Source organism: Euleptes europaea, chromosome 21, assembly GCF_029931775.1.
Source record: "Euleptes europaea isolate rEulEur1 chromosome 21, rEulEur1.hap1, whole genome shotgun sequence".
NCBI classification, from domain to species: domain Eukaryota; kingdom Metazoa; phylum Chordata; class Lepidosauria; order Squamata; family Sphaerodactylidae; genus Euleptes; species Euleptes europaea.
Genome location: NC_079332.1, coordinates 11,214,622 through 11,286,365, shown reverse-complemented (window position 1 = coordinate 11,286,365; position 71,744 = coordinate 11,214,622). Strand labels below are relative to the sequence as shown.

Sequence of the window (71,744 nt, the reverse complement as noted above, 5' to 3'; positions counted from 1 at the left end):
TCTGAGTACTGACCTTGCAGCCTGTAGTACTTTTCAGGGAAGTAATGGCATCTGAAAGGTGGGGACTCTAGAGGGGTGCTGTGGCCGGTTGCGTCCACGAGGTGGCGGTCACGCTCCATGAATGTGAATTCACAGGGTCAGAACAATCGGACGTGAGTTGCCGGCAGCACAGATTATTTATTTCCAAATAATCGGGGTGGGGTGGGGTGGCTGTGAGTGTCTGGCCAGAGCCCCTCTCTTCAGAGGCTGATGCTGGGTCTTTTGTCAGGGTGCAGATTAGTCGAACTGTGACTGGTCTCTGGGCTGCTGAGGTCAGTTGTCCTGGAGAAAACGGCTATTGTGGACAGCGGGCTCTGTCTTCTTCTGAGGTTCCTTCCCTACCGAAATCCCACCCTCCCCAGGCTCCACCCCCAAAATCTCTCGGAATTGTCTTCAACCCAGGGATGGCAACCGTAGAAGGTGCCCTCCCTCTCATGATCTGCCTTTTACAGAATCAGCATTGCTGACAGATGGCCATCTAGCCTCTGCTTTAAAACCTCCAGGGAAGGAGCGCTTACCACCTCCCGAGGAAGCCCGTTCCACTGAGGAACCGCTCTAACTGTTAGAAAATTTTTCCTAATGTCTAGACAGAAACTCTTTTGATTTAATTTAGAGAAGTGTCCCTTTATGTGATCAGGTGAAGTCTAGAAAGTCTTGCAGTCATGTGTGTTTAAGGCACCACAAGCTTCTTTGCTGTTTAAGCGCAGGTGAAGGTAATTGTGGTGGCCAGCGGGGAGCTAATTGATGTCTGCTGGATGGGTGGAAACATTTTGCCTCTAATGGATTTATTATAAAAAAAGCTATAAAAAATTATAAAATGGAAAGGGAATGACTTGGTGGCACTACGGAGAGACACAGACAGAGGAAACAGTAAGATGGGCTGAGACCAGTTATATGGAGCCGTGAGGTAGGGTGACTGAATAGACCCTCCATGTGCAGGGGGTGTTTCCCCCCATGGGACCAGAAGCTATGTGTGCTCATGAGTTTTCAGGTGCATCTTTTGAAAAGAGAAGCGAGGCCTAGACAGACCCTGTAGTGGTCTGGTGGAACAGCTGTTAATAGTGGATCTCTTTGTGCTGTTAGAATTTGAGGCCTGACCAGATCTACAACATGGCGGTGATGCACTGCTACGACAAGAAACTGGAAGCGTCCCGGGCCGATTTCTTCATCCAGGAGCACCAAACCCGGGAGGTTGATTGTGTGATCGCAACAGGTAAACAGCAGACTGGGCCAGTGAGCCAGCGGGGTGCAGTGGTTAAGAGCGGTGGTTTGGAGAGGCGGACTGTAATCTGGAGAACGGGGTTTGATTCCTCACTTCCTCCACATGAGCAGCAGAGGCTCATCTGGCGAACTGGGTTGGTTTCCCCTCTCCTCCACATGAAGCCAGCTGGGTGACCTTGGGCTAGTCACAGCTCTTCGAGCTCTCTCGGCCCCACCTATCTCACAGGGTGTCTGCTGTGGGGAGGGGAGGGAAAGGTGATTGTAAGCCGGTTTGAGTCTTCCTTAAGTGGTGGAGAAAGTCACCATATAAAAACCAACTCTTCTTCTCCTGGAGGGAAGGACGGGGGCAGGCCCCTCAGTCGCTTTCCTGCAAGCGCCCCCTTCACCAGGAGTGGCATGGGAGCTGCTAGAAGCAGTCGGCAGGACCACCTTATCCGGCAGAAAGCGGGAGGCCGTCGCTCTTCCCAGCATGGCTGTGTCCTTGGGAAGGTACCAAATGAGTGACTGTCTTCCTCCTCCTCACTCACCCGGGCTTCTCCCCAGCTGTTTGTGGTTGGGAAGGCCAAGAAACTGGGTGCTCATATGGAGGCCCATAGGCTTAGAGCAGTTGTCGGTGCTTGCGTCTGGTTGATGCACATGAGGGCCAGAGAGGAGGGGGCTCTCTGAGGAACCCAGAGGATGCAAGAGAGGATGATGGAGGGAGGATCTGTTGTCACAGGGGCTGTTAGGGAAAGCCCCAGATGATGGCCAGGCAGTCCTGTCCCTCTTGTGGTCTTCCTCGTGGCCATTTGAGAGCCAACGTGGTGTAATGGTTAAGAGTGGTGGAGTCTGATCTGGAGAACCAAGGTTGATTCCCCACTCCTCCACATGAGCGGCGGACGCTAATCTGGAGAACCGGGTTGGTTTCCCCACTCCTACACATGAAGCTAGCTGGGTGACCTTGGGCTAGTCACAGCTTTCTCAGCCCACCGACTTTACAGGGTATCTGTTGTGGGGAGGGGAAGGGAAGGTGATTGTCAGCCAGTTTGATTCTCCCTTAAGTGGGAGAGAAAGTCGGTATATAAAAACCAACTCTTCTTCTTTGGGGGGGGCTAGATGTGGGGGTTCTATTTTAAATCGGTTGCATCTGTTCTCTGCACTTAGGAGAAGGTGGTGAAGCTGCTGGACTAAGAAGACGTTTCCCTTGTTGATGTGGAGCCTGCACCTCTGGATGGGATGTAAGTGTCCTCTGCTCAGGCACTGTGTTCGAATCCCCTCACGCCATCATCACATTCTGAAGGCTGTGGCCCTGGACACAAGCCGCCTCTTGCTTCAGGCTTCGAGGGCAGCATTCAAGTGGGTGGGAAGCCGGGCAGCGGAAGCACCATGTCTCCAGAGTGTTGTGAACCTGCACATACTCATATAGGACCAGCGTGAGGGTTGATCACCGAGCTTGATGCAGTGGATGAACAAGATGGTTCCTCTCCCTGCGGAATGAGTGCAGTGACACCTGAACCCATGAACACCTGAAGCTGCCTTCTACTGAATCAGACCCTCGGTCCATCCAAGTCAGTATTGTTTACTCAGACCAGCAGCGGCTCTCCAGGGTCTCAGGCAGGGGTCTTTTGCATCACCACCTCGTCTAGTCCCTTTAACTGGAGATGCCGGGGATTGAACCTGGGAACCTTCTGCATGCCAAGCAGATGCTCTACCACTGAGACATGGCCCCTCCGCAAACCCTGGCTTGCTGGTACTCCCCAGCAGTGGCGGGAAGAGGAATGCTGCCCCTGTACATGGGAGCTCTATGTAGCTCTGCTGGATGGGCTGCAGTGCAACGGAATGTTGGGCCCCTCCTCTTTTCAAGGGTGTGCAAGGGACAAAGGCGTGGCGTCGAGAGCGGCTGCCTTTCGCCTCTCATGAGTCTCATGCCAGCAGTCCGGAAGGAGGGGCAGAGAGAGGCAGTGAACGGCCAAGAGAGGGGGCCCCTCTCCCAACTCAGGGCAAGTGGCAGGGTAGTCCTTCCAAGGGTAGAGAGCATGGCTGGAAGGGACCACCAGGGTCATCTAGTCCAACCCCCTGCACAATGCAGGAAATTCACAACTACCTCCACCCCAACACCACCTTCCCTTCCTCTCCCCGCAACAGACACCTTGTGAGATAGGTGGGTCTGAGTGAGCTCTAAGGGAGCTGTGACTAGCCTGAGGTCACTCAGCTGGCTTCATGTGGAGGAGCGGGAAAACCAACCCAGCTCACCAAATTAAAGTGTTCATGTTTTCATGAAGAAGAAGAAGTCTGGTACCTCAGTGGTAGTTGTGGCTTGTAAAGGCAAAGACCATGACCATGGGGTCATGGGGAGGGAGACTGGGCCTGGCTGGGTGGATGCCTTTTGATGTAGGCACTTATTGGCCTTCCTGGGGCGTCTCTGCCTTCGCAGGGTGTTTGAACGGAGGAGGGCAGCTCAGAGCAGATGGCGAAGCCAGCAAAGGTCTGCTGCATCTGGTGGAGAGACTGTACAACTTGGCAGAGGCAGAGAAGCCGGAGACGAACCAGGACGTGAGGGTGGCCTGTGAAGAATGGCTGGGTGGGCCTGAATCGGAGCAGGTGCGGCAAGCCCTTCGCACCCAGCGCCACCCAGTGGAGAAGGCAAATGCCGCTTCTGTGAACATTAAGCGGTGATTGGAGGGGGTGTGTGCCAGCGCTCAGGCCCCGGTCGAAGCTCCCTTGGGGTGACTTCTCCAGTGGAATGAGAAGTGATCTGGGATTGGGCTGTGAGCTGGAATAAGCAGGAGATAGAATCATAGAGTTGGAAGGGACCACCAGGGCCATCAAGTTCAACCCATTGCACAATGCAGGATAATTATAACTACCTCCCCACCCCCAGTGACCAGAAGATGGCCAAGATGCCCTCCCTCTCATCATCTGCCTAAGGTCACAGAATCAGCATTGCTGACAGATGGCCATCTAACCTCTTCTTAAAAACCTCCAGGGAAGAAGAGCTTACCACCTCCCGAGGAAGCCTGTTCCACTGAGGAACCGCTCTAACTGTTAGAAAATTCTAACATCTGCCCAACCATCTCAGCCAGGCCCAGATCCTTCCTCTCGCAGAGCAATTTGGGTATGGATATGTGAAGTGTGGCGTTTGTGTCTGGCTGGAGCTGCGAGGCTGACCCTGTTTGGAATCCTCTGTCCGAGGCCTCGGGTTGTGTGTGTGGCAGGGCAGCAGTGGGCAACTGCCAAGCATCCCCTGTGGAGAGGGAATGTGAGGGGTCCCCCTGGCGGGCTCCGCCCCATCTTGTATGGAAGTGGTTGCTGGGGGCCATTGCACTGCGGGGCAGGAAAAGCCCATTTTCCCCAGCAGCAGTGGGTCAGAGTCCCCACTCCAAGGGCACCAGGGCTTTGCTGATGGGTCCAGAGTCCTCCTGGGGGACTGAATCCCCGGTGAAGGGTGAGGTGCATTTTGTTCCCAGCAGAGAAAATCTGCCCCTCTCACATTGTGAAATGAGGTTTTTTCAGTAGATGGAACTGGGTAAGGACAGAGTCTGAACAGGTGAGCTGATGTTCCTCTGCCTAAGAGCAGTATCTGAGGCATCTGTCCGTACCAGACGCAGGCAGCTTCCAGTGTCTCTCACAGTGTTCTGTTGGACAAGGGGATCAGAAGTGTGTCTGTGAACATTAGTCGCTTTCTGACATGGTTATATTGTGGTGTTGTTGAACTGTCTGAAGACATGACAGCAGAAGCGTGTGTTTGTGTGTGTGTGTGTGTATATAAGGGGGGGGGGAATAGTGACCTGAAGGTATTCTTTTCTGTAATTTTATTTAGTTCATATGGCGCCCTCCCCAGCAAAAAGGCAGGCCCTAATTGTCAGATGTCATGGCAAAAGCCACCCAATATGAAATACTTCAGTGTGGTGTAAATGGGGTGTAGCTGAAAGTATCACATCACTCTGAGCAGACTGTCTGAAGTTGTGTCTTCATCCCAGTGTATCTCCCGTGGTCATGTTATGTGACATGGTAAAGCATAATGATGTGCTCCCCTTGGCAGTGGCCAGAGATACAAACTGGCAACAGTGCAGCCCGAAACAAAGTCCCATCCTTCAACGCTCATTGAAGTTGATGGGGCTGTAAGGGTGTAACTGTCGAGGATGGCCCTGTAAGTTGGAAAGTGGTCTGCAGAGAGGTAACACAGGGCCTCCGGCCAGGGTTGCCAGCTCTGGGTTGAGTAATACCTGGAGATTTTGGGGGTGGAGCCTGAGGAGGGCAGGGTTTGGGGAAAGGAGGGACTTCAATGCCATAGAGTCCAATGGCCAAAGTGGCCGTTTTCTCCAGGTGAACTGATTTCAGTCAGCTGGAGATCAGTTGCAATAGCAGGAGATCTCCAGCCGCTACCTGGAGGTTGGCAACCCTACCTCCGGAGGGTGTGTGTGTGTGTGTGTACACAACATGGTGTGTAGGTGCAGTTGTCGATAAGTGTTATCCGCGTGATTGTCCTTGGTGGCAAAAATAAAGAGATGAAGCCTTGACAGTATGTGTAAGGGTCCTCTGTCGTATTAGTGTTTGCTGCGTTCTTCCTCCAAAGGCTCCATAGGGCTGCACCAAAGGAGGTGTCCCCAGCTACGGGCATTCTGCCCTCAATATGGAGGTCAGTCCACTCAGATGCCACCTCAGGAGAAGCTGACAGGAGAGGCAAGACATCATTGTCAGATATTGGTAACTATTGACCACGAAGAAGGGACGTATCCCAGTGTGGGCCTCGTCTAAAGAACAAGGAGAACGCCTGCGGCCTTCCCCCCCCTCACTCTGTGGCGGAGACCGGAAGTGCAGGTTGCGGCCACTTTCCGTGCCTCTTTGGCCCAGGGTTTCCCCCGGGGAGCCCTTAGGGGCGGTGCCGGTTTTCGGCCCTTTTTTTCCGGGTCGTAAATGTTATATGAAATTGTTGTCCCTGTTCTGTAGTCTTTTTCCATCTCGGCTTGGTGTCCAGAAGTGTAACAACACGGGGCCGGGGAAGACTACAGAACTAGGAACGAAATCTGTATACTTCCGGTCACGGTCTACGGGGGACCGTATCGGCTGTAACACTTCCGGTCACGGTCTACGGGGAACCGTATCGGCTGTAACACTTCCGGTCACGGTCTACGGGGAACCATATCGGGTGTAACACTTCCGGTCACGGTCTACGGGGAACCATATCCGGTGTAACACTTCCGGTCACAGAGCGGTTGGGAACTACAGAATGGGGCAACGATTCCGTGTTACGCTTCCGGTCCAGATGACAAATGGGACTGCATTGACTGTAACACTCGACTTCCGGTCTCCGTCGACAAGGCCGCTGAAGAATCACAGGGGACGTTTTAGGCCAAAGAGGCAACGGGATAAAGGGTGCAACCTCGACTTCCGGTCTCCGTCGACAAGGCCGCTAAAGAATCACAGGGGACGTTTTAGGCCAAAGGGGCAACGGGATAAAGGCTGCAACCTCGACTTCCGGTCTCCGTCGACGGCAACATTACCTCTTTGGCCTAAAACGTCCCCTGGGCCGTGCCGCCGCCGCCGGAGACCGGAAGTCGAGGTTGCAACCTTTATCCCGTTGCCTCTTTGGCCTAAAACGTCCCCTGGGCGCCTTCAGCGGCCTTGTCGACGGAGACCGGAAGTCGAGGTTGCAACCTTTATCCCGTTGCCTCTTTGGCCTAAAACGTCCCCTGCGCGCCTTCAGCGGCTTTGTCGACGGAGACCGGAAGTCGAGGTTGCAACCTTTATCCCATTGCCTCTTTGGCCTAAAACGTCCCCTGGGAACCGCGTCGACGGAGACCGGAAGTCGAGGTTGCAACCTTTATCCCGTTGCCCCTTTGGCCTAAAACGTCCCCTGTGATTCTTTAGCGGCCTTGTCGACGGAGACCGGAAGTCGAGGTTGCAACCTTTATCCCGTTGCCCCTTTGGCCTAAAACGTCCCCTGGGAACCGCGTCGGCGGAGACCGGAAGTCGAGGTTGCAACCTTTATCCCGTTGCCCCTTTGGCCTAAAACGTCCCCTGTGATTCTTTAGCGGCCTTGTCGACGGAGACCGGAAGTCGAGGTTGCAGCCTTTATCCCGTTGCCCCTTTGGCCTAAAACGTCCCCTGTGATTCTTTAGCGGCCTTGTCGGCGGAGACCGGAAGTCGAGGTTGCAGCCTTTATCCCGTTGCCTCTTTGGCCTAAAACGTCCCCTGTGATTCTTTAGCGGCCTTGTCGACGGAGACCGGAAGTCGAGGTTGCAACCTTTATCCCGTTGCCCCTTTGGCCTAAAACGTCCCCTGGGCGCCTTCAGCGGCCGTGCCGCCGCCGGTGGAAACCTAAGTGGCACCCTGGGAAAGGAGATGCCGCCGTTTGGCGGTGAAATGAAGAACCTGCGCGGCTAAGACGGGAGACGCAGCAGTTTTTGCGGGTAGAGCCAACTTCCAGACAGGCAGTGAAGTCTAGCAGCCCCTGTCTGAAAAACAAGAGTCCTGGGGCACTTTATAAACTGGCATTGGTGTTTGTCATCCCGAGGGCATTCTCGGGGGGGGGGAGGGTTTGCTCCCGAGCATGGGGGGGGGAGAGGGAGGTCTCTCCCCACATGCTCCATGCTCCCCACCACCAAAGGCTCTTCCCTGTTTGTCTCCCCAAAGAGTTCCCCAGAGTTTCAAAGAGGGAGGGCATCGCTCCAGGAAATGGGATCCCTAGGGTTGCCAACTTCCAGGTAGTAGCTGGAGGTCTCCTGCTATTACAACTGATCTCCAGCTGACAGATCAGTTCACCTGAAGAAAATGGCAACTTTGGCAATTGGACTCTATGGCATTGAAATCCCTCCCCAAACCCTGCCCTCCTCAGGCTCCGCCCCTAAAACCTCCTGCTGGTGGCGAAGAGGGACCTGGCAACCCTAGGGATCCCCAGTGATTCCCCCCTTGGGGTCCCCAGTGCAGCCAATGGTTGCAAAGTCTTGCTAAGGGTGGCCCAGGCCTGACAGTGGGTGCTGGGCAGGCAGTGCCCATCATTGGGGTACAGAAGCTGTCCGAATAACATAACCCAAACAACATCCCACCCATCCCAGGGTTCCTTTAGGAAGAGAAGACGCCAAAAAGAAGTCTGCAGCAGAGGTTCTTCATGGAGAGCAGCCTTTTTCTGGAGGAAATCTTGCTTAAAGTTAAATGACAGACCCAGACTGAAGTGCAAGAGGCGTTTATTGAGAACAGAGGTCTTGTTCAACCGGCTCCCAATATTTCAGGTTGCCATCCACCACAACCCTTGCGGGGGTGGGTATAACCTTCTCCTTTCAACATTTCACAGATATGGTCTCTCCTCCCGCCCTGGCCAGGTTCACAGGGCTACCTATGCAGAGTGCAGGACTTATGGCAAGATTCTGGCTTATATCCTGTCAAATGCCGGGGGGGGGGGGTTACTGGAAACCTTCCCCCCACCTTGGGGAATTCTGAACCTCTTTCCCTGCAGTGCTGTTTCCTACAGGTCAGACATGACCGTCTCCTGCTTGTACTCCCAGTCTTATGCAGGTAGCCCCCCCCCCCCAACCTCTTCCTTTAAGAGGACCTCAAAGGGCCAATCCACCCCTTTTTCCTTGAAAGGCCATACCAAGCCAGCACCTGCTCTCAACCCAAGACAAAATGGCAACGGCATTGGGACGCCATTGGTACTTGCACACGACTCACATGCATGGGGCTGGGGGGCCCAGGCTCCAACCCTTTCCTGTAGCCTTCTTAGTTTCCCTGAGGGAGGTCTGGGGGTCACAGCAGGAGGAGGCGAGGCCAAACCCCAAGCCTCCTCATCCCGGGCTTCTTTGGGAGGGGGCCCACCAATGTTTTAAGGCCCACCCCAAAACCCTCAAGCCACTTCGCCTGAGCTCATCTCTTTTATAGTGATTATATACATAACGTTTTAGGTACATGAATTCACTCTTTGGGCACTTGGAAGCAGTCTTTCTCTTTCCGGATTACTCCCATTGTCCGGATGGGGTCCATTTCCCGGGCGTGCTGCTGCACTGTTGCCTCTCTGGAAGGAAGGGAAGGGAAAACAAAGACTGATCACATGGGTCACTAAAACTCAAGCAGTGAGGGTGACTGCATTCTGATTGCTTTCCATAATCATGTCTCTGGAGAAGGTTGTCCCAGAGACGAAGCATGCTTGTGCACCCACCCAACCACCCCCCAAAATTTACTTATATATATATATACACACACACACACACACCATTAAGACTACTGCATACTACAAGCAAGCACGGTGAAGACAGATGACGATTCACCACCATAAAATTCGTTAGGGCTTGTTGTCTCACTGCCTTTGTAATTGCAAAAGTTTGTGGAAGGGGAGATGTCTGTCAATGGCTGCTACAGATGTCTCTTTGTGCAGAGGCTTGGGGTGGGGGGAGCACCTCTTTGTTGGCTTTCCAGAAGCATCTGCCCAGCTGCAGTGGGAAATGACCGTTCTGGGTTATCTAGACCTTGCCTCTGGCTCAGCAAGACTTTTCTTTCCACTGTCACGATGCTTACTGGCTTCCGATAAGCACCAAAATGTAGGCCCGTGGTGATGCTGGACATAGTGATAAAAGAATGCCTGAGCATGTGCAAAGTGTACCTTTAAGAACATAAGTAAAACCATGCTGGATCAGACCAAGGCCCATCAAGTCCAGCAGTCTGTTCACACAGTGGCCAACCAGGTGCCTCCAGGAAGCCCACAGACAAGACGACTGCAGCAGCATTGTCCTGCCTGTGTTCCACAGCACCTAATATATTAGGCATGCTCCTCTGATCCTGGAGAGAACAGGTATGCATCATGACTAGTAACCATTTTTACTAATAGCCATAAATAGCCCTCTCCTCCATGAACATGTTCACTCCCCTCTTAAAGCCTTCCAAGGCAGTTATCACCACATCCTGGGGCAGGGAGTTCCACAATTTAACACATTTGCTTCATCATCAAGTCCGCACCTCTCGGATAAGGACCTTCGAGCTTGGAACAGTACAGAAGACCTTGTTTTCTTAAAAACCACCCTTTAAAAGTGATTTCAGTTATCCTTCAGTAGAACCTAGCTCCACGTTAGGATCTCTCTTTATATATATACTGAAAGTGGAGCTAGGTTCTACTGAACACAGTTCATCACACCTTTCTTCCAGGGAGCTCAGAACCTGGTTCTCCTTTCATATTTTATCCTCCAGGCCACCCTGTGAGGTAGGCAAAGGAAGAGAGACTGCGACTGGGCCAAGGTCTCTCAGAAAGCTCTGATGGTCGACGGGGTTCGACTGAGCGTCTCTCCGCGTCTCGTCCAATAACCTAACCGCTAGGCGACGGTGGCTGGAAAGGGGCTGGGATCCTCCAGGGATATCCCGAGCCTTTTCTCCCTTTCAGACAACCGGTCGACACTCAAGACACCCCAAAAGCCGAAGCCCCTCACCCAACCATCCCCTTCGCCATCCGGAGCTCCCCGCTAGAAAGAAGACACCAGTCACCTCACCACACGGGTTGTAGGTGAAGTGACTGGTTGACGGGATGGTGGGCTGGTGGGCTCACCACTATTCGTACTTGGCCTAGGGAATTGACAAAAGCAGAGTTCAAAAGGGGTCTTCCACAGCCCCCTGCGCACATGGAAAGGCATCCACAGTTCCAGGAATAATTTTGCCTTCAACTTCTGGCTCATGAGAAAATTATCCTGAAGTGTATGTGGGGAGGTGCTCTACACCTTTTGCTCTGCCTCTTTGGCTCAGAAACACTGGGGGATGAGGTGATGCCATCTGGTGGTGCAATGGAGAAACTGCACAGCTAAGGCAGGGTCCGGCGGTCATAATAATAAACTGCAACTGAGGACCCATAAAAAGTTCGACGTACCTTGCCCTGGCCTGGATGGCCCAGCCTAACCTGATCTCATCAGATCTCAAAAGCAAAGCATGGTCAAGGGCCCTCATGGGGCATCTTTGAGGGGAGGTTCTCACATCTACAAATAAGCATGAGAAATTTCCTGATGGTCGCCCTGCAGAGCCACAAAGCCAATCTGTACGAACGCACAGAGATCGCAATGTGTTTGCACATATAATACTTAGGACCTCCTTTCTTCTACAGGGCATAGTACGTGACCTTTTGGGTTCACCTCCTCCCACAAGAATCCTTTTCTACTTACCACACACATGCTAGAGAAACTCATGCCAATGTTGGCTGAGGGATTGTTCCGAAGTTTTCTGGAAGGGAGTTTTTTAAAACTCTGTCTCCCCCTCCTGGCTGGTCTTATCACGGACGCAAAACAATGAAGGACTTTACGCAGAGGAGGCGATGGGCCAGGTAAAGCCCTTGGCATTTCAAAATGAATATTAGTACATTTCAAGATTATTGCTCTTTTCTTCCTTTGTACGTACGTTCCTCCCCCACAACCTTTACAAATTTGATTCTGTTCCAGGGACAATTTCATCACTCTTAGCTTCCTTACTAGGGAGGTGGTGGAAGTTACGGAGGGCTGATGCATGCAGTGATCCAAGTTATTATTAAAGCACAGGGAAGGGGCCTGAGGGGTGTGCATGCATGCATGTGCACACACCCTAGACACAGATTCCCTGTCCTTCTCCTGTTTACCTTGTGGCTTACCAAAGGGTAGTGTGCAATAATCCCAGTCCCTGAACTGTGAGTAAGGGATTGGGAATGGAGCAGAAGAGTGCGCATGCGCACGTATATCCCAGACACCCCCTCCCCACCCTTCACTGCTTACTTTGGGGTTATGGCCTTCAGTACCACCAATCGTAACAGTGGTACAGGCTAAGTGGGGTTGCTCATAACCAAGATTTTGAAACCTCTTGCAAATCACAGGCCACATTCAGACATCACAATAAACCCTGGTTTGATCAGATTCCGGTTAGTGGTGAGGTCGGAACATGGGCGATTCAACGAGCTTGAGTTTCTTTGTTGTTTTCAAAACTTGGGATTTCAAGCTTGGGTTTATAGCTGGCTTTTTAACTGCAGTTTGTACTAACTATGGTTTTTATGACGGCGTCCGCATTCTCAAGGTGCAGTTTTGGCAGCACCACCCCTTGCAGCCCCCCAACCTCTGGCTACGAGGTTGGTTTCCAAGTTGGGAAGTGGAGACGGGAGGAAGGGACTGGGGAATTTTCCTGGAGGGTGGTGCATGGCATTTATTCTCTGTATAGCTCCTTCTCCCTTTTCCTCCCCTCCCCTTTCCTGCTCTTGTATTTGTTCTGCTTCCAAAAACAGCACCTCATATCATTTGAGAGTTTTAGAAGGCAGCTGCGTTGATTGGTAGTAAAAGAGCCAGATTCGAGTCTAGTAGCACTAACAAGATTTTCAGGGTATAAGCTGTCGAGAGTCAAAGCTCCTTCCGATGGGTATTTTGAAAGCTATTACCCCCACAATCTTGTTGGTCTCTAAGGCGCAATTGGACATCTAGCCGTTGTGTTGTTTGAACACCGATTATTCCCTCTCCCCGTTAATCTGTACAATACACACTCCTTAATTAACTGCCACATGCCTACAAACGCAATTATAGCTCGTCCGGGTGTTTACCCTTTGCACCTGCAGATTCAGCACCATCTTTCCCCTGAATATTGACACTCGTGTTAACTAACTGGACAAATGCTTCCCGCCAGTTCTGGCATCCTTGAAAGGAATATTAATATCCTCGCCAAAAAGGGGGAAAAAATAAAATAAACCCCGCACATCTATTTTCCTTACCACGGTATTACAAACGCAAGGCCAAACAAAGGGTGAGTTGATATTTGCCCAAGGAAAGTATACGCTCTTCAAGAGTACGCTCTGTGCCATTTGTTGAGTGTCGACTGCGTTGCCAAATACCCAACAACTTTGTCTTCAAGAAACACACGGACATTGTTACAAACCAGGTAAGATGATCCTCCTTTTGCGGTCCTCTCGCCCGTGAGAACAAGTCAACGTTTTCCCTCGGCCGCTGTCAAAAGGAGAGAGAGCATTTGGAGATTACTTCAGACCAGTGAGCTTTTGAACCAGAAATGAACTCGCTTCATCTTGAGATGACAGAGCAAGACAGTTCATTTTCCACAAGTGGAGAGCTGAGACAGAAGGAAATACCAAAGGGGGTTGACCTTTGTGGAATTAATTGTCAGAGGAGGCTGGAAATTTCACTTTAGCTTTCTGGAGTCCTGTTTCTTAGAGGTTGACATTCCTACGGACAGGATTGCCAGGTGGTTTCATCAAAAATACTGGACACACTTGATAAAAAATTATCAACCCCTCCCTTCTTCTGGGCATGAAGTATGGGTCACTGGGTGTGTGTGGGGGAGGTAGTTCAGAATTTCCTGCATTGTGCAGGGGGTTGGACTAGATGACCCTGTGGTCCCTTCCAACTCTATGATTCTATGATTCTCCCCCCTCACACATGCTCTTTCTTCTCGGTTGGCCCTGGTTAGGACTTGGATGGGAAACCACCAAGGAGGTCTCAGGTTGCTACGCAGAGGAAGCCAACAGAAAACCAACTCTGAACATCTCTTGCCTCGAAAACCCTATGGGGTTGCTATAAGTCGGCTGTGACTTGAAAGCACTGTCCGCCACCCATCGTTCCTAACTGTGATTGCGAAGTACACCTTTCAAGTTTAGGGGCAGCAGGAGAGAATATGCATGCTGGGAACAGGAGGAGACGGTGGTCTTTCCTGCTCGGGAGATCCAACTGCTGCTCACAGAATACTAGTTTGGATGGACCCCTTGGTCTGACGCAGCCGGCCTCGCGTTAGCTTTTCCTGCACCAGACAGGGAGGGGCAGGGATCTTCCCCTGCCTCTATGCCACCTTCTCACAGCACCTAATACAATAGGCATGTTCCTCCGATCCTGGAGATAATAGGTCTGCAGCATGACTAGTATCCATTTTGACTAGTAACCATGGATAGCCCTGTCCTCCGTGAACATGTCCACTCCCTTCATCAAGCCTTCCAAGATGGTAGCCATCACCACATAAGAACGTAAGAAAAGCCCTGCTGGATCAGACCAAAGCCCAACAAGTCCAGCAGTCTGTTCATACAGCCAACCAGGTGCCTGTAGGAAGCCCACAAACAAGACAACTGCAGCAGCATTGTCCTGCCTGTGTTCCAAAGCACTGAATATAACAGGCATGCTCCTCTGATCCTGGAGAGAATAGGTATACATCATGACTAGTAGCCATTTCTACCAGTAACCATGAGTTTAGGATCAAGGTGTGAATGAGGTTGCTATTCCATTGACCAGCTGCTACTGAGCAATCCTGATCAGGGGTCCCCAACCTTTTTGAGCCAGTGAGCACTTTGGAAATCTGACACAGGGCAGTGGGCACAGCCACAAAATGGCTGTCGCAGAAGGCAAAGCCAACCACAAAATTTCAAAGACAGAGGTTATGCATCACTCTGATTCTAGCTCTTCTGCATTTCGGGCAGAAGCTCTGTTTAACAGGACGCTTTTTAATATGAACATAGTGTTTTAAAATATAAGAGCATAAGAAAGGCCCTGCTGGATCAGACCAAGGCCCATCCATTCCAGTAGTCTGTTCACACAGTGGCCCAACTAGGTGCCTCTAGGCAGCCCACAAACAAGACGACTGCAGCAGCATTGTCCTGCCTGTGTCCCAAAGCACCTAAGATAACAGGCATGCTAATCTGATCCTGGAGAGAATAAATTTTCTGTAGTTGCATACACGCTACTATACATATTGAACTATCTCCAAAACACTCATCTGGCAGATCTCCAACGGCCTATCAGAAGCTCTACTGGGCAAAAGCCCATCTGGTCCCATCCACTTTCTATAAATGCTTGGCAGGCACCGGGAAAGGTGTTGGGCACCATTGTGCCCATGGGCCCAATGTTGGGGATCCCTAGTCTAGATAACCTGGACCAAACGCGCCGAATGTACTAACAGGAATACGCAGCCAGCGAGCACCTATATTGAAGCCAGTGAACACATATGCCTACAGCAGAGAGGATTTAAAACGCCCACACAAACAATCCTCGAAACAAACAGCTGGTGATGATCCCAATCTCACTGTAAGCATCAGAACGGGACGATCCATTCTCGTTCCCCTGATTTCAATGGGGTGTGATGGTGCCTCGCTCATCTTACATTGTGCCTGCGACTGGACGGGCTATTCAAAGGCCGCTGCAATACAATCCAGGGTTCGCTTATGTGCGTGAAAATCGCTGCGACATGGAGCAAAGGCGATCAAACGCTTGGAGGGAGACCAAGTTCTCTGCAAAGCCTATCAAACCACTTTTTTTAAAATGCCAGCAGTGAGGGTGGCATTGTTCATGTTCGTTATGTGGTTAATAACCTTTATCCTGTTCTTCCTAAATGATGCAAATGATTTGACTTTCTACCAAGGGTTCATCGGCTGCCAACCCCTTGCAAGTAAACAGCGGTGACCTTTCTAAGTGGCTCTTCTTCTTTTCTCTCTGCCGTGGCACCTGCGCTGGCAGAGTTGTTCTTAGGCAAGTTCCCCAAAAGAGAGTTTGGAGCAAAACTGGCTTCAGGAAGCCAGAGGGGCTTTGAACGTTTTTGGTGTCCAGAGACCCTCCATGCCCAGTTTAAATGTGGTTACAATAGGGCACAACATAGCCAGCATGGTGTAGTGGTTAAGAATGACGGACTCTAATCTGGAGAACCGTGTTTGATTCCCAGCTCCTCCGCATGCAGCCTGCTGGGTGATCTTGGGCTAGTCACAGCTCTCTTAGAGCTCTCTCAGCCCCACCTGCCTCACAAGATGTCTGTTGTGGGGAGGGGAAGGTGATTGTAAGCTGCTTTGAAACTCCTTAAAGGTAGAGAAAAGTGGGGTATGGAAACCAACTCTTCTTCTGCATCCAGATAAATGATTGAGAACCCACTGTACATGTAATTTGAACAGTGGTTGACAGTTCCCTGTATGAGCAGAGGCAGTCAACACCAAGTTAATTTGGAGCAGTAAAGGGTGGAGGTGGGGATAATGTGATTTTTTACATTGGTTTATTCAGGTCACACGGTGATGTCCCACGTGGCACTTAATGGGTATTTCTGCCACTCACGTCCTCCTTCCCCAAAGCAAAGAGCCAATTCTGGCATTTCACTGCTTTGTAAATAAGTCCTTAACAGGCTGGCTTCCATTGTGTCCACATGACGTTTGGGAACAATATCCATTTTTTTTAAGCTCACCCTGCTTTTTGAATAAAACCATAAATGAAGAGCCACATTTGGTCACTCTTGTGTATCTCCGTTTGTTTCACAAAATCTATGCAGAAAAGTATGTCACAGAAACTGTAAAAAACACTCTTAAAATAATTCCAGTTTATGAAGCATTATTTCTTGTGTCCGCAGATTAGTTATATCAGATTTCACTGTACCTTTCCATTAGTTGAATCATTTGTTTCCATATATTAATATTTCTTCAACATTTCAACATTTAAATTGCAATAAAAGGGCTAGTCTTCTGAAGTCAGTATTTAAACTCTTCTAACATGTGCTGTTACTGCCTCCAAAATGTGTCTCTCCTTCCATCCTAAGGGCAAAGAATACACCAGACATGTGGCTGTGTCAGAACACCGTACAAATGAGGAATTATTCTCGTGGGGCTGATTCAAGGAGGTTATGAGCCTATGAGACAGAAAAGAAAGAATAAAAGCACAAGAAGAGAGAATTAGAAAAAAAGAATAAAGAACAAAAGAATGCAGAAGGGTAAAATGACCAAGCCCCCCTTCCCCCCCCCCCAAAAGCGCATCTGGTCTTTTCTTGTTCTTTTATTAAGTCTTCTTTTTTTCCTGCGTGTTTTACTTTTTTTACCAGACAGAAAAAGGAGAGGAAATGATAGAAAAGAGAGAGAGAGAGAAATAAGAGAATGAAAAAACAAGAAGCATGCCAAGGGTCTTCCTAAACGAATGGAGGATAATTTTCTTCCGAATAAACAGCAGGAAAGAAAAAACAAGGCCTGACCAGAGCCCTTCACCAGTAGAGTTGCGAGATGGAGGCTGGGGAGGGAGGGGTTTGGGATGGGGACCTCAGTGGGATCTAATGTCCAATCTCCAAAGCAGACATGCTATCCAGGGGACATGATCTCTGTCATCCGGAGATCAGTTGTAATTCTGGGAGATCTGCAGGCCCCACCAGGAAGTTGGCAACACTATTCATTCGCAGCTTGCTCAACTCCAATTTATGCCAAGCTAGGAGTAAAATCTGGTCTAAAATTGCTCCAGACTCTGGTCTTCTTGACTTACAATAGTACAGAATAACTTTCTGAATATTGACATCTCTAAAGCCACTGCAAAGGCCTCAAAGGCAGTAGCAGTTTGGGGGGCAGAAGCTGAGATTCACTTCTGGAACTAGGGAGGCCAACTTCCAGGTGGTACCAGGAGAGCCCCTGGAATGACACCTCATCTCCAGACTACGGAGATCAGTTCCCATGGAGGAAACGGGTGCTTTGGAGGGTGGCCTCTATGGCACTGTACCCCCATTGAGGTCCCCGTCCTCCCCAGGCTCCATCCCCAAATCTCCAGGAGTTACCCAACCTGGATCCAGAACCTCTGTCTGAATCCCATCTACGATGTTCAGGGCAACTACCTGAGTCTGCTTTTTCTTTTCTTTAAACTGCAGGGGACCCTGACTGCAGACCTGAGCATGAGACACCTCATTTTGTACCTGGCTCCGGTGAAAGCGACAGCGTGACTGTCAAGCTTTGCAAAAAAAAAAAAAAAGCACCGTGTTACTGTTAGGAAAAATGCATGCAAACATCTCTTCCATGACAAAAAAAAAAGTGCCCATAGAAGCCTCTTCCATTAAAACAGTGCTGCATGTTAGCTTTAAAGGGTCTGTTAAAGGCTGCACCAAGACATCCGACACGGAAGCGCCCATTTCAGCTACAGTTGCCAGGTCCCCCCTGGCCACTGGTGGGGGATTGGGTTGTAGGGTTGCCAGATCTAGGTTGGGAAACTCCTGGAGATTTGGGGATGGAGTCTGGGGAGGAGAAGGGATCTCAGTGGGGTACAATGCCATAGAGTCCACCCTCCCAAACATCCATTTTCTCCAGGGGATCTGATCTCTGCAGTCTGGAGATCAACTGTAATTCCGGGGGGATCCCCTGGTCCCACCTGGAGGCATGAATCCCTAGTTTAAGCCGCCGCCTCTGCAGCTATCCCCTTCCAAGACTTCCCTTGCACCTTTGCTTTCCGAACGTCACAACAAAGCCCTTCTCTGTCTCCCTTCCAAAGGAGCCAGGGCTTGTTTGCTTTGCCATTAGAGCGCTCCAAAGTGGTTCAGCCTGTTGTTTATTTTCCGGCAGGTGCTGCTGGCCCTTCTCTACCGGCACCTCTCCCCCCACCCCCAGCCACGCACAATCTAGTGCCTTCTGCCCCCACACCCACGTTTTCTGCGACGGCTGGAAAGGTTCGCCAAAAAAAGCCTCTGGTACGTGGATATCAAACTATCAGAAGGTTCTGATCGATCGTTTTCAAGCTTTCTGCATCGCAGGGAATTAGTTTCACACTGACCCATCAGCCCAGAACACACACACACCCATGCACTGCCACCGATTTGCCCTGATGGAACATCCATGCTTGCGAGCAGTCTACCTCTGAATGCCGTTTCCTGAGGTCAACAAGGGAAGGCTTTGAGCTCCAGGTTCTGTGCTTGCAAGCTTTCTCAGGGCAACTGGTTGTTCACTGTGGGAAACAGAATTCTCAGCTATTTATTTAGTTCATCTTCACCCTGCCCTTTCATTTAAGGAACTCTGGACAGGGGACGTTCTTGCAACAGCCCTGTAAGGCTGAATGTGTGTGCACTGGGCCCAAGGTCAACCAGCAACCCTCACTGGCCATGAGTCTCTCATATCCCAGGTCCAACACTACGCCACAGCTGGTTTTTATTTTATTAAGTCCCTGGGAAATTTCCACTGCCGCATCTGTAAGCCAGGCCTGTTTAAGAGCCGTCAGGTGATTAAAAAAAACAACCCAAAACAATTATTGGGTGCCTGTTCAGTTTATCAGTTTGAATTCAGTTGTATACCAATAAATACTAGAAAAAAGGGGGGGACACACACGTATTTTACTAGTTTGAAGATGATCACACGCATCATACAACAAGCCCCGTGATAGAAGAGGTATTCCCTCGAGGGTGAAAGAGAGAAGGGAAAATGCCTCTTTCTAAAACCATTATGACACAAAAATAACAACCTATGCTGACACATACAGATATAGCTGAAAGACAAATAACAGCACGTAGGCTCACTAATAATCTATCTAGAAATTTAAGTTATATTCATATGAACCCCAGAAGGAGTATATATCTTTTTTACTCAATGAACAAGTTCTCAGGCATTAACGGCAGGCTTGTTATACAACCCAAGAAATAACCAAGAAAAAAACATAACCACACATCTATACCATCATGAAATGGTTCACTCAGAACCAAACCAATATTAGTCAAAGGTCCAGTCTATGTTGTACGGTTATGTTTTTTTCTTGGGTATTTCTTGGGTTGTATAACAGGCATGCCGTTAATGCCTGAGAACTTGTACCTTGAGTAAAAAAGATATATACTCCTTCTGGGGTTCATATAACTTAAATTTCTAGATAGATTATTAGTGAGCCTACGTGCTATTTGTCTTTCAGCTCTTTCTAAAATGAGGCATATCATTAACTCAGGGATCCCCAACGGCATGGTACCTGCCCACACCTTTTCTGATGCCTGCCAAGTGTTTTTAGAAAATGGGTGGAGCCAGATGGGGCTTCTGTCCAGCAGGGCTTCTGAGTGGCCACCAGAGATTTGATTGGCTGTGTCGATTTTTTATAAACCTTGCTTTGGCAGCAGCTGTCACCACAGCATGAGGATCTTCATGGTGTGACTGAGGGCAAGCTGGGGCAGCCAGCTTGGGGCTGCACCCACTACGCTATGTCAGGATTTCAAAGGTGCTCACAGCCTCAAAAAGGTTGGGGAATCTCTCTTCAGCTTATAGCTGAGTGTTACTTTCTCACCATGAAAGAATGCTCGGCGGAGTGTGGATGAGCAAATCCACATTTGAGGGGCAAATGCAGACAATGTTAAATTGTCTTAGTTAAATTGTGGGACTCCCTGCCCCAGGATGTGGTGATGGCTGCCAACTTGGAAGGCTTGAAGAGGGGAGTGGACATGTTCATGGAGAAGAAGGCTATCCATGGATACTAGTTCGATCCTAATAGTCATGATGCATACCTATCCTCTCCAGGATCAGAGGAGCATGCCTATTATATTAGGTGCATTGGAACACAATGCTGCTACAGTTGTCTTGTTTGTGGGCTTCCTAGAGGCACCTGGTTGGCCCCTGTGTGAACAGACTGCTGGACTTGATGGGCCTTGGTCTGATCAGGCATGGCCTTTCTTATGTTCTTACAATGTTGGGCAGTGGGTACTGGGTTCAAATCCACCCTCTATTAAACTGCCTGCATGGCTGTGGGCAGGGCAGGGACTTCAACAGGCTGGACTACCTGACAGGGCTGTTGTGAAGCTGTGTTACTTGGTACTCCCCCTCCCTTTTCTTTAGTACGAAAAAACTGGTAGGATTTCAGATAAAACAAATGATGGGACATAAACAATACCTTCTTCCTAATGCTCCTATTGAGGCACTTGAATTCTTGTGATATCTGCCAAAGGATGTATCTGGGAGACTGAGAAGTCAGGAATACAAGAAATACTGGCATGCAACGTGTCCATTTCGAAGACAAAAAACAAACCAAGAACTGTAGAATCGTCATTTTCTTTCCTTTAACAGCAGCTTTAATTTTTTAAATTATATTTCACAATATATTATAAGTTGATTTCCCCACCCCCAAGAATTCCATATTGGCCAAGAATTGTTAACCAACTGGGCTTTGATTACAACAAAAAGAAATTAGGAATACATCTCCCCCCCCCCCGCTTATTTATTTTCAGATTGAAGGACCTACAAGATATATATATATTAGTTAGCATTTTTATTATTTACAGCTTATAACGAAACGCCACCAGCACTTTCAAGACTCCGTTGTGCTAAGTGCAGTATAGTGATAAATATTTTAAAAATCCTTTCACGCATCACAAATTCAGCCTCAAATCTGACGAACAGGCCAGTGTTCAAGTCTTGAATGTTAGCTCCAGCGTGGTGTAGTGGTTAAGAGCGGCGGACTCTAATCTGGAGAACTGGGTTTGGTTCCCCACTCCTCCAAATGAGTGGCGGACTCTAATCTGGAGAACCGGATTGGTTTCCCCACTCCTACTCATGAAGTAGGAGTGGGGAACTTTCTGCTAGTCTCAGCTCTCTAAGAGCATCTTTGCATGCTGAAGGCCCCAGGTTCCATCCCTGGCATCTCCAGTTTTAAAAAAATCAGGAAATGGGGGTGTGAAAGACTCCACCAGAGAACCTGACCTTGACCGACCAATGCTCCGAATGAGCAGAAGAAAACTCTGTGTGTTCACATGGAGCTGCCTTAGCGCCGAGTCTTTCTAGTTCAGCATTGTCTACACGCCAGTGCTAGAGCTTCAGGCAGAGGAAGGTTTTCCCCAACACCTCCAAGTCAAAAACTAGGTGATAGAAAAGGGGGAAAAGGTACAAGTAGTCCATTGTGCAAGCACCGGGTCATTCCTGACCCTGGGGTGACATCACATCCCGACATTTACTAGGCAAACTCTGTTCACAGGGTGGTTTCCCATTGCCTTCCCCGGTCATCTACACTTTACTCCCAGCAAGCTGGGTAGTCATTTGACCAGCCTCGGAAGGGTGGAAGGCTGAGTCAACCTTGAGCCGGCTACCTGAAACCGACTTCCATCAGGATCGAATTCAGATAAACACCAAAGGGTGAGATGCATTTCTAAAACAGCATTTACCCCAATCCCAGTCAAATCCAGCCATCATTCTAGCACCTTCCCTGTAAGTGTGTGTGTGTTAAGTGCCATCAAGTCACTTCCGACTCATGGCGACCCTGTGAATCAATATCCTCCAAAACATCCTATCCTTAACAGCCTTGCTCAGGTCTTGCAAACTGAGGGCCCTGGCTTCCTTTATTGAGTCCATCCATCACATGTTGGGTCTTCCTCTCTTCCTGCTGCCTTCAACTTTTCCTAGCTTTATTGTCTTTTCCAGTGAGTCTTCTCTTCTCGAAATGTGAACAAAGTACAATAGCCTCAGTTTAGTGACTGTTATTGTAATGTTGGGAAACAGGTAGATGGATGGATGGATGAATAGCAGAGACATCAAGTTCTGGATGTGTCTGGCTTTTAACAAAATCCATCATAATAATTAGATGAAATCACTGGACCTTTTCTAGTGGGGTCCCAATAACATCACTTGTTAGCAAGAGGAGGAAGGGGGAAATTACACCGAGTTGCTTGACTACTCCAGAACTTCTCCAGGAATCAAAACTCGAACTAGGACTGGCATCTGGCTTTAGCTGCCTTGCCGGAAGCTGTGGATCTGGGTCGAGTACTTCTGAAACTGCTCAGTCGACTCCTCCTCCCCGCACTGCTGCTGATAATGTTCATAGAGTTTGGATCGGCTGCCAGAACTGGACCCGTCGACTGCAGGAGGGAGGTGCCCGTTTGACATCCTGAGAATCGTCGAGGTGAGAGATTTGATGTAGTTTTTGGCCAAGGTGAGGGTCTCAATTTTGGACAGCTTGTTCTCCGCCCGGACGTGCGGGATAACTTCCCGCAAGGCCTGGAAAGCGTTGTTGAGGTTGTGCATGCGCTGGCGCTCTCGCTCGTTGCTCTCTAGGCGTCGCAGCCGCCTGTCTTTACTGCTCCAGGGAAGCTTTGTGGACCGCGCGGCACTCTTGGCGCTCTCTTTGTTCCTCTTCTCCCGGCGCCGCGAACATTTCAGAAGCTCGTCTCTCTTCTGGGCTGGCTCTTGGCAAGCAGCATCCTCCTGGACCGCGTGCCGGCGTTTGGCTCCTTTGCTTTTGGCCTTCATTGTTGGCGTGAAACAAGGCGATGAGAGACCGCTTTTATTTCTTATCGAAACGAGATCCCGGCTCTAACCAGAGGCTTGTTTTAAAGACAGGACCATCGATAGGTTGCTGATTGAGGCAGAATTCCAGCCTCGACAGAAGTCACACGACCAGGAACACAGAGCAGTAACATTGGGGGGAAATAGTCCTCCTCCTGCAGTAGATAAAGAGTCTTTGTACACAGAACACTGAAACAGACAACGTATTACCGTTTAGTATGTGGCATTTAAAGATGATTAATTCATTAATTACCATGAATGCCAGTTCTGGAGACAGGCAAACAGGTTTCCTCTGAAGTGCTGTAAACCACTGCCCTAAAAGGTCCCAGGGCTAGAGTTTCTGATCTTTTGATTTAGTGCTACATTTACTGCTCAGTAAAGAGCCCCGTGGCGCAGAGTGGTAAGTACTGCAGTCCAAGCTCTGCTCACGACCTGAGTTTGATCCCAACGGAAGTCGGTTTCAGGTAGCCGGGTCAAGGTAAACTCAGCCTTCCATTTTTCCGAGGTTGGTAAAATGAGTACCCAGCCTGCTGAGGGTAAAGGGAAGATGACTGGGGAAGGCACTGGCAAACCACCCCATAAACAAAGTCTGCCTAGGAAATGTCAGGATGTGACGTCACCCGATGGGTCAGGAAAGACCCAGTGCTTGCACAGGGGACCTTTACCTTTTTAAAAGAATTTCCCGCCCTGACCTGGATGGCCCAGGTCAGCCCGATCTGTTCAGATATCAGAAGATAAGCAGGGTCGGCCTTGGTTAGTACTTGGATGTGAGACCAGCAACGAAGACGAGGGTCGCTACGCAGAGGCAGACAATGGCAAACAACCTCTGTTCGTCTCTTGCCTTGAAAACCGTACAGGGTCGCCATGAATTGGCTGCGATTTGACGGCACTTTCCACCACCAAAGAATTTCCCAGCCTTAGGATGGAAAGAGTGGGTCATAACGCACACAGCTCCCTAGGCAATATCTTCCTTGGGCTGTGTCCTGCCAATAATGGAAAACGGACTAGTGCGAACAACAAGCCCTCTCTTGATCCGGTCCTGAATTACTTGGGTATGCGTAAGGCATGTTTGAACTACAGCCAAATCACACTTCAAAAACTAGGAAAAACTAGGAACTAGGAAAGGCATTCTCATTTTTAAAAACAAAGTGTGGCACTTTTGAAATTTAGCCTTGAGCATAGCTTTAAAAAAACCCTACCCTTAAATCTTACATAATGATGATCAGTTCAAAGATAAACATTAAGGAGCAACTCGTTGGATTTGATCCCTTCCCCCCACCATCACCCATGCATCAACGAGCACACCCCAGCTCAACTATACTGTCGGGGTTTCATCAGACCTCTGACAATAGAGCTCTGTGTGAAAACATGGTGAAAAGGAAGATATTGGCAAATGTCCAGGGCCGGTTCTCCATCTAAGCTACCCAGATGATGGCTTGGGGCTGCCTATGGAGAAGGGCTCTGATCCTCCGCTCATGCCCTGCCATAGCAGCATGGGAGGTGGTCGGCATTTGCCTCCTAGGCCTGCTAAGCTTTGGAGCTGGCTGGCGGTACCATGGGCTCAGGCGGAGACATATAATTTTGCCTGGGGAATTGAAAGACCTTGAACCAGCTCTGAAAGGGGTGTCGTTTTCAAGCCCCCTGGGTGGGTGAATTGTCAACAGAGGTGGTAAGGAGGCCCAGACTATCAGTCAAACAGCCTGGGGGGGCAGATTTCTTCCCCTTGCAATTGTGTGCATACTCTACACTTCCTTCCTGGGCCTAGCTCTTAGGGCCATTTCACACATTAGGCCTTTAAATGCAATTTCTGAAGGCCAACAACTGCATTTGCCCAACACATTTCAGTACTGCCACCAGGGAGCTCGAACTGGCTCAGCCTCCCACCGTATAGTTTATAGAGATTAAATCCATATTTGCGCAGTGTGGACACGGCCCTCGGTTACTTCTAATTCCCTTCTCCCCAGTTGCTACTTCCTCTTTCAACTCCTCCGGGAGGAGAAGCTGCACACCAACTTTACTTTAAAATGAAGTAACTTTGCAAAGCCGGCAAAAGAATGGTTAGAATTCCGGGCCAGGACTGTTTGAAGAAGCAGAATGCTAGAAAAGGACAATGCTTTAAAAGGCACAGATCCAGAAACATTTTCTTCTAATGGTCCTCTGTGGATGATGTGCTACATTCAAGTCCAGTAGCACCTTAGAGGCCAACAAGATTTCAGGGTGTAAGCTTATACCCCGAAAATCAAATGACAGTGAGCTTTGACTCTCAAATGCTCATACCCCAGAAATCTTGTTGGTCTGTCGGCAGCTGCTGGACTCAAATCTTGATGTTCTACTGCAGACCAACATAGCTACCCCTCTGAAACTATCTCTGTGAATGACCCATCGCTCTCACACACCACTGTTTTTGCCAACAGCCATTTCCTATGGTCCGTTTAACAGATTCAAGGCGAAAACCGAGTTGGGTGTCCTTACCTGGTGACGGAGCAACTGCCAGCAGCATCTCTACCTGAGCTGGGCTGGCATGGGCAGCGGAAAGACACAACCTCACAGCGAGAGCCAGGGACTGTCATCCAGGACAGCACGTTATGTTGATTTCCCTGTTCTCTTGCAGATTGCTATACTGGGGCTAGGACACGTCACTTTAATGCACGAGCAAGGGAGAGGGGTGGAGTTTGGCTTATAGAAGGCTTTTGCAAATAAGCCAAGGGTGTGTGTGTGTGTGTGTGTGTGTGTTTGTTTGTGTGTGTGTGTGTGTGTGTGGCAATCGCAAGTTTATGACAGAGGGAACTATGCTCTGCCATGTGGCTGGTGCTTTGCACAGGTTATACAGAAGACAGATCCTGGCGCTGCCCCTAAGTTACGCAAGAAGAGAAGCTCGTGATCTTACGGCTACTCGGTGTGTTATTGTTTCCACTGGTCAGGGCACACGAAGCGTGCGCACACAAAGGATTGCCAGAGAAGCGAAGTCTGCAGACTGCGACATTCACCGACAAGTTTCAGAGGGCAGCCATGTTGGTCTGTGATAGAACAACTAAAAAGTCCAGTTGCACGTTAGAGACCCACAAGATTTCCAGGATCTACGCTTTCGAGAGTCAAGGGACGAAGGGAGCTTTGACCGTCAAAAGCTCCCACCCCAAAAACCTTGTTGGTCTGTCAGGTGGCACTGGACTCGAATCTAGCTCTGGGTTTCTCATAGTCATTGCAACGATCACGGCTCACAAAAGGCTGTCTGTGAAATCGAGCTATGTACTCCTGGATGGGAAACGTCTCTAAATCAGATTACATTCCCATGCTAGGGAACACTAGCAGCATTCTTAGACGGAAAGTATGGGAATGCTCCACGGACTGACCACCGCCGCCTATACAGAAAAGATGAAGATCAGGCATGCTTACTCTGTTTCACTCCCCTGCCACATAGAGAACCAAGAGCCAAAAAATGGCGGTTTTACAGCCAAAATCACAAGGCTTTAGCGAGGCTCAGAAAATGTGTTTCCTTCTTACAGAGATGCGTAGGCAACATTATCGGGCACAAGTTTGCAAAAGTTGCAGGGGATCCTGGAGCTAAGAGGGGGCAGACAGTCGCTCCTTTGTTTGGGGGGGGGTATCAAGGCATCTTAGTCCTCTTAAACTGTCTTTACCTCTGTGTTCATGGCATCGACTTGTGACTGATGCAATGGAACTCGGAGTGAAAGCCTGCGAAACCCGTGCCAACAATAACATTCTTTTGTTTGAGCCTGGAGAATGAAACCCGATCCCCGAAGCGCAGCCTCAGAAGTGAGCAACCTCGGAAGGTGAGGCCTGGCCGACAGTGTTCTTCACGCATGTTCTTCGCCTGACCTAAATAGGAAGAATGTCAACAAATCCAAGAGAAAATACACAGGAAAAGAGGAGGAGGAGAGGGGGTGAAAATAATCATCAATGCATTCTACTTGGTCCACAACTAAGTCTCAAAACCTGTTTCTCTAGTTGTATCTTTTGTGGCTGCGTAGCCCTCTTCCCAACCAATCTTCCTTGACACAAGAAAAGCCATTTTTCTCATCTTCACCACACTGGCCCACTAAAGCTGGGTTAACAATATTTTAAACCACCATCAAAGTACAAATGCATGGGACGCGTCAAGGGGATTGCCACAACCATACGGGTGCCTTCTCGCAAAACTGGGCGTTATTGCTAATAGCACTGCAAAAGGTCCACAGGAGCAGGCAACAGAATTAATGGATAAAAATACTGGATTTATAAATATATACCTTGATTTTATTTTGAATATTAAATAAGGGTTTTTTTTAAATTACAAGCAGTCTTGAATCACAATATGCATGATCAATGTACAGTAGAAATATTACAATTATTTTTAAATGTACACAATTTTAAAGACAATTCAACCTGAAATTTTCCTTAACTACGATATTGCCATAAACCTCATACCGGTATTAAATTCCAATAGGAAAACCTCTCCCTTGTGGTTGTTACGTAAATTTCCTCATTTACAAATAAGAGTAAAACCTTGTATATACACATACAACGGTACTATTTACCATTAGGTTACACCTTACCACTGTGCAAGATCAGACAATCTTAATAAATGGAACTAGATGTCTTAAATTCATTCAAGTTTCATTTGGAAAATAAAAAACAGGCTGGTGGCATTGAGAACTTAGCATATTTCTATGCTCGGTCTTAACTTCTCTATAATTTCCCCTTTAGCGAAGATTTGATCCCCCCCCCCAAAAAAGGATTTTTTTTCAACTTAAAGCTGAAGTTAATTTATTTTGTACACTCCATTCTTATTTTTAAGGCTATTTCTTATAAGGCTATTATTTTTCCAATCCTACATTCCAACCCAAATAGCCATTTCCCCACCGACGACATTTTAGACCGTTAATCGTTTTCTCTCCCGAAACGTCCTTACTGCTCTTCGTTCTTTCTCTCTTTAAAATGAAAATCAAAACAAAACTGCATCTGTGAATCACAATCTAAAATACTGATTTCTTCTTCTTTTTTTAAATCTCCAATGGCTCTCATTAGTGCTCCCACAAGGAATAAAAGAGAATCTGTCCATTTCTCGGGCTGTGGCGGCTTTCCGCTTCTCGCTGAAACTATATAAAAAAGGGCTCAGAAAACGTTTCGGCAAGTTAAAAAAAATCCGTGTTGGCTTCTCGTTACAGAACGTCAACGCCTTGCTTCACCCAGCTCTCTTTTAAAAAGCAGTGAACCTCCATCTTCCTTGCCTGATCCTAAGGATCTCTCAGCTTCCAAGCGCCAAACAGGGGCAGGTTAAAACATCCTCCTGTGCCAAGCACATCAGTTCTGCTCTGCTTGCTCAAAGACCCCACCCCTTCTCTGCTGGGGAACTGAGGCAGCGGTGGGCTGCTGTTCCTGGCTCTGGGGGTCCAAACTTAGCAGCATGATCTAATGCAAAGGGGCACACCTAACCCCCTCCTCCTTTTCCCAGGTACCCTCCCCGTCCCTGTGCCCTGCATGCGACAGCTGCACTATAAAAGACAACCTATGCTGCAGCACAACTCCTTGCACTGAATTTCTGCCTGTGGTGCAACTGTTAAAAGCAGAGAGAGAGAGAAGCCACAAGCCTAGCTTACGTCACGGCAGCAATGGAAGGGATGAGATTCCGTTAAGCTGACCCTGGGATTTGCACACCTGGAGCTGTGGCCTTGGTTAAAAACACAGCACACATGCACAAAGAGAGAACCCCCTTACCAACTACAGAATATTACCTGCTCAAACCCTCCTTTTCTTTCTTTTCACAGACATACACACACACAGAGCTGTGCGCGTGCCATCAGAGCAGATACAGTGCAAATGGACAGACCCGCCAGCATGTGAATCGCGTGATGAGATGCATCTCAATTCAGATTAAAAAAAAAAAAGGAGCTGAAAACTCGCCTTCAAGTAACCCCTAAAGAATCCGGATTTGTGAATTAAAGAGCTAGCGAAAACATACAAAGGTCTGGACTATGAATGGTTTGAGGGCTCATCTTTCCCTACCTGCCGGGGGAGGGGGCTCATCCACACTGTGGCAGGTGGCAAGCTGGAACCCATTCTCACCAGAAGGGCATCATCTCGCATGCTGGGCTTTCCAGGTGCTCCTTGGGACACCCAAGTCTCAAAAGACCGAGCTCAACTTTGAAATAAGGGCCAATTGCCCGTTAGAATCCACCACAATACGGGGGAGACTTGGGGGGTGGGGGGGAAACACCTCATGCCTGCTTAAGTCACACAAACCTTTGGCAAGAAGTATTATGTGTGCGCAACACTCCAGTGCCACTTTGTTACACCTTTCCACCAGCCATCTTCAAAGTCACGTTACATCAAAGCAGATGTTTGATCATCTTTTAGGGGGGCAACCAGGGTCTTGATATGATTTTGGGCCTGGGATAAAGGAACTGAAATTCCCTTCTGTGGCATGAGATATTCAGCACTGTTTTTTTTTTAAATTTGCGGGGGAGAGGAAATACCCATGCCTGGAAGAAATCCCAAAGTGCAGAAAGTACACACCTAAAAGTTTTCACAGCTTAACTCACCTCACCTAACCCCAGAAGAAAACTACATCTAAAATCACAACCTACAAAGTTCAGGACCTGCCCAACAACTCCACATGCTGTTTTGCAAGCTTTCTGTTCTCCGTTTTGTATTCTGCTCTTAATATTGATCACGTTGTGAACAAGCAGGGAGAGAGAGAGATAGACTGGCCTTCTGCGCAAGGCCTCAAAGCCGCTGAAAAGCTGAGCAAAGATTTCAAGAGGCCCGAAGCAAACAGAGAATTTACTGCCAGGGGCCTTTGCGCTTCCGAAAACAACCATGGCAGGAAAGGATGAACCAAGCGCATCATGTCCACGTATGCTGGCAAGCGAGGGCACATTTCACTCTGGAAGATGCCATTTTTACAGGGTCTGAGCTCCTTGTAGCTTAACATCACTACTTTTGGCAATTTGAATGCACTTGATTTCAGGCCTCGACATGGTCTCCGTAGGGGAAGTTGATGGGAAGAGGGCGGGGGTGGGGAGAATACATAATACAGTTAAAAACTTTTTATGCCTACCGACGGCCATGCCGGTCTCAGAAGCTCAGTTCGACCCAAAGCAAAAGGCTGTGCAAAGTCAGCTGGGTAGGTTTAAACAATCAAACAAACAAACAAAAACCGGGCCACAGTTTTAAAAATCTTTCACCTGTCAAAGCTGAGGATACACAACCAGTTTTGTAGCTCAAACGCTTTGTTTTCAAACATTTTACTGAGAGATGTACCTGCATATACATAGCGTGCCACCAAAGAGACTGTGCCGTGTGGACCCTTTCCTATTCCACCAAAAAAAGCAACGTGGCGCTTTACAAAAGGTCTTTTTTTAAAAAAGCATGATAGAAGAGCAGGGTTTAACAAACCAGGCACCGCCCACTAGCCCTTAAAGTTGCCTCTCACATCCTTAAGATAGCTGATTCGAAGAACGTTCTTCTGACCAGCAGCCACCGGGAAATCTCCTGGGCATGAGAAACCCTGGTGGCAACTGCTGTGAGCTGAACTGGTAAGGGAGAGAGACATTGAGATCCACTACTGAGCTTCTTGATCTCTCAAAGTCAGGTATTTGTCAAGGAGAAACAACCGCGAGCCAGTTCAACCCCCCCACTCCCAATTACGTGGCCTAAGTAGAAATGCTGATAGATCCCAGAAGACGGGAGAAGCGATACAAGGGGTTAGCTGGGTCAGGTGGAGTGAAGCCGACGCGCCTGAAAGGATCTCAGAGACCCAGACTTTTTTTGAAAAACACCATCGTGTTTTCTCCTTTTGCCAAGGACAACCATGGCCAACAAGCCAGCCACCAGACTGCAAAATGGGAATATATCGCAAAAAACAAAACAAAATCCAAGGACAGCAACCTGCCCCCAAAGAAAACAGTATCATCACATAAAAAGTCCAGAAAATTATATATATATAAAAAAAGGAGGACTCAAGCTCCGAACGTTCTGATGAGTGCGCAGCCCAGAAAAGGAACAGAACGGGGATCAAAGAGAGCTGGTTCAACGGGCCGAAGCAACCAAGAAGCAAAACGAATGGCTTTGTACAATACAGAAGGATCTGCGAAGGACTGCCGGTAGGGAATCTGTAGTGAAGTCATGGGTGGATTCTCAGAAATATGGCTTGCTATACAACGACGGTCAGTCACACATTTTGGGTGACAGCAGCCACCTGCTGCCGAACTATGTACAATTTTACACATTCATACAGATAATACATGGATATAAAAGGGTATGATACAATCCTATATATAAACCAGAACATAAACCATTTTACAGAATTCATTACAAATTTTTTTTCCCATGTAGAATACTTCAAGTACTGGGAGTGGACTGGGGTCAGGGGTCAGCACAGAGTATTTTTTTTTTAAGGAAATGCAAAATGCACCAGTGTCGAAAACAATACATGACAAGAATACCATACAACTTCGAAAGTTCAGGTCCTGACCCGCCTTCAGCGTTTGCCGAAGTTTGGCCACCGAGCGCCTGGCGGACCCCGATTCATTTTTGGATGCCCGCATTTTTAAAGTCAGCTATCGGGCTGCTGCCCGTCCCCCTAGATGTCCTCGCAGGCATGAGTGCGGGCATGCGGCTGTCTAGTCTCTCTCGCCATCTTCGCTACTTCCTGTGGAAAAGGAACAAAACAGTCAGACATGTAAACCGCTTGGACGTTTTACCTCCTGAAGGAGCCCCCAAGACTAAAGTTTTTTTTTCTTTGGGCCTACTTCTCAGGAAGGTTTTCTGTGCAAGTTCCATAGAAATGAGGAAAAGAAAGGGTTGCTCCTTGGGGGACGACAACTCCCATTTACCCTCTATAGCTGCATTCAGACATCAAAGTAAACCATGGTGTGACCAAATCCCAGTGTCAGTTGCGACATCTGGCAGCAGATGATCCAACAAGCCGGGGTCAAATCAGAATCTTGAATTAGGGCTTGTTAGCGATAGGCGTTTGCTGCCACGTCTGAATTCCCAAACCCTGGTTTGTTGAGCAGCACGGAGGCCCTGCAGTTACCTCATCCCAGTGGTATTGAGAAGATTCTAATTCTATCATTTAAAACACTAATTCTATCATTTAAAACACTGGTGTGGGGTAGTTGTAAATTTCCTGCATTGTGCAGGGGGTTGGACTAGATGACCCTGGTGGTCCCTTCCAACTCTATGATTCCATGATTCTCCCTGCTGAATGCAGACCAGGATTTCTTACTTCCAGTGCAATCCTAAACACAGTTCTGCCCCAGCAAGTCCACTGAAGCCAAGGGGACTAGAAGAGTGTAACTGGGCCAGCTTGCTGAAAATCCATGGTTTATTTAACAAACCATCTCATGATGCCTACATGCAGCCAAGGTAGATTGTGCTATAACAGGTTCCCGAAGGGTTGGACTCTTGGACTTATTTTTCCCTCCCTCAAAAAAGACCCTGATGTTTTTAAAGCACAATAACAAGTCTCCTATGACGAAACACACACACCCTCCTCCAAGGGACACACCTGGAAATCTCCCAGGCACAACTGTCCAAATCGCACACTTCAATGTCACTGTTCAGGACACGGAGAAAGCGATGCCTTATCTGAAACACTGGCCTTTCTTCATAAAAACCAAGCAAAGAATATTATCTAATCAGCACTTCTAATACAAGTGCAAACAACATCCCAAAATGAACGCCTGTACCCACACACCAAGGATCACGGCTGCTGCAGGCGCTCAAAACAGATCCATGTTCTATCATTAAAAAAAAAAAAAAAGGCTGCTGATGAACTTGCTTCCTTGGCACGCAGGCTTTGGGAATTCTTTCCGACAAACAGGGGCAGCTCAGAAGATTACAAAACGCCAAGATCGGTGTCACGAGGAAGACCGTTGATCCGTCTAGGCTCAACACGGCCTCCTCGGAACAACAGCAGCTCTTTGGTGTTTCCGGCAGAGAGACACCAGGAAGCAAAGACCTGCCTGGTTCCCACTCTGTAGTCCTTAGCAGTACCTTAATTCTATCGCACACACACACACACACCCCAACCTTGATTGGCCCACCTCTGTCAGGAAGAAGCAGTGCACTGAAATACATTGGGTAGATGTGAGCTGAACGGAGAGGGGAAATTCAAGGAAACCCATAAGAAAGAGAGAGAGAGAGAGACAGACAGACAGACAGAGAAAGAGATAACCAAATTGGACCACGGAAGCTCCAACAGTTGAGCTTCATCCACGCCACCACTTAAACATTTGGCAACAGCCCCAAGTTGAACTCAGGGTAATACTTCCCTCTTTACCTGTACGTAATTGTAAAAATTTCCTGCAATCCTGGGGCAAGGGACAAGCTACTGCTCAAAGAACAAAAATACTTGCCTCCCTGTTCGATATCGGAATCTGTAAGGTGAGTGAGAGAAAAGCTGGCGATGTTTGCCGGCGAGATGGAGAACCTCGAGTAAGGTAACGAACGCGACCAGTCTTGTTCGAGGCTTCGAGGCGGTGGGGAAAAGTACTTTGAAGTCTGAAGAGAAGGCTTGGGATTAATGAGAGTGTTTGCTGCCTTGGAGATGAAAGAGGGCTCTGGAGAAGAGAAGTCGTCGTCCCATTCAAAGCCTCCACCTAAAACACAGACATGAATATCTGAGCAAGATGAAGAAACGGAAAAGCCGCAACCTTCAAGGAACAGACCCCCAATGATTTTCAGAAGGGACGACCATCTCTGCTTTACGGTCAGAATCACAGGCAAAAGCAGCAGGCGCGGCTAGCAGGAATGGCCCTAGTGTTGTGTGCACAAAATGTAAGAGATACAACCTGGCGACTATATACAACTCAACATGCTAAACTTCTGTAGTTTGCCTTTGTTGAAAGCAGATTTTGGAATGCTTTTGTTAGCCACGTTGGCCAGAGAAAGAAGTGACTGGGAACAGTTGGGCAGGGAACAGGTCTAAAAGCTGTTTGTACCAAAGTAGAGAACTTGCTTCTGTACCAGAAGAAACCAATTGTGTCCAACGTGAAGATATCTTGAGTTGGCCTGTATCCTGCAGCCGCCCCCCCCCCCCATATTTTTCAGACTTTCTCCCCAACTAAGCAGAGAATGCCTGAAGGTTTCCAAACGTGTGTCACAACAGACATGCTTCAAACTATGGAATTCCTTCTTCAAGGAGACTGGCTCTATCCCCCTCGAGCACTGCCTTCTGCCAGTGGGTAAAGACTTCTCTCCTTTGTCCTACTTAGGCATTTATTTCTTTATATCCCGCTCTCCTCCCCAGTTGGGGCTTAGCAGAACATTGTTTTCCACTTCTCCAATTCTCTCACAACAATCCTGGGAGGTATGCTGAGAGTTTGTGATGGGCCCAAGCTCACCCATGGGAAAAGTGGGGATTCACATTTGGGTCTCCCGGCATCCTAGTCCGACATTCTATCAGCTACACCGTGTCCCTTGTGTATCGTTTTGAAAAGCTGGTTTTAATGTTTTTTTCATTGTTTGCCACTTCGAGGGCCCTAACTGGGCAGAAAGGCAGTGTACAAATGTATTTATTTATCTTTATTTTTAAAGAGCAAAACTCTGCGTTCACACAGGTTGTCGTGGGCTGCACCTTCTTGCTTAAGCATCAAGCTACTTTTAGCTTAAAAGTCAATGTTTACACTGAAAAGCAAATTTTATTTCCTGCAAAGCCTGAAGGAGGGAAGAAGACACTGCAGGCCACACCTGTTCTTTGTGCCTGGAGTGAGAACACACACAAGAAGCCCCTCTCTGTGAACACCTTTCTGCTAAACGTTAAAAAAAAACAAACAAGCATCATTTTGCAGAAGTACCTTCTTCGTCAGTCGAGCTTTCCGAATTAGTAAATTTATTCAAGTAACCGAGACCCGAAGGTGGCGCAGGAGAATCGCTGGGACCTGAGTGGTTGGATTCGGCAGCCCGGTTCCCAAGTTCTTTGGTTGGTGTTTCCTTGAAAACCCAGAAGAGACACCAATTGTCACATCTGTTACTGGGGACACGGGATGGCCCTCATAGCTTATGCTTTGGGGGAATCTGATCATAGATTTCATGCTCCTCAGCCCTTCTTGTCAAACGGGGCACAAGCTCAGCGCTTGTGGGAGAACTGCCTTTGTCACAGTTTCAGTGAAACACACCAGCTGACACCAAACCTGTGTATTTTAGGCACCTTCCCCTTAAAACCAGAAGCAGATTGTGGTCAGGGCAAAGTCCCCCATTTTCTACCTCTTGCACCAATCCAGAGCACCTCTGCATAATCTCTGTAACGATCGTGCCATTTGTAACTTTTACACCTCTGTGCCGCTGCCTCGTGCATCGAAACTACCAGCCCTTAGTCAACACCCCAGCCATGCCTTCCTCCTTATTGTAACTTAGTATTTGGGTTGTTGTTAATCAGTCTCTCAAGTTTTACATTCTGAAGTCAGGGGATTAAATATAAACAAGCAATTGATCCATATTACACACCCACTCCCACTTTTGCTTCTCTTGACCCCCTGAAGAGTGGGCTATTCTGCCTTTTCTGTGGGGTGGGGGTGGAAAGTGCCATCCAGTCGCAGCTGATGCATGGTGACCCTTCGATGGGACGTTCAGAGATGGTTTGCCATTGTCTGCCTCTGCGGAGCAACCCTGGACTTCCTCGGTGGTCTCCCATCCAAATACTAACCAGGGTCAACCCTGCTTAGCTTCCAAGATCTGATGGTATTGGGCTAGCCCGGATCATCCAGGTCAGAGATCTGCCTTTTTTACAGCTAGCTGAGCCTGTCTCTATCATCCTCTTCACTGCATGCTTCATCTTTTCCCTTCTTTATTAAAAACTAAGCCTGACAAGTAAACCAGCTGATACATATAAATGTCAATCAAATGTAAAGAAAGAGAAAAAAACAACGACAAAACAAGAGCAAAGCGTGCTTCCAGAAACTCACAGCATTTGACCAACTGATAATTCTACACTAGTAGCTAAATGTGAGCATTTCAAGAATATTCCAGGTTTTGGAAAGCAATGCATAGAAACCAGGATTTTCTTTCGGATTCTCTTCCTGAAGTTGTTTTTATGCTCACTAAATGCATACAAATAAGACCAGTGCTGTTGTGTCCCAGCATGCAAGTATTAAGGCATAAGGACATAAATCTTCTTAAGGGGAGGGGATTTCCATGGATTCCCTTCTTCCTATTGCAGACCCCTAATTTGCCCACTGTGCTGGTTCTATTCTTTCAGACGACACCCAGAATATTCCAGATATTCTTCATTGTTTTGCAACTTTCTCACAGTTCATTCCTAGGTCTTTTCAGAAAATCCTAAATTTGTAGTGCTGGTCTCTCTTCCCACATGGTATAAAAGGCACCTTGTGGCTATCTTATTACAGAAGTAAGAACAAGACACACAACCTTGGCGCTCATAAAATAGGTCAACTATATTCAGAGTGTATGTACGTGTGCCGCACTAACGGAAAGACTCACACGCACACCCCAGTGTGTTTAGTAATTTAAACCTGGAAATTACTGTTTTGAGCCCAGTATGATTTTGTGCTCAACTTGTTCCTTACTTGGCACAGTTAGCAGCAGAGTTTTAATACCTATTTATACCAAGCTGTGCCAAGCTGTGCCGTTTTGCTGAAGGGTGACGGCGCTTTGTTCACAGATCACAACCGTTACCCCCAAAGTGGCAAAGCTACAACTGATTTGAAGAGGTCAACCGAATGGCTATCCCTCCCATGAAGGGCAATGCTCCACGTGGCATAGGAATTAGGAACTCCCAACCTCCAACTGGCCCTAGAAAGCAGCCATGGTCTGTGTGTTTACTATAGGGTTGCCTGGCCCCTCCTGGCAACCGCCAAGGGGCACCTACCAGCAATGGGGGGAAACCTAGGCTGGTGTTGCAGCAATGTTGACGGCGACATGGCAATACCACTTCGGATGTGCACCAGAAGTGATGTCATCTCGGCGATACGGGATGCTCTGGTATTTGGGCAAAAACTCTGTGGTAGATGCCTTTTGTACCACAGAGTTTTTGCCCACATACCAGAGTACCTCACGTCATCGGCGATACAATTACTTCACTTCTGGTGCACGGCAGAAGTGACATCACTGGCGATACTGGCCTAGACCTCCGCCTGTTGTTAGTAAGCCCCACCACCACCACCACCAGTGGCTTGGGTGGGGGCCTGGTGGCCCTATAGTATAACAGTGGGGTGGGGATCAGAGAGCCCCAGTACTGGGAAAGAGGGGGGTGTTAACCCTTTCACCACCTGCTTTTCCCCTGATCAAAGACACCCCAGAAAACAAGCCTCTTTTCCCCCTAAGGCTCAAACAGCTCAGAAAGGGGTGGGTGGGGGAGAGAGGAGTTCTTGATCCAGGAAACAGAACAGGAAAGCGAAGGGCGCTGACCCTGCCCCATACACCTGCCACTCCGCACCCTGCCCCAGCACCTGCTTTTTAGAGCCAAATTATAGAAGGAGCTCCAATCACAGAGGCCTATACTTTAATCCTAAACCACAGGCACATGATACGGACCTCTGATTTTATAAAGCCTAAATGTTGCATCAACCCTTCAAAAAGAAAAAGAAAAAACAATCACAAGGATCTACATCAGTGGTTCCCAAACTTTTCGGGGTGCCGCCCGCTTGGTTCCACAAACTCAGCCCCAGCTCCCCCTACCTTATCCTACAAAAAGCATTATTCAAAATAGGGGTTTGCATGACGCACTAAAGAAGATAATAGCAATAAAAATTTCAAAAACAGTAACAATTAATTGCACATCTATTCAAAATCAAATTAAAACTTTTTAGTTGAAATTTATTCAACCAAACTGATGAATTTGATCCAGTGGTACCAGCTCTTCAAAGTCTGGAAAAAAATTCTGATAGTTTCCAGCAAATTTGCCAGCATGGTGCCATAGCTTGATCTATTGTAAATAAGTGAACACCACAGTTGAAGGGGCTCACCTCTAGCATCCCCCTGCTGCCCTCTTGCCTCTTAGTGCTCCGCTAGGTAACCCCACCGCCCCCCAGGGGGTGGTACTGCCCACTTTGGGAACCACTGATCTACATCAACACTCTGAATGCTTATTTCAGTGGTTTTTAACACGCCTTATTCATGTAGTATCACGTTTTTCTGCCCTGATTATGCACTTATACGGACCAGTCCCTCTGGAACCTCAACCGGTCGTTAAAGACTTAAGACAACAGGCTTAGTAACCATTTCTTCACTCCCTCTTCCCCTTGACTAGCCACAAGTCAAACCCAAGCTTTGTGATGATTTTATCATTAATCTGTCCCAAACCTGGACTTCTGAGAGTCAAACTCAGAAATAAACCCGAGATACCTGATCAAAAAGATAGACGGTGACATCGTCGAAGAACGTGACTGCTTTCCTTTCATTTTTAAGGGAGTTTTCAGAAGGAATGCTCTGACCAAAAGGTCTTGGGCATTTCAGCAAGCTCTTCAGATGTTTTCCATCATCCCTGTCGGTAAGGATCATCGGCACTTGATGCACAATTTCCTCGTCGCTCTCGGAGCTGAGACTGTGCAAATTGAAAGTCCTCATGTCATCCTCCGAATCGTCACTGTTTTCATCTTCTTCATCTGCATCGTCTCCGTCCAACGACCGGTCGAGAATCCCACACGCATCAAGCTTACCCAGGTATTTCCCTTCCACATCTGGCTCTTTGAGCTTGTGGCCATCTAGATGGCACAACGGAGACCTTCCGAAGGCTTCAGCAGGGCTCGATAAGTCAGGTGCCAGCTGCAGCTCCTGAGCAGGGTCAAAATCTGCTGTGTTTGTTCCTGCACAAGAGACGTCTCTGGGGGAATCCTCATGCAGTCTGACTTCCTCTTCATCGCTAGGATCTAGGCTCACCACACCTCGAAGTGAAGTCGTACTACCGTCTTCAGGGGGACATATTGCTACATCTTTCTCATGGAGTTCTAGCTTCTCATCTAACCCCAGCCGCAAATTCGAGTTATTCGTGAAGTGGTCATCAGTGACTTGACTGCAGTTCGGCTGATTCTCTGCACTGGCGCTCTTTTTCATTTCTAAGTATTCGATGCGAGCACTATCCTCGGCTAGTGCTTCTCGTTCCTCAGATGTGTTTATAACCTCTTCAGATTTCTTGTCTAGCTCGGAATCATTATCGGAAAAATAAGCAGAATCCCTGTAGGAATTCTGAAGCCCACCCGAAGAAGCTGTGGCAGTTTTGTCAAAGCAATCCATGATTCTTGCTGTATCTGCCTCAACATCTGAAGACACGATAATCACTGGCCTCCCATTCGAAAGACCACTATCATCAACAACAGACAGATTCATATCTTCGTTGGAGTCAGTGTCAACGAGGTGGGAAGTCCATTCGGGAGACTCCAAATTTTCGGTTTCGTAGCCACTGTCAGCAGGTTTATCAGGTGGCAAAATTTTCTGGGGACTCTGACTCACTAGAGACTCTAAGACTTCATTAACATCTACTGAATCCAAGGAGTCTGGTGTATCTAAAGACTGCCCCATGCTCTGTGTGGTGGTTGACACACTGTCTTCTAGCAGGCTGTCTTTGCTCAGCCGGTCTGAAGGGAGGATGGACGCGAGAGTAACTTCTGCGTTATGCTTCTGAACCTGAGCTGAATTTTCGCTGCTTTGGTCCGAATGACCACCGTCGTCAGGTTCTAATCCCGCTTCCCTGCTCCCCGAGTCATGGATCAACTCCCCCCAGCACCTTTGACTGCAATCAAGCTCTTGGGATTTTTTCTGCCTCTCTTGTTCTTGAGCACTAAATACAATGCTTTCACTGGGGCTAGTCCCACCTGGTTGATTTTTGGCATTCATGGACAGCGTTTCGACAGAGATGGGTTCAGAGACCTGATCCATTCTGAGATAGGAGTCATCAATACTGCTGGCCAAGTTATCCTCAGCTCCTATGTTGGAACTGTCTTCCCCAGCTTTCCGTAGGGGAGCTACCTGCTCGATCACAGGTGAGCTGCGAGGCACCTGGCTGTCCACAAGGGATGGGAGCACAACAACCGTGCTTTGATCAGTGGTCATTTGTATCAAATGTTCATCTTTATGGGTTGGAATATGTCCAGCCATTTTAAGCTCGGCCTCCAGAGAGTTCCTGTGTGGAATCTGCAGCAAATTTGTGTTGCCTGGGTTATTCAACGCCCCCTTTAATAAGTTCTTCTCTTGAAGAAAAAGGAAGTTGTCACACAGCTCTTCTGAAGTCAGAGGGCAGCTGACAGATTTCTGCATGGCATTTTCCTGCGAGCTGACAATTTTGCTTTCCGAAAGGTGCACAGGGCTTCCCTTTTTGCGCTGATCGGCTACTGCCGATTCCTCTCGATCCGAACAGGAAACTGCTTCAAGCTCCACATGAATATCATTCAGATCAGTTAAGTCAAACCGATTCCTTTCATCGGTCAACTGCTCTGCTCTGGAGATATCAGCCAATACATTTTGGAAAGGGCTATCCTGCTTGTTAGCATTCACGTCTCCTTCCGTGGAGCTGGTGCTGTAAGAGAAAAAGTCCCCATCTGTAGCAGACTCAGAAGTATCAAAGTCCCCAAGAACCACAAAGTGGGAATTTTTGTCTTTTGGGACTTCTAGGCTGTCCACTTCAGTTGTCGCCATGACATTCTGGTTATCGAAACTCGCGCTGCTGTTCGTGCTCTTCTCTTCCAGTTGGATGTAATAATCACTGCCGACAGAGGGTTTGTGGGCGTTGAACACGGGAAGTTCCCCAGGCACTTGAGACAACGTTTCCGGACCGCTTTCGTCCTGAGCTCCAGGCCCTTGCTGCGAAAGACCGTTCTCAAAAACTTCTACCGGGAAGAAGATATTTGTGTATGCCATCCCTTCGTCAGGAGTCAATTGGCCGCATTCAAAATGATCGTGCCTGGAGGCTTCCCATATGTATTCAAAGCTGAGCCCTCGGCTGGTCTCAGTGACGGTGAGGACTTCTTCCATTTCTCGACCAAGCCTGCCACCTGTGTAGGGGTCCAGAATCGGAAAGGAGTTCACTGACGAGTCTCTGTTGGAAGTGTCGGGCTTCAGAATGTTCCACTGGTCAGGATCGATCACCGAATCTCTTTGGCTTTGCATTCGGAGATACGTCAGAAGCTTGTGGACCTCCTCGGCGGTTGCTCTCTTGTCCGCTGGCAGCCAGCAGAACTGCAAAACTTCATACCTACAAGGGGCGACAAAGACAATTTTCAATACTACTTAGGCAGCGATAATGTTGCCCTCATCACAAGCTATTTGAGATCCCCCATCCGTTTCCTATCAAGTGGGCCTCTTTAGTTAGCGAGTTTTTCAAGCTGGTTTGCGCTTGACCAGTTGAATTTCTACAAAGTTTCAATCACAAGTGGGCCTCTTTAGTTAGCATGTTTACCAAGTTGGTTTACCCTTGACCACTTGAATTTCTGCAAACTTTTCATCACAAGTAATATTTAACACTGCACTGGCATGGCTGTGGTTAGTTTGCACATGGCCAGAAACTCACTGGATGGTCTTGGGCAAGACACTCTGCCCCAGCCCCTCCACCTACCAATGACCAACAAACATTGTCCAACTTTACAGCGTTATTTTAAAGGCTCCTGCAAAAGTGAGCACTGTGAGAGTTTAAGAAAAAATAATTTTCCAATCAGGCTAGACACAAAAGTTTCACCAAAAGCTTACTGAATGTCCCATTTTGTTGATTGTACCGACTCGCTATGTGTAATCCGCCTCGAGTCCCTGTGAGAAAGGCGGACTATGAATAGTGCAAATAAGTAAATAAAAGTCTTACCATCTATCGCAATAGGGCTGTTCAAGACCTGGTTCTGGAAGCTTCGTCCGTTTCTCTTTTATGACTTGCAGCAAAACCTCCTCATCGGATAAAAGTGAGTAAGGCTTTGCGCCGCCGCTGAACAGCTCCCACAGCGTGACACCCAGGGACCTGGAAAAAAGACACCTTGAACAAGAAGGCCGACTGGAACGGGCAAACCCCGATACAGAACTTGATCATAGAATCATAGAGTTGGAAGGGACCACCAGGGTCATCTAGTCCAACCCCTGCACAATGCAGGAAATTCATAACTACCTCCCCCCCACACCCCCAGTGACCCCTACTCCATGCCCAGAAGATGGCCAAGATGCCCTCCCTCTCATGATCTGCCTACAGTCATAGAATCAGCATGGCTGACAGTTGACCATCTAGCCTCTGCTTAAAAACCTCCAGGGAAGGAGAACCTACCACCTCCCGAGGAAGCCTGTTCCACTGAGGAACCGCTCTGTTAGAAAATTCTTCCTAATGTCTAGACGGACACACTTTTGATTTAATTTCAACCCGTTGGTTCTGGCCCGACCTTCTGGGGCAACAGAAAACAACTCGACCCCATCCTCTATATGTCAGCCCTTCAAGTACTTAAACATACACAGCTCCTTCAACCTTTCCTCATAGGACTTGGTCTCCAGACCCTTCACCATCTTTGTTGCCCTCCTCTGGACACGTTGCAGCTTGCCTATATCTTTCTTAAATTGTGTTGCCCAAAACTGAACACAGTAGGTGAGGTCTAACCAGAGCAGAGTAAAGCGATACCATCACTTTGCGTGATCTGGACACTATACTTCTGTTGATACAGCCCAAGATTGCATTCTTGATACTACAAGAATTCTAGAATTTCATCCTTCAATTCTTTTTTTTTTAAATACCCACTCACCAGCAAGGCCTGTACAGGAATTGCATCACGAACAGGCACCTCAAGTGTCCGCCCCCACCGCACAGCTGTATCATGGGAAGCAGCAAGCGCAGGGCAAGTGTGGGCCGTACAATCAGTCTGGCAGGAAGCGTACAGCGGTAAGTGCAAGTGAGGGGGCCTGCCCTTTTTTAAAAGTTAGCCCCTGCTTCTTTCCAGCTCCAGAACTACAGATCACAACATCTCCAGTCATGAAATGGACCGAGACCGGTTGCTACTTATTTGATGCAACCCCCCCTCCTACTAAATATATCTCAGTTCTCCTAAACTGCAAGTCCCAACCTTGTTTTTAAACAAATTCAGTAGAAACTCAGAAACAGAGAGCCAGAAGGGACATCAAGGGTCATCTGGTCCTACCCCCGCTGCACAATGCAGGAAATTCACAACTACCTCCCTCTCCACTCTCCCAGTGACCCCTGCTCTATGCCCAGAGGAAGGTAAAAGCCCTCCAGGAGCCCTGGCCAATCTGGCCTGGAGGAAAATTCCTTTGTGACCCCAAAGTGCCGATCGGCATTACCCTGGGCATGTAAGAAAGGGCCACGAGAGCCGAGCATTGACTCATCCTGCTCTCCCTCTCATGATCTGCCTAAGTTCACAGAATCATATAGAATGAATGGATCCTTGAAAAGAGTGGCAAAAAAACACAATTCTTTGTGTACTAACAGTCTACTCGGCATGTTGCCCTTTAAATGAAACCACCAGCCAATTAAATGAACCCTGAGAGTGGTGCAGCAGTTAAAGTGTCAGGCTAGGATCTGGGAGATCCAGGTTCGAATCCCCACTCTGCCACAGAAACCTGCTGGGTGGCCTTTGGGTCAGGCACACCCTTTCCTCCGTAACCCACCTCACAAGGTTGTTGTGAGAATAAAATGGAGGAGAGGAAAACAATGAAAGCAACTTTGGGCCCGCACTGGAGACAAAGGCAGGCTATAAACAAAGCAAACAAATAAATCTAGATATCAATTATTTTTTAACAGAATAAAAGCTTTGGCCTATCACAGCTCATCTTCATACCAGACGTTACTGTACTTGGTTTGCTCAGCAGTTAACAGCCTGTCTTGAAAGTTCGTCACCAGCTCTGGTGCAGTCCACCGAAGAGGCACGAGCTTCTTTTCGTCCGTTTCGATATAATCCTCCTGAGCCAAAGAAAGAAGAAGCCAAAATAAGAGAGAATACCAAACACAAGAGATTCAAGTCACCCGTCTATTTTACTTCCTCGCCCAGCCTCCTCAACCTGCCCTGCAGCCCGTGACAGAGCGACTTTGATGCAGCTACACCGTCTGGCTCAATACCTGGAAGGGAGAACCCCCCAGGGAAACCAAGACATGCTGCTTCCTGTTACACCCGGGAAGAAACAAAGACGTTTTTCATGGAAGACGTTTTTAAAAACATTTTTTTTAATTTTGCAGAGGTGACTGATCAAAACAGCCCCATTTTGCTTTGTTTTTACTTCCTTTGTTAACTTTTGTCAACCAAATCCCATGAAAGCGAACACTCTGGCTATTTCCAGCTGTAAGAAACATAATTTCTCAAACACAAAGTGAACGTTTCTCCACGCTCTAAAACTCTCGTCATTCCCTGTCAACCAACACCCAAATGTTTATTTGGGTTATTTTGCTCCACGATCACGGGAAGAGCAAACTGCAAAGGATTCGAATGGAGAAATGGTGGGAGGGAGAACGCAGAAGATCAGCCAGTAGAGAGAGGGCTCCCACGAATGCAAGTCTTTCTGCCTAACTTCAGTTCCTAAACCCAAGATTACACAATTCTGAGTTCTGAGGCATGCAAATCTGTGGATCAGAAGTTGTATCCACAAGAGATAGAAGAATGCATTAAGAGACAAAGAGAATCACCAGCAACCCAGCATGATAAATAAATCTGGAAGTCGGCAATACCCACTTCCCAAAAACTCAAGCTATGACAGACACCAGAAAATCTAATTATGTACCATCAACACCCTGCAAGGTCACACAACGCTCGTATACTGGCTAGATTCCAGCCAATTAAAACGGACGCCACTAAACTCGGGTCTGAATCTCTTAACGGTCTTTAAATGCGCGGACTTACCTTGTACCTACTGAATCCTATTCCGTAATCTCCAACTTTGACATTTAAATCAGATGTAAGGAAGCAGTTCCGCAAGGCTAAGTCACTGGGAGGGGAGGGAGAAAAAAATCCGAAAGCAATGCAGTGAGAACAAAGGAAAGCTCAATAACAAGCTCAGGTGATGGAGCAAAAAAAAAAAAAAAATCAATACCACTGCTAACCTAGTTCTTTCTGGCTTACTCAGCGTCACACTAGACTTGAAAACTGCAGGGCACTAAAGCACTCTTCACAGCTGACTTATGGTGACCCCCGCAGGGTTTTCAAGGCAAGAGGCGTGCAGAGGTTGTTTGCCATTGTCCGCCTCCGTGTCACGATCCTGGTATTCCCTGGAGGTCTCCCTTCCAAATACTAGCCGGGGCCGACCCTACTTATCTCCCGAGATCTGATGAGATCAGGCTAACCCAGGCCATCCAGGTCAGGGCAGCCTGCAGATCGAGTCTTAGCGAGAAAGGCGGACTGTCAATAACCAAAATTAAAATACACAAGGGCGATACAATAAAATTATTGCGGAAGAACAAAAATGTCCTTTTGTCCGGATCAAATGGACTCCCTAGCCCACACTGTTTTAGCATGTCCACAAAATAACATTGCATGAAATAAACACATCATTCCCTGGATAAAACAGCTAAAGACACTTTCTGAGAAGGGGATACCGCGTTATCTGCTGTCCAATAGATCGGTCAATTGCGTGAGAGATGGGGCAACTTTTCTCTTTACAGTGTCAAGAAAAAAAATTAAATTTCATTTCCCTTTTTTAAAGTGTGAGGTGGCTGATGGATAGCCAGTGGCTGTGAAATCTAGGGAAAGGAAAAATTAGAATAAGTCATATCACCAACTCCAGCAATCCTCTGTTTTTGAATAAACAATGAACTCGGAACGGAAGGCAATTAAACAGCAGCGAGGGAGGTTAGGCGTCACTGCGAGACAGCCTTTCTATGGTTCAAGCCTCCAGTTGTGGACTCCAAAACCCATGTTTGAATCAAAGTCTGAGCAAAGCCACAGCAAACAGCCATCAGCACCTTCTCTGGCAAAACCAGGGAAGGGGGGAGAGAAAGGGGCTGGGCTGCAATATGTCTTAGAGCTCACGGTCTCCCGAATTTTGCTTTCTGAGCTTTTATCGAGAGGCTTTTGAAAGAACATGGGCCGTTCGACTGTCATATTCCATATATATGGGGGAGCCATACCCGTGCAGAAAATTTTGCTTATGCATAGCAGAGAGCCCGGCGGCGATCTCACATGCCATCCTCTGCAGCAGCATGATGTGGGACTCTCCTTTAATGCTCTCTTGCTCGTTGCAAAAGTACGTCTTAAGGTCGCCCTGTAAAAACAAGTCACAAAACACTCGTCAGTGGCTTCTCACTCTAGTAGCACCCGACAGGTATTTAATGAAGCAGCAACCAGACACAGTTAAGTTCTCTTCAGTCAGCAAGGTTATTCAGAGAAGTTATAAATAAAGCTTGTGCTTAGAGAGCCCTGTCATCAGATTTCAAGTCTCTGTAGGGTTCCTTAGACAAGGCACCTGAGGTACACACTATAGTCCTTTTAAGGCCGTTTATCACTTAAGACAGGCATGCCAATTCACACGCAGATTTGAGTTAGATAGGTAGGCCTAGTGTGGTAGTTAAGAGCGGTGGTTTGGAGTGGTGGACTCTGATCTGGAGAACCGGGTTTGATTCCCCACTCCTCCACATGAGTAGAGGAGGCTAATCTGGTGAACTGGATTTGTTTCCCCACTCCTATACATGAAGCCAGCTGGGTGACCTTGGGCTGGTCACACTCTCTCAGCCCCACCGACCTCACAGGGTGTCTGTTGTGGGGAGGGGAAGAGAAGGTGATTGTAAGCTGGTTTGATTCTTCCTTGAGTGGTAGAGAAAGTCGGCATATAAAGACCAACTCTTCTTCTTGTTCTTCAGAGAAAGAAAGGACTGAAAGGTGCTGGAATGGAGGTCAAGAGAACCAGAGGTGATTCAAGCTAACATGGAGAAAGAAGAACTGTGGCAGCAATCGCACACGATTCCTTTCCTCGGGCAGAAAAGGGACTACAGACTTGAACCCGGGCCCCTCCATTTCCAGCTTCAGCAATACCCACAGTATTGTCCCATCCTGTCAATAAGGGCTCGTTTCAAGCAGATGTCACACCCGGCTTTCTGTAACACAACTCTGCTGCATTAGGGATCAAATGGATCCATGATCTACAGCGGGCTCTACTGCAATTTATTCTTGCATCAAGAGCCCATCACCCTTTACAGGGCAGTCTGAAGCTACAACAACAAGAAGAAGTTGGTTTTTATATGCCGACTTTCTCTACCACTTAAGGGAGAATCAAACCGGCTTACAATCGCCTTCCCTTCCCTACAACAGACACCCTGTGAGGTAGGTGGGGCTGAGAGGGCTCTAAGAGAGCTGCTACTAGCCCAAGGTCACCCAGCTGGCTTCGTGTGGAGGAGTGAGGAAACCACCCCAGTTCACCAGATGAGCGTCCGCTGCTCATGTGGAGGAGTAGGGGAATCAAACCCGGTTTTCCAGATTAGAGTCCATCGCTCCAAACCACCGCTCTGAACCACTACACCACGCTGGCTCTCTAGCGTGATGCATCAATGGAGCAAAGGGACCCCAATTGACAACTGTCAATTTCAACTTGCACACCTAGCTCAGAAACAGTGGCTCCCGGCTGGACTATTCTGCACTTTCTGCTGGCGCCCCCACTGCAAAGCATCTTGTCTGAAGTGGCATGAGAGCGATCTTATGGGTGTTGACATGCAACGGCTCATGTGCGTGTCTACGAACCTGCCGTTCATAACAGAAGAGCGAGTGTAGCTCACTGAACAGAACCACCTTGACGGCTCTAGGGGGCAGCAGACTACGAAGCCAAAAGCTACTTGCTGTTCAGCCAGAAACTGAACTGTCTTTTCATTTGCTGGGTAAAACGCCCCAGTTTGTGCAAACTAAAATCATCAGGGATTGCTAATCATGCACTTAAGTTGTTGTTTTTTTTAAAAAGGAAACTTTTTCTGGATGCCTTTTACCTGTTACTTAAAACCAGTGTGTGACACAACAGCTCGCATAAAAAGTAATTTGGGCTACCCCGCCTTTCAGAATAGAAAAGTTTTTTTTTTTTAAAGTAAAAACCCTGATGGAAAGGGGCATGTAATAAGCTTGACTGGGCAATGATATAAATACTCCCTCTGCCGTAATTCTTTTTTTTTGGGGGGGGGAAGGGATACACAACTGCTGTCACAGCCACCCCAGCAGAATCAAGCCTTCCTTTAGGAGAGGTCCCAAACCAAAGTTACTTACAGCTCCATTGGATTTAAGGAAAGGGTGTCATGCTCAATTGTTACAAGGGCTGGATGTGACATAAAATTTCACTTGGTCAGACCAGGCCATGCCTCGCCAGCCCAGATTGAGAACGCGTGTGTGGTGGGGGGGTGGCTGCTACAGCCAGCTCGCAGGCCGGATAAAAGCTCTCGAGGGGCCAGATCCAGCCTGCGGGCCTCACGTTTGACAACCCTGACTTAAGGGGTGATCTTTAGGACCTGCTTGAACAAGTTTTTACAGCTGGTAGATACTCGTTCGGGTCCAAACCATACAGAAGAGGACGGGATGAAGGAGATTAAGGGAGGAGCCAGTAAGTAATGCAGTCTAAGTAACAGAGAGACCACAGGAGACTAAGAAAGCGGCCCAAGTGGCACGTGCACCTAAGAAGCTGGGAAGGGACAACCTGTAGGCACTCAGGGAAAACAGCATACAGGAAACACTGCCCGTTGCCACGTTTATATATTTCACATTCTTTGTAAAACCTCCAGGACTTGCACTATGAGGCACAGAGTCTGAACTAAGTGTGAGGGTCTCTGTGTCTCTGCTTTCCTTCACCTGCTTTGTTATCTGTGAACTCATAAAAGCAGTTCACACTTTCTGGTCCCAGGCGCCTGACCTGATTGCCCCAAGTATCTCCCCCCCGCTGTTCTTCCTGTCAGTACTCCCTCAGGCCGATGCGGCCTTGGAAGTGTGATAGCTCCAGCAGACTTCCTGGGACTCGTTTGATGTTTTGTATTATGCCAAGCTTGTAACTTCCCATAACAATAAGTGTGAACCCCAGTGCCCCAGTGCCCTGGAGTCAATATATTCTGTAACCCCGATAAGCGTCTCACTTGCAACTTTCTACCTGTGCCTGTCTCATCTCCTGATGTCTTCAATAAATCCTTTGTTTCTGTATCAACGTCTGAACATTTGATTTGGAGAAGTAAACTCAGAGAGAGGGGATCTCTCACATTAAGTTGCAAGTCCTTGCCTCTCGGACTGCAGCTGTACCTTTTGGGACAGAATGTCAGCAGACGAGGACACCACCCCTAACCCCGATGTACCAGAGAAACCTGAGGTGCCGGAGAAACCGGACCCCAAGGAGGAGGGCGCCAAGCCGAAGGCACCTAGGGCTCCTGTCCCCGACCAAGGCCGGGACGGACGTCCCCGGGACTTCCTCAACAACTGGCTGGACTCTCCCAAGGGTTGGTCTCTCTCCCGGACTGCGGCAAAGGGTCGCCGGTTGGCCTTCCCCAGTACAGGACTCGAGGGGGACCCTGCACGCAGGGAAGTCGTGATGGACGAGGAACGGAGGCTGTGGCAGGAGGACCGCCAAGCTATGCAGGACCAGATTGAGACCATGCAGCGCGTGATGGGTGAGATGGCCGCGGCCTTAGATGCGCTTAAAGTGCAACCACCCACCGGTACTCCCCCGGAAGGGGTACCGGCAGCTCCTCCCGCACCTCCTAGCCTCCCGACCCGTCGGGACCTGAAAGTCACGTATGACGGTTCAGGAGACCAATTAACCTTTTTCTTGGTCCAAGTGGACATTTTTATGCGGGAACAAGGCCGGACCTTTACCTCCGAGGAGTCCCGGGTGCAGTACGTGGCGTCTTTACTGCAAGGAGAGGCGGCCGCTTGGATGGTGTTGCAGTACGAGCTCCGCTCACCCGTGCTGCGGAGCCTTGACGAGTTTATGGTTGCACTCCGAAACCGTTTCGAGGACCCGACTCTGGGAGAGCGGGCTAAGGCCTCCCTGATGCAACTGCGCCAAGGGACCAAGTCGGTGGCGCAGTATGCGAGCGAGTTCCAGTCCCTGGCCAGCCGAATCCTGGACTGGAGTGAGGCCACTCTGGTACAGTGCTTCAGGGAGGGTCTCAACCCGGACCTCCAACATTGGGCCTTCATGCAAGGGAACCCCCCGGACGTGGAAGGCTGGGTCCGCCACGCTGCGGACATTGAGAACCGTAAGCAACTCCTAACGTTGTCCAAGCAGCGCATCGGACGGGACCCGAGACCCCGGAGTGACCGTGGCCGGGACTTCCGACCGGGAGGGAGCGGGGGCCCCTCGGCCGCGGAACGCCGCAAACGCTTCGAGACCGGTGTCTGCCTGACCTGCGGGGGAAAAGGGCACTTTGCGTCGCAATGCCCCTCTCGCTCGGGCCGTCCAACCCCTCCTCGCCAGGTTCAGACCGAACCGGAGAAGGCCCCCGCCGAAGACCAGTCCCGCCGCAGAAGCGGACCACCGGGCCGACGCGCCGGCGCACCCTCCGCTCTCCAGGCGCGCCCCCAGGATGGAGCTTCCACCTCCATGGGCCCAACGGGGTCCCGGATTATAAGTACCACTTTTGATTCTGACGAGTCTCCGATCGCCACCACCCCGTCCCCTTCTTCCAGCGAGGAGGAGGAGTGGGAACAACCGGCAAAAAACGCCGTCGGTCTGCTGTAGAGGGGGCTCCGCAGCAGACCGTCCCTGTCGTTGTGCAAGGAGCTCCACCGATGGTAAGCGACCAAGAGGACAATGTGTATGTAAGGGTTCACCTATCCCTACCCAAAGGGGGTCCCCATTTAGAATTCCCCGCTTTGGTTGACTCGGGATGTGCCCGCACCATGATTAGTGAGGAGGTAGCCAAGAAGCTGGGCGTCCGGCGCAAGCGGCTTCCGGGACCCCTCCGCTTTTCCCAAATGGACGGCAGTGATTTTAAACGGGGCCCGGTGACCCACAGAACTGCGGCTGTGATTATGTCTGTGGGGGAGCATTGGGAACGCTTGTATTTTACTATTGCCCCTATTATAACCCCGGTGGTGTTAGGGATGAACTGGCTACGGGGGCACAACCCCTCCATCGACTGGGTTAAGCGGCTGCTCACGTTTCCCGAAGACCCCTGTAGGTTACATGATGAGGAACGGGTGCTCAGTGCTCCGGCCGCCGCACTGGTAGGGTCCCCTGCCCCAGTCTCGGTCTCTCCCCAATTGCCTACTGAATACTCACAGTTTGCGGATGTGTTTGATGTTAGAGAATGTGACGAACTGCCTCCCCACAGAGAGACGGACTGTGCTATCGAAATTGTGGGGGAAGGCAAATTATCTAAAGGGAAGGTTTATCCCATGAGCCCCAGTGAAAAAGCAGTATTACGGGACTATCTGGATATCAACTTGGCTAGAGGTTTCATACGCCCCTCCAAGGCCCCTTATTCGGCCCCGGCCTTCTTTGTGAAGAAAAAGACGGGAGATCTAAGACTGTGTATTGACTTTCGCAGGCTGAACGCGGTCACCCAGTCTAACGCTTACCCCCTCCCTCTTATTCCCGACCTTCTAGCACAATTAAAGGAGGGCCGAATCTTCACCAAACTGGACTTGGTAGAAGCCTACCACCGCATTCGCATTAAAGATGGAGACGAACCCAAAACGGCCTTTTCCAGCTGTTTTGGAATGTTTGAATACCTAGTCATGCCGTTCGGACTTTCGGGGGCTCCGAGTGTGTTTATGCAATTAATTAATGAGGTTTTGCATGATTTGCTGTTCCGGGGGGTGGTGGTATTTCTCGATGACATCCTCATTTACTCTGAAACTATGGAAGAACATGTGCGTTTGGTTCGAGACGTGCTCCAGCGGCTGCGGGAGCACAAATTATTTGCTAAGGTGTCTAAGTGTGAATTCCACAAACCTTCTATTACGTTCCTGGGATACGTGATCTCCCACCAGGGTTTGGAGATGGACCCCGATAAGGTCCAGGCGGTGCGGGATTGGGAAACCCCCACTACCCGCCGCCAACTTCAGCAGTTTTTGGGGTTTGCCAACTTTTACCGCAACTTCATTCCCAACTTTGCCCAGGTAGCGCTCCCCCTCACTGCCCTGTTGCGTACCAAAGACAAGGGGGCTAGCGCCGCTCTTCCCTCGGCCCGCTTGCAATGGTCCCCCCACTGCCAGCAGGCTTTTGAACGTTTAAAGCTACTTTTTTCGTCCGAACCAGTTTTAGCTCACCCGGATTGCACTAAACCTTTTGTGGTGCAAGTGGATGCCTCCGATGTGGCAATGGGCGGGGCTCTATTGCAAAGGGATGAAGGGGGGCGATTGCGGCCATGCGCCTACTTCTCCAAAAAGTTTTCCCAGTCCGAAATCAACTGGGCCATCTGGGAGAAGGAGGCGGCTGCCGTCAAACACGCACTCACCATTTGGAGACACTTCTTGGAAGGGGCCGAACTGCCATTTGAGGTGTGTACTGATCACAAAAATCTTGAGGCTCTCAAGGGAGCTAGAAAGCTGAACGCCAAACAAATTCGGTGGGCCCAATTTTTCGCCAAATTCCGGTTCACTCTCAAGCATGTTCCTGGCAAAGAAAATGCCCTAGCCGATGCTCTGTCACGACTTCCCCAGTATCGCAACGATTTCGACCGTCCGGTCGACTCCCTGTTCACTCCCGAGCAGCGAGGGGAGGTCCCGGGCTTAGCCGTCACAACCCGATCCCAGGCCCATCGACCGGGGACCCCCCCTACGCTCAAGGGTATTCCGGAAGCCTTCCAGCAGCGGCTCCGGGACGCCTCCTTGCAGGAGGAGGAGCACCATCTCCTCCCCACGGGCATGGAACGAACGAACACCTGGTGGGTACAAGGGGGAAAGCTATATGTCCCATCTTCCCTTCGCAAAGAGGTATTGGGACTTGTACATGGTGCCAAGTTGGCGGGTCATTTTGGCTTCGTAAAGACTCTTCACCTGGTAAGGAGGCAATTCTGGTGGCCAAGTATGAGGTCCGATGTGGAGCTGTATGTGCGCAGCTGCCCCACCTGCGCCACAGCTAAGAAACGGATGGGAAAACCCCCCGGGCTTCTCAAACCGCTAGAGAACCCCTCCCGTCCCTGGGAAGTCATAGCCATGGATTTTATCACCGACCTACCTCCCAGTCGGGGAAAGACGGTTCTCTGGGTAATCACGGACCTTTTTTCCAAACAGGTTCATTTCGTTCCGTGTGCGGGTCTTCCTTCAGCTCAGGGCTTGGCCAAACTGTTTGTCACACACGTCCTCAGGCTACACTCGATCCCGAGGAAGGTCCTCTCCGACCGGGGGGTCCAGTTTGTGGCCAAATTTTGGCGAGCTTTCCTAAAATTGATGGGGGTTGAGGAACAGGGCCTCTCTTCCGCCTATCACCCCCAAACTGATGGTCAAACTGAACGTGTAAACGCGGTGGTAGAATGTTATTTGCGTTGCTACGTGAATTTCCACCAAGACGACTGGGTCGACCTGCTGCCATTTGCCGAATATGCATACAACAATGCGCCCCATTCCTCTACCGGCTTTAGTCCCTTCCAAGTAGTATACGGGACGGAATTCGGTCCTTTCGGTTCCGCCCCCGTCACGCCAGATCTCCAGTCCACTCCCGAACTTCAGGAGTGGATACAGGTAGTTAAGTCTACCTGGCCGTGGCTGCTCAAAAACCTTGAGAGGGCAAAAAGCAAGTACAAGGAACAGGCGGACAAACACCGGTCTCCGGGATGGGAGCTTAAGGTGGGGGAGCAAGTTTATCTGTCCACCAAAAACCTCCGCTCTCTTCGTCCCTGCAAAAAACTTAGTGACCGTTATGTGGGACCTTTCTCCATTACCAGGGTGATCAACGAGGTTACCGTGGAACTAGAACTCCCAAAGACCCTCAAGGGAGTCCATCCAGTCTTTCATATAAGCCTCCTCAAACCCTATGTGGCAGCTCCCCAGTTCCACCCCCCTCCCGAACCAGAGATTCCTACCGTGGTGGGAGGGGATACCCATTTGGAAGTATCCAAGGTTTTAGATTCCAAATGGAAGAAAGGAAAACTGTATTACTTTGTTCGTTGGAAAAACCTTGGGTCCGCACACGACGAGTGGGTGGCCGCGCCCCACATGGCGGCCCCTCGCTTAGTTCGAGAATTCCACCTCGCTTACCCCGATAAGCCTCGTCCTCTCGAGGCCGCGGGAGGGGGGCCTTAAGGGGGGCAGAATGTGAGGGTCTCTGTGTCTCTGCTTTCCTTCACCTGCTTTGTTATCTGTGAACTCATAAAAGCAGTTCACACTTTCTGGTCCCAGGCGCCTGACCTGATTGCCCCAAGTATCTCCCCCCCGCTGTTCTTCCTGTCAGTACTCCCTCAGGCCGATGCGGCCTTGGAAGTGTGATAGCTCCAGCAGACTTCCTGGGACTCGTTTGATGTTTTGTATTATGCCAAGCTTGTAACTTCCCATAACAATAAGTGTGAACCCCAGTGCCCCAGTGCCCTGGAGTCAATATATTCTGTAACCCCGATAAGCGTCTCACTTGCAACTTTCTACCTGTGCCTGTCTCATCTCCTGATGTCTTCAATAAATCCTTTGTTTCTGTATCAACGTCTGAACATTTGATTTGGAGAAGTAAACTCAGAGAGAGGGGATCTCTCACACTAAGGCTCAAAGAAATAAAGGGAAATAAAGGCTGTTAGGTTTTTAAACCCTCTTTTCCTGGCTTCTGCTCCTCCTCTTTTTTGGGGGGGGGGAGTATAAGACAACAAAGTTCCCCCCCTTTCATCTCTGGGCGTTCCCCCTATTTCTGGAAATTCAGGACACAGAGGCGACAGGTCAAGAGTGCCTTTGCAGCCAGGGCCCTAGGTAAAGCAACACTGTGTTCTGAAGGAGAGGCGGAGCGCGTATCGAGTGACTGCAGATTGCTAACTTAATCTGCTCCTCGAGTTGCAAAAGCCCTCCCGCCTGGCGACGTTCCGCAATGGGCCAAGTGGCCCCGCCATGCACGCAACGTTACGTCCTCTTTATAATACGAATCTTCACTCTCTCTCTCCCCCCGCCCCCATTCATCATTCTATCAAGGAGGAATTCTGCCCGCTGACAAAAGGTTGGCTGCGCACAGCTGGGCAATATATTACAGTTAATAAGCTTCCAGCTAGACTATTTTTAAACCCGGTTAAGGTCCCGATGACGAAAGGAAACGATACACCATTAGTTAATTATAGATTAAGAGGGCTGCCACAAACATGCCACAGAGGCTGCGACACAATGGTTTTGAGACAAGAGGGACCCCCGGGAACTATCGCTTGTTTCCCGAACACTGGCAGGAACTGCTTGCGCCAACGGGTAGGAGAGAAGTTTCACATATCCTCCTCAAGTGTTCGCTCTACGATCGGGCCGATCTAATCTCACAGACCTGTTACTTGCTGATAGGGAATGGTTATCTGCCAAATCTAAGGTGTCTCACCTCATGACCACACAGAATCCAATAATTACTGACTCGGTGGCAAAGGTTTTTTTAGCTCATAATTAGAGAACGCAATTGTTACTCTCCGCCACATAACGGTTAAGTCAGGACCGAGTAACCAAGTAACTAATTTAGTGGGATTTGCATGTTCTTATAAAAATGATTTTATAGTAAATTTTATCGTATGATATCTGCATGCCTTTATATCATGATTTTACTGTACCGAGATCAGATGATGCTGAATGATGCAGCTTTACGTTGACTTTATACTGAGCTTCGCCAAAAGCTTAAGTACTCTACATTCTGGTAGAAACAACCAGCCACCAATCAGGTCAGAGTCCAGCTGTTCCCATGAGTACACACACGCCAGCTCCCAACATTCAGTCTTCTTATTCTATGACCAATCAATAATAACCAGATTGGAGCTGTGCCAATAACAGGTTTGATACCTCATGGTTGGATCTCTAGGGAATTTCCAGAAGCAGGGAGCAGCCTTGATGTGGATGTGAGTTCCGTTTTTTCCTCTCACAAACGTGAATTGTTGCCACGCACTCTTACAGAACAACCCCTGTGCTTGGCAACAGTGTGATGGCGAGGACAAAAATTGCCCTCAGTTGCCCAGTTTGGGGCCTCATCGGCAGGAAACCCACAAGGATCGCAAGGGCTTCAGAGCCAATCCCAAGTCCACACGCGCCCACCTAAACAGAGCATCACGGCAGTCATGATGCGGCCGTCGTAAAGGCACCCAAAGTGACAAAGCGAAATCTGCAGCTGTTTTGAACACAGATCTCCCAAGCCACAGTCCGGCATATGAAGCCAGACATGGATGGAGAAAAGACCTGCTCTAACACGTGTGTGTGTGTGTGTGTGTGTGTGTGTGTAAAACATGAACATATGAAGCTGCCTTCTACTGAGACCAGCAGCCGCTCTCCAGGGCTGCTTGCCTTGTTCCTTTAACTGGAGATGCTGGGGATTGTACCTGGGACCCTTCTGCATGCCAAGCAGATGCTCTACCACTGAGCCACATCCAAACCACTATAACAACCAATACTGAGCCAAATATGGTGGGCTACTGCCTACTTTAGGAGTAGGCCCTCTCTTGCCCAGGCTTAGCCCAACAGACAGTGAGCAGCCCACCATGATATGTGGTGGCTGGCCCTGGACTACTGGCCAAAGGACCAAGATCTCTGGTTTTCAGTCAAAGACCAACAAATGGGAAGTAAAAGCGTGGATGGAAGGAGGGATGATACTATCTTTGGACTGCCAGTTAGCCATGGGATTTCTTACACCGTCTGTTACAATCACCGTCCCAGCATGAAGCTCAATTACTTCTGCCTTCTGGCTAGACCATCTTTCGTTCCCAGCTCAGGCGCAAGAAGAGGCTTAAAAAAAAATCTTAAGCTCTTATCTAGCAGGCTTTTTGTTTTTGTCTAAGCCACAGCAAACTGTTTACATTGCAAACGCTTTGAGGGGGACCATGTACATCAGGGGCGTGACAAACTGTACTACAACACAATACAATCTCCTTTATTGGCATAAAATCGAAACATGGGGTGTCTACATAGCAACATACAATTGTTGCAGTTGAGCATTTCTCACAAGGTTAGAACACAGATAGATAAAAGGATGCTAAAATTAGTAAAAGCCCTCTAATTAACTTGCTGGAGAACATTCACAGCAAATCTCCGAAATTGTGCCACTTTCTCCAATGTAACAGGAGAGTGATTATTCAGTAAAAAAACAGAGCATTAAGAAAATCAGCAAACCTAACTAATTCGGAAAGCCAAGGAGTTTAAACCAGAAATGTCTGGTTTCCCATCTTCGCCCCCCCGCCCACCTGCAAAAGGGCCAGAAAACAAAGAGAAAACTAATTAGGGCTGATCTCTGGAGAACTAAGCCACTTTCGAAGAAGATACTTGTTACTGGTTCAAGCCCACGGTCCACCAGCCCGTTTCTAAAAGAAGAGTTGCTCCAGATGAGAGGGGCTCAAGGGCTGGTTACGATAAGCACGAGTGCCGTCCGAATGGCCTGGTCTTTTTAACAAAACGGAGACCAGCCTTGGATGCCAAATGTAGCCCTGCTAGGAGGGGGAAGGAGCTGTTGGAACAGCAGAGCCCCCCACCCCCACCGCACACTACATTTCTAAAGACAGAGCTGGCCAGGCAACGTTTGTCAGAAAAGCAGGGAACACTTCCCCTAAATATTGCAGGCAGACCCGAGTTCAAACCTCTGCTTGATGAATAAGGGATCCATGGGCCCATTAACCTTAGCCTAGCCTGCCTTGTAGGGTTATTGTGAGGCCTGGGGGTGGGGAGAAGAAGAAGTAGTGGTTTTTATATGTCTACTTTCTCTACCACTTAAGGAAGAATCAAACCGGCTTACAATCACCTTCCCTTCCCTACATCAGACACCTTGTGAGGTAGGTGGGGATGAGAGGGTTCAGAGAGAACTGTGACTAGCCCAGTCGCCCAGCTGGCTTCATGTGGAGGAGTGGGGAAACCAAACCAGTTCACCAGATTAGTGTCCGTGCTCATGTGGAGGAGTGGGGAATCCAACCCGATTCTTCAGATCAGAGTCTACTTCTCCAAACCACCGCTCTTAACCTCTACATCATGCTGGCTCTCCGGCATGGAATCAAACATGCCATTTTGATCTCTTTAGAAGAAGGCAAGTACTCCAAGCAATGCACACCAGCAAAATGTCATTAAGTACCATTATTCTGAAATAGTGTGTACTTACCAAGTCACAAAACTCAAACACCAAAAGACAAGGAATGGCTTCCACATACTGCCCGATACACTGGAGGACGTTTGGGTGCTGCAGATTGCTGTGAGGAAAGGAAAAGAGGAAGAGGCTTTTGAGTCAAGAATGTGTGGTTTCATCCCAAGGGATGGAGCTGGTAAATCAAAGAGGAACAAAAAAGCTAAGTATGGCGGAGACTCACGGGGGACTTGTACTTCTCTTAGGGAGATTCAGCTATACATCCGTTGAGGCTATGTTCATCTCAGACAACCCCACTAAAGCCCAAACCAAATTCACCATTCTTCTGCAGTTAAAATTCATGAGGGGGAGGGGAGGAGGAGGAAGAGGAAAAGAAGAGCTGGTTTTTATATGTCGACTTTCTCTACCACTTAAGGGAGAATCAAACCGGCTTGCAATCGCCTTCCCTTCCCCTCCCCGCAACAGACACCCTGTGAGGTTGGTGGGGCTGAGAGAGCTGTGACTAGCCCAAGGTCACCCAGCTGTCTTAATGTGTAGGAGCGGGGATAACAAATCCAGTTCACCAGATTCGCCTCCGCTGCTCATGTGGAGGAGTGGGGAATCAAACCCGGTTCTCCACATCAGAGTCCACCGCTCCAAACCACTGCTCTTAACCACTACGTTACTCTGCAACTACACTGGCTCTCTGCAACTTCCATCACATCTAATGTCACCATAAAGCCTTTTTTTTGCCATTTTGTTTTACTTTCTTGTTTGTCCATAGTTCACCAGTCTTGTGGCACCTTAACATTTTTTTTTCTACACACTTATGGACTAGAGGCCCCTTCTTCAGATGCTGGGATTCTGATCCACGAAAGGCACCTGCAACACAATTAAAGAACGTCTACTTCCCACAAGGTTAGGGCTGCACCCATTGTTATAAGAGATATTATCACAATAAAGGAAAGCAATACAGGACATACAAATCACTGCAGAACTCAATGCCCAGCAGACAGAACCAGCAGCTAAGAAATCTACGTGGAAAAGCCCCTCTGGAATAACACACACACACAAAGTCGTACGTGCCTTTCCGAAGGTATTCAAGGGCGATCAGATATCCTTCAGAAGACTATTCTGGAGGAGGCGGAGCAGTGACTGAAATTGCACCTGCCCTCACAGCAGATGTGTAAATTACTCTGGGGGAGGAGGGAACAGACGCAATTAGCAACGTCTGCTGGACCAGCCTAAGGGAGGGGGTACAGCAGTTGGCACCAGGAGAGGTAGCTCTTGCAGTATGGCAAGTCACAGGGTGCCAATAGCGTTCAAGATTGAAAACAACAACAGATTCTTTGATTAAGCCTGACTGCAAATAAAGCCTCTTCCCAAAGTGTGCGTAGCTACTTCCTAGGGTGAAAAAGAAGAGTTGGTTTTTATATGCCGACTTCCTCTACCACTTAAGGAAGAATCAAACCGGCTTACTATCATCTTCCCCTCCCCACAACAGAGACCCTGTGAGGTAGATGGGGCTGAGAGAGCTGTGACTAGCCCAAAGTCACCCAGCTGGCTTCATGTGGAGGAGTGGGGAAACCAATCCAGTTCACCAGATTAGAGTCTGCTGCTCAGGTGGAGGAGCGGGGAACCAAACCCGGTTCTCCAGATTAGAGTACATCACTCCAAACCTCCGCTCTTAACCACTACATCATGCTGGCTCTCCAGCGTTAATGCTTCTTGACATCCCAAGGGCTGCCTCCTGCCACTACAAACTAATGAGATGCTACTCACCAATACGGCTCTCCCTGCCTCAAGAACCGCTCCTGCTCCTTGGGACCTGCACTGGCTTTCAGCTCTTTCACAATTACCCTTGCCACGCTAGTGCCTGTGTACACCTCTCCGAGCAGGACCTGAAACACAACGTCAAAGAGTTTGGGGTTATGTTTTTGAAATGTGGAAATCCAACAAAGGTCACCAGACAATATATATCATGGAGGATGTTGGGAGGCGCTTAAGACCAACTCAGAATGTCTTGGGACCTCAACCACCCCCCCACCCACACAGCAGTCCTGCAACCAATTGCCTAACTCCCTGCACCCAAAAACATAGGCCCAGCCAACCAAGGTAAGCCCAGTTCCTTTCAAAGACAGGAGACTTCCTGCTAACACGTGATAGCAGAAAGGCGGACTACAATAAAATATAAATACACAAATAAATAAACGCTAGTCTTCCAAAGTCGCTACGATAGCAACACGTGCCCTTAGATGTCCGGGGCTGCACATGTGCTACACTGACTGGCTCAGCGTGTGTCTACCCTATGCCGACAGGTGCAGGTAACCCGTTGAATCCCATTCGTGATGGGGTTCGGGGATTGCAATTATTTCCCATGAACGAGCAGCCACCCGAGATTGAGCAATAACAGGTCTGTGATAGCAACACGTTCGTTTTAATTAGCAAACTGGGTAAATCTGGTGCAAGCACACATGGGTGTGTGTGGATGTGCGTGCATGTGTGTGCTCAAGTGTGCATATATACCATGTTTTTTTGGTATTGCTGCACTGGAGACTATTTTGAGGAGTACATGAGCTAACAAAAAAAAAAAACCAACCCTAGACTATTAAAGACTTCTCACCTTTCCAAACCAACCACTTCCAATTTCTTGAATATAGTTTAGATTCTGACGCGCTACTTGAGGCTTCAGTTCCTCTGAGAGGGGGGAAAAGGACAACGTGTCATTGAAAGATTAACCATAATTTATATTTCATTGTTGAAGTATTTCCTTTTTTTAAAAAATCCTCACACAAGTTCATTCCAACACAAACCTGACATACAGATGCCTTAGTACTACTTTTTTCCTCTACAGCTGATGATCAGCGCTGCCCGCAACAATGCCGTTTAACGCACAGCGATGAAACATTCTCTCTGTCCAGTTTTCAAGCTCCGATTCATGCCGCAAAGAAGGAAGCAAAGAGCAGATCTTGGGGGATGGGGTTGTTTTGGCAGGGAAGGTTAGGCTCTCTGGCTATCCTTCATGGGGGAGGGGAGAGAAGAAGCACAGCAAAAGTTCTCAGATTCAACCCCAGCATCGCCAGTTGAAAGCTCTCAGGTAGTAGGGAGGGAAGGCACCCTATTAATGCAGTCTCCATCCGCCAGGGCGCTGCTTAGTTGTTTGCTGCCTGCAAGCCAATTTCTAGTAACATTCAGAATTATTATACGTCTATTTTTCAGCAGCATGGTACTTCCATGCATATAATTAACTATTAGTGAAAATATTCCCATCCACATGTGAATGGGGGTGGGGGGGAGAGATAACCCATCCAGTTAAAAATGAGCACAAGATAAGAACTTGCATAACTGGATCAGACCAGGATCCATATGGACAAACATTCCATCTTCAGATTGGCTTGGCTGACCAGATGCCTCTGAAAATTCACAAGCTGGCCGAGAATGGCAAGAGCTTGCCCCAGCATCTGCCGCGTGTAAAGTGCCGCCAAGTCGCAGCTGACCAATGGCAACCCTTGTAGGATTTTCAAGGCAGGAAACCTTCAAAGGTGGTTTGCCATTGCTGGCTTCTGTGTAGTGACTCTGGACTTCCTTGGTGGTTTCCCACCTGGGTACTAACCAGGGCTGACCCTGCTTAGCTTCCGAGATCTGATGACAGCGGGCTAGTCCGGGCTAGCCAGGTCGGGGCCTAGGCATCTAGCATTGAAATATACAGCCACAAAACAAAGCAGCATCGTTCAGCTAATGTGGCTAGTTGCTAGTGACAGACCTATCCTCCATGAATTTGCCTAATCTTTCTCTGGAAGGGGGGCGGGAGAGAGGACTGTCATGTTACAGGCAAATCCATCCTAAACCTTTGCAAAAATTTAAGATTTATTTCATCTTCCAGTGTGGCAGGCAGCCGCTCAAGCCTCAGCTGAGCAACGCATGCAGGCTTATAGGATCCATCTTCCCATTTCCCAAACAAGAGCAGAATGAAGGCTATTTTTATCAAGGTTCGCAGCTCCTATTTAAAATCTTTTCAGAAGCAAGATTAAGAAGGATCAGCCTATACTGGGAATAGCATTCTGTGGGAGACTGATAAAAAAAACAAGAAAAGTGTGTGTGTGTCTGTGGGGGGACCCAGAACATCTGATGAAGAGACAGAGAATTGATGGTATAACATTGGTTAGACCTCCCATAGAGTATAGTGTTCAGTTTTGGGCACTGCAATTTAAGAAGGATGTAGACAAGCTGGAACGTGTCCAGAGGAGGGCAACAAAGATGGTGAGAGGTCTGGAGACCAAGTCCTATGAGGAAAGGTTGAAGGAGCTAGGTATGTTTAGCCTGCAGAGGAGAAGACTGAGAGATGATATGATAACATTTTCAAGTACTTGAAGGGCTGACATAGAGAGTGCTGAGTTGTTTTCTGTTGCCCCAGGAGGTCGGACTAGAACCAACGGGTTGAAATGAAATCAGAAGAGTTTCTGTCTAGACATTAGGAATAATTTTCTAACAGATCAGTTCCTCAGTGGAACAGGCTTCCTTGGGGGGTGGTAGGCTCTTCTTCCCTGGAGGTTTTTAAGAAGAGGCTAGATGCCTATCTATCAGCAATGCTAATTCTATGACCTTAGGCAGATGATGAGAGGGAGGGCATCTTGGCCATCTTATGGGCATGGAGTAGGGGTCACTGGGAGTGTGGGGGTTGTGAATTTACTGCATTGTGCAGGGGGTTGGACTAGATGACCCTGATGGTCCTTTCCAACTCTATGATTTTATGATTCTATGAACAGGAAAGCACATGACAGAAAAAAACCTATTTTTAAAAGTCAATTTATCGAAAACCATTTGCCAAAATGCACACAGGGAGTTGTTCAAGATACTAATTTGAAGGACTGCATCACAAGGACTGTGTGCAAGATGTTACTAGACTAAAAGGACAACCCCCCTCCCTCCCGGAAGCACAGCAACTGTGCTCTCAATTTGCTAACAGCTATCGTGAGGAGGGGGAGGGAAGACGGCACGGTATAGCCCAATCTCGACAGATCTCAGAAGCTAAACAGCGTTACTTGGTACTTGGAAAGGAGACCACCGAGGAAGACTCTGCAGAGGAAGGCAATGACAAACCCCCCTCTGCTTCTCACTTGCCTTGAAAGCCTCTTGTTGGGGGTCACTGTAAGTTGGCAGCAACCTGATGGCACTTTACGCACGCTCACACCTCTCATGAGGAAGAACTCCATTCATGAGACCAAACATCAGAAGACAGTCCAGTGGCGTGCTCAGATTGGGCCGGAGGGGACAGGAGAGACCTATCCTTTGTCAACCGGGGAGATCTTACCTGGAAGCTGTAACTGTGATACAGGCAGCAAAGGAACACTTGGAACTGAAAGTACGAACACTTCTGCTGGAGACTGGACGGATGGCGTGTCTTCTGCTGGCGGGGTAAAGTCTATTTCGTCATCAAAGTTGTCTTCAAACTCCTATGAAAAGAAAAAGGGCAGAACAACAGAAAAGGACTGTTAACTTACTATGAAACAGATGGGCTTAACATTTTATAACCACACACAAAATCTGGCCCCTATGCTTGGTCAAATCGATACTTAGATTGGGGACAGCAAATATTCTCAGGTACAACGGTTAACTGCTACAGCTCTGCAATCTAAATCAGAGAATCATGGAAGGGGCCGTACAGCACATCTAGTCCAACCCCCTGCTCAATGCAGGATCAGTCTAAAGCATCCCTGACAAGTATTCGTCCAGCCACTGCTTGAAGACTGCCAGTGAGGGGGAGCTCACCGCTTCCCTAGGAAGCCTATTCCACTACTGAACTTCCCTTACTGTAAACATTTTCCCCCTAATATCCAGCCAGTACTTTTCCACCTATAATTTAAACCCATTATTACTAGTCCTATCCTCTGATGGCGATGTTTGGGAGCTATATCCCTGCAAGGCTAATAAGAGAACAAACCCCACGGAGTCAGAACAACCCCTATTTTACCTCAAGGCCTCTCCCTAAGGGTTCTGCATGCATGTTTCCTCGACCCTGCAACAGAACTTTTCCAGAAGTGTTAGCCACAGGAGGGAAGGAATTATTTGGGTAGTTCACTGTTTATTGTCACTGTCAGCCCTGATAACAGCAGTCATTGTTGACTGTTTTTCACAATGGGTCTTAATCTTGTGTTTCTTTTTTATGAAGAGCATGTATGAAAACAGTTTGGTTTAAACCATAGGTTTATATAAACATTTTAAATAAATAATATGTTTTTAGCCAATACCAGGACAGGCCGCTTGGCAACAGTTAGGCCATTGGCATTCTACATGGTGGGTCCTTCCTTTGGAATGGCCTGCCGGAGTGGGTGTGGTTGGCGCCTTCACTTGCCATTCTGTTCCAGAGGACATTTCGTAGGGGGTAAACTGTCCCTTTTTGGCTTTTCTTAACGGTGCTGGCTTTTAACTGTGATTCATTCTAGATTGGTTTTAACTTGTTGGGCACTTACAGTGTCTTGCTGTTTCATTAGCTTTTCATTGGCTTTTCTTAACGGTGGTGGCTTTTAACTGTGATTCATTCTAGATTGGTTTTAACTTGTTGGGCACTTACAGTGTCTTGCTGTTTCATTAGCCGCCTTGCATTTGTGGAGATAAGGTGGGGTATAAGTATTTTTAATCAAATCTGGGGAAAGGCCATCCCTGGTCTCAAGACCTTCTGGGGTACAGTACTGGCTTCCCTAAGGCCCTCTTGACTCCCTCAGCAGTAAAAAGGGGGTCAGCCCATTTAGGTCCAAGAGGAGGGGGCATTGAGCTGAGATCAGCAGAGAGACACACACTTTCGGCAAAATTTGTCCTTGCAGCTTACTTTGCTGCTTATGAAAGTTTCACAGATTTCTACTTGCGTGCCTTTTTAATTGAAAATGCGAGAAGTGGAAGAAAGGGGAAGCGGTTTTTGAAATGCAAGCTTCCACCCGATCGCAGAGATGAACAGCTCAAAATAGCATTTTAAAAAAATTGTTTTACACCAACCTTTGACAGCACCGCAAGCTTATTCACACATTACGCTGCACGTGACAGAAAGCTGCAATTCTTTCAGATGTTTGGTTCTGGTTTTTGTAAATTGCATGAATTTGCACTGATATGCTTTGCAGAACTGTCCCACAACTTGTCACCCTCATGTGCCTTTAACATGGCTACAGTCATAATTTGAGTGGCATTCTTCACCTCATCTGGACAAAGTCTTTCCTTCTTCTCTCACAAGGGAAGCCTGTCTTGGTCTAGAATGCACACTGGTCTATACTGCAAGAAAGAAGTGTAAACCGTGACGTACCCCCAAATTTATGAACTGTGCATGGCAGCCAATCAGGCCCACAGGGAAATCATCAGGCTCATGGCAGGCTATAATAAGCTCCACAGGTCTACTCATAATGGAACTGTCGCACCAACGCTGCCATCTCCGGACAAGACAGCACTTAACTCATAAAGATGACTTAAATTGGCAGTGGAAAGTGCCACCAAGTTGCAGCCGGCTTACGGCGACCCCCTAGGGTTTTCAAGGCAAGAGATGAACACAAGTGGTTTTGCCATTGCCGGCCTCCATGTAGCAACCCTGGACTTCCTTGGCGGTCTCCCATCCAAATAGTAACCAGGGCTGACCCTGCTTAGCTTCCAAGATCTGATGAGAATGGGCTATTCAAGGCAGGGCAGACTTAAAATTATCCTGTGAGGGAAGGTTTGTTCTCTCTGCAAAAAAACACACATGGACAACACTCCACAGGAATGGTGGTGGGGGGGGAGAATGCCTATTTTGCAATGAGATCTGCTGACAGGACACTTGGTCCGGGATTCTAAGAGACCAGTGCACGGCATGCAATCACCTAAGAACATGAAGGCAGGAACCAGACACCACAATACCAGACTAAAACCATCTGAAGAATTCCCTCAGTTACAAAAGCTGTCGGCCATCCAGCAGGCGAGTCCCCTGGTTTGGAAACACGAGCTCAGAACTAATCGCAGATTTTTATCTTGGCCTAGATGCTTGCTGAACCCTGCTCAGCTATGTCTAACTTGCGTGGCTTTTCCACCTGCATTCCTCTGTAAAGGGGGGGGGGATTTTTTAAATCAAAATGACCCCCCTGTTGTTCCCTGCGCATGTGACAGAATGTTGCCCAGATTTTCCCCCACACAGGAAGTGTCAGTTTTCGGTGAGGTTAAGTTACATCACCACAGGAGGAAGGAAAGGAGAATGAATACCTTCGGGGTGTATCAACAACCGTGGAAAAAAACCCACCAATAAAAGGGCACATTTTCAAGCTCACCAATCTCAATACTGTTTGACTAGACATCTGCCAAAACAATATCCTGTTTGTCTCATTCTTTACATTCCAAATCCAACCACATGTTGAAGATGCCATCCTGTGGGTGCGTATTATAACATCTGAACCAAGAGAACATTATTTTTTATAATAACTACTAATTAAGAGGCCTCGGCCATTCCCAGCTATTATAGAGACTTTTTTTTTAATTAACTTAGTCCAGAGTATGAAGAAGGAGGGTTGGTTTTTATGTTAACTTTCTACCACTTAAGAAAGAATCAAACCAGCTTACAATCACCTTCCCTTCCCCTCTCCACAACAGACAACTTGTAAGGTAGGTGAGGCTGAGAGAGTTCTAAGAGAACTGTGATTAGGCCAAGGGCACCCAGCAGGCTTCATGTGTAGGAGGAAACAAATCCAGTTCACCAGATTAGCCTCCGCCGCTCATATGTAGGAGTGGGGAATCAAACCCGGTTCTCCACAGTTCCAAACCACCGCTCTTAACCACTATACCATGCTGGCTCTCCAGCACAAGGAACCAACAGCTGCTGTTTGAACCATAATCCAACCCAGAGGTGGCTCAAAATCTGGTAGCTTTAGGGAAACCCCCAGCTAAAACAACAAAAGAGCTCAAACTCCACTGATGAAACCATCACAGAGTGAAGCTGGGTCTTAACAGGGAATACACATCATGATCAGACACCAGGCAAAAGGCACAGTGCTATACCTCCTCTAACTCACCTTGAAGTTTATCTCTTGATCTTTACAACAGGATACACAGTTCACGGACAAGAGCACCAGCACCACGAGGCTGCAGGCAGAAAGAATCACTAACGAGAAGGGGACCTCGACTCCTGCTGCTTCCCCTAGAAATGAACAGATAGTGGGCAGAAATAAATACGATTCTATACATTTGGAACACATGCAAAAAAATTCACTTTCGAATTATTCACCTTTAAAATTAAACCCCGCTTACTGACACAAGTAGGATTTTTTAATCCTAACTTTGCTCCAAGGAACTCAGGGAGTTCCTTGCCTCCCCCTTTATCTTCACAACGATTCTAAGATCATGAGCTCCAAGGAAGAGAGGGGATCAGAACACAGAAATCCTTAAGTTGAAGTCCAACACTGACCACTTTGACTTGTACACCTGCGGATCAGTGAAATCACGCATCCTTGAGACAAAGATGGTGGAACCAACTATCAGCTTCCTGCCAGTTTTAAGGGCCAGGCCAAAAACTTCTTCATGCCGCGCTGGGCATCTCGCAAGCCATACAACGCCTTTCCTCCACCCCACCTCACCCCAGAGACAGAGTACAACAGCTTCCAGGTTTACCCATATACATTTTTGGACAACGAAATCGGCATTTAACAAGGATCAACAAAATCTGGCTTAGATGGATTCTGAGCGAAAGCTTTTCGTTGTAACGACTGAAGAAGCTCCAGGATCAGAGGCAAGTATAGGTACGATTATCAGCTGCCGTGAATGGGACAATAAGCAAGCGCAGACTGGCCATTTAACTTACAGGGAATATTCCCGGCAGTCCACTGCCCTAGAAGGCTGCTGGTGGGCAGGAGCAAGCAGAGACAAGCCCCAGCCACTCCGCCAGTGCCTCAGGGGCTGCTTGGCTCAAACCATTCATCAGCAATAACAACTGGTGACCGCTCACAAATTGTTTCCTCCTGCATTGCTCCCAGCTTGGGAGAGAATGCAATGGGTAAGCTAATGCCCACTGTCGCCCCCACTGAGCTGAACAACACTGCAAAGCTGGCATGTGGGAGCCATTCAGCTTGGCTTGCTCCAGAGCCCTTTCCACTTCCCGGCCCACTCCGGTCAATAAGGGACGGTTTGATCTTGCATTGTGTGCCCTGCTCCTAACATTTCCAGAGCAATCCAACTGGCCGCCGTCAAAAGAGCAAATGTTAGACCGGACGGGGCTTTGGCGTGACCCAGCAAGGCAAGAACAACAATAGAACAGTCAGTTCTCCTTCAGCTACCTGTTTACTTACACAAGTCCACAAAGAGAAAAGTGCAAAGGGGAAAAAAGTCCACTAAGAAAAAAGTTCCAGAGGGTAGCTGAGTTGGTCTGCAGTGGAAGAGCTAGTTGAATCCAGAAGCACCTTAGAGACCCAGAAGATTTTCGGGGTGGAGCTTCGTGAAAACGTTGTTAGTCTCTAAAGTGCTGCTGGACTCGAATCTAGCTGGGGGGAAATCCATGTACAAATTACTATTCTATTTCCCCATGGGAATCTAACAGCAATATTTTTCCCCGTGCCACCTAAGGCATGTTTGCCAAGCAGGTAAAGCATAGAACTTATTTAAGAATTAGACTGGGTGTCCCCCAATCTTTTTGAGCTTGCAGGCACCTTTGGGATTTGGTGGGTGCGATAACAAAATGGCTGCTGCAGGAGGCAGAGCCAACCACAAAATGTTAGGGAGTGAGGTTATGCCCAATTCTCCTACGGTAGTAACTCTTCAACATTTAAGGCAGAAGCTCTATTTAACAGGATGCTTTTTCATCTGCACAGCCAATCAGAAGCCCTGATGGGCACAAGCCCCACCTGGCCCTTCCCACTTCCTAACAACCCTTGGTGGGCATCAGGAAAGGTGTTGGCGAGCGTCAAGGCGCCCTCGGTCGCCACGCTGAGGACCCCTGGATTAGACCATTGAGAGGCCATCAACGTTTGGTCAAAAGCAACAGATCCAAAGTTAGAGCCCCCTCCGCATATGAATTCTGAGCCCATCGGGATATAGAGAGAAATGGTTTCTGATGGAAGTTCAGGACTCCCAAAAAATTGCGAGGGGAAGGGGAATAATTTTGAACCTCCCACCCCCAACACATACACGCCCCTCTAGGATTATATAGGTTTTTGAGATTTGGGGCAGGCTGGTTTCCCCCATGCTTTTTGTATTTAACAGGCTCTCAACATTCCATGCCTCCTAATCTAAACTTGGTTTTTCTGCATGCATTGGAAGTTTCCAGAGTATGTAAAGACCCTACATTGTCTGCGGGTGGCCTGTTTTGGGTACTTTTTAAATTGTCTTGTTGCAGGGAGCCACTTCATTATTAGATATAGGGATGCTCTGATTGCTTTTTAAAAAAATATTTATTTATCTTTGGACTTGTATACCGCCGAAGCCAGGCTCAGAGCAGCTAACATTACGCAGTAGTAAAAACATTATGAACAACAATAAACATTATGAACAACAATAAACATTATGAACAACAATAAAAACAACAATAAACTTAATGAACAACAAGAGCGGCTGACATCAGGAAAAAACGTTATGAATAATAAAATAACAAAAAACAAATATTAAATACAGCAGGCAACTTAACCTCTTCTTCTTCCAAAAGTACTGAGTCTAAGATACAGAGTAAACTGAATGCTCAACTTCCCCTTTTGGTCACGATCAAATAGTACCGATACTTCAAATATTGACACATTATTGCTGCAATTATGCCATTGCGCCGTCCTTTAAAAAGGCAGTTTAATGGCTGCAGTACATCCTATAATCCTGCCACCAATGCAACGGTCCAATCTATCATTTTTTGAACTTCTTACCTGGCTTCCAGAGAAAGACATTTCATTCATCCCAGTAGTAAGATCACATTTTGAGTGTTTTTTTTAAATGACTGATGGTACAATCACCTAAGAACAAGGACATTCTGACCTGGATAGGCCAGGCTAGCCTGATCTCGTCATATCTTGGAAGCTAAGCAGGGTCTGCCCTGGTTAGTACTTGGTCGCTACACAGAAGCAGGCAATGGCAAACCACCTCTGAACATCTCTTGCCTTAAAAACCCAACTGGGTCACCATAAGTTGTCTGAGACTCGAGGGCACTTTACACACACGAGAACAAGAAAGCATTCTTGCACAAACAGAAGTTGGGAGGGGCTGTGGCTCAATGGTACAGCATCTGCTTGGCATGCAAAAGGCCCCAGGTTCAATCCCTGGCATCTCCAGTTAAAGAGACTAGGCAAGTAGATGATGTGACAGACAAGGTGTCTGTTGTGGGGAGGGGAAGGGAAGGCGATTGTAAGCTACTTTGAGACTCCTTACGGTAGAGAAAAGAGGGCTATAAAAACCAACTCTTCTTCTAGAGAGAAGGCTATGGCTCAGTGGTAGAACATCTGCTTGGCATGCAGAAGGGTCCCAAGTTCAATCCCCAACATCTCCCATTAAAGGGATTAGGCAGGTAGGTGATGTGAAAGACCCCTGCCTGAGATCCTGGAGAGCCGCTGCCAGTCTGAGTAGGCAATGCTGACTTTGATGGACCAAGGGTCTGATTCAGTATAAGGCAGCTTCATGTGTTCAAGTTAAACTTCTGCCAATAACTACTTCCATGCACGGTCACATAAACACTCCACTATGAACAATGAGTTAACTACCTTTCACAAAAATAAAGACAGCACATATGATGCCTGACTGTCACGAGCAACTCCTTTGGGAGTCAGAGAAGGAACTTAGGGAGCTTGCGCATCTGAGATGGAAGAACAAGCTGCATGGGCAGAAGCGCCGTGTGCAGAATTCATCTGCATGGACACACTGAACCAGCCCCAAAGGAACAAATAATCCCAAGTCCTCTGCTAAACAAGCAAAGCCAGAAATTAACCAAGGGAAGAATAGGGGAGGGAAGAATGTGTCGTAATTAAATCTTATTCAGTATGGGATGGGGGGGGGGGGAGAATGCTGCCAAGTGACTGGGCCTCTCCCTTAGCAAACAATAGCACCACAGCTGTTACATCCTCCTCTAATGCCCACTGTGCGTTAAATCTTTGTGTGAGCTTTCTCACTCTGCTCGGCAAGAACTGCCTTAAAGAAACCCCCACCCTGTGACAATCAGCCTGCCAGCCAATAAGGACACTGGATATGACAGAATGGCGCAGGTTAAATGATCAGTGCAGAGCAGAGAGGGTCAGTTTTTGTGAATTTTTGCACCGGCACGGTCCAGTTTCTGCCCAGCTCCTTATCAGTTGCACTACTGAACTGCATCTCCCCAACCCAGTGGCTCAGTGGTAGAGCATCTGCTTGGCATGCAGAAGGTCCCAGGTTCAATCCCCAGCATCTCCAGTTAAAGGGACTAGGCAAGTAGGTGATGTGAAAGACCTCTCTGCCTGAGACCCTGGAGAGCTGCTGCTGGTCTGAGTAGACAATACTGTCTTTGATGGACCAAGGTTCTGATTCAGTATAAGGCAGCTTCATGTCTTCATGTGTTCACAGGTCCCACACCTTTTCCACTCCAGCTTCCCCCCTCTCCTTCCCGTACCATGCCTCTTTTCATCCCCCCCCC

General features: G+C 48.3%; 2 protein-coding genes across 2 annotated transcripts; both read right to left on the bottom strand.

The window, feature by feature from the left end:
• Positions 1-22,603: 22,603 nt before the first annotated feature.
• Positions 22,604-23,125, bottom strand: BHLHA15 (basic helix-loop-helix family member a15). Its single transcript, XM_056866334.1, has one exon. The coding sequence runs from the start codon at positions 23,123-23,125 to the stop codon at positions 22,604-22,606; it is 522 nt and encodes a 173-aa protein (XP_056722312.1).
• An 8,657-nt stretch (positions 23,126-31,782) lies between these two features.
• LMTK2 (lemur tyrosine kinase 2) lies at positions 31,783-70,745 on the bottom strand (the record flags this gene model as incomplete). Its single annotated transcript, XM_056866336.1, has 14 exons — positions 31,783-31,807; positions 33,519-33,765; positions 34,963-35,098; positions 38,468-41,309; positions 41,910-42,059; positions 43,873-43,994; positions 44,926-45,010; positions 46,149-46,282; positions 58,211-58,298; positions 59,954-60,072; positions 60,795-60,868; positions 63,483-63,624; positions 67,189-67,313; positions 70,691-70,745. Coding segments are annotated over 14 exons (4,344 nt in total), but the record flags the coding sequence as incomplete, so codon positions are not given.
• Positions 70,746-71,744: the final 999 nt, after the last annotated feature.

What these genes read in the sequence shown, in the direction of transcription:
- BHLHA15 (XM_056866334.1), bottom strand. Translation starts at nt 23,125, where the DNA reads ATGAAGGCCAAAAGCAAAGGAGCCAAACGCCGGCACGCGGTCCAGGAG.